The sequence below is a fragment of the Vidua chalybeata genome, chromosome 19, assembly GCF_026979565.1.
Source record: "Vidua chalybeata isolate OUT-0048 chromosome 19, bVidCha1 merged haplotype, whole genome shotgun sequence".
Lineage (NCBI taxonomy): Eukaryota > Metazoa > Chordata > Aves > Passeriformes > Viduidae > Vidua > Vidua chalybeata.
In genome coordinates, this window is record NC_071548.1 from 4,280,544 (window position 1) to 4,339,718 (window position 59,175).

A 59,175-nucleotide genomic window follows, 5' to 3' on the forward strand; every position below is an offset into this window, starting at 1 on the left:
GCTAATGTGTTTGCCAGAGATTTGGATATTCCCCCAAGCACAATCCCTCCTGAACAGACAGTGCTACAGACAAGTTCTCCACAATCACCAGCGCAGATCCTGAAAAGCAAAGAAATCCGTATTTTTCTGCTTGTAGGAATTTTCTATCCCTTGTGGCTCTTGGTTTTGCAGTAATGTTACATGGAGGAGATCGAAGGAAAATGTTTCCTGCCTCCAGAATTTCCCTTTGGGACCCCTATTAACAAAAAAAGTCCTGTAGTTGTGAAACCTGTTGACTGGCTTTGCTGTGACATAAAACAGGTACCTTCAGTTCTCTGGGTATTCAGTAACAGTGTGAGTGTTTTGAGATTTGAGATACTGTCAGCAAAAGCTTTTTTTATATCTGAGATTCATTTTTTATGAGAGCTGTGCAAAAGCAGCCTATGCATAAGAAGCAATATGTCCATTGTCCCTTCAACTTTCATGGTTAATGTTTAACAACTTAGAAAGTTAAAATAGCCCTTTTCTGTAAAACTACATCCCTGGTAGTCGTGAACATTTCTCTGGCTGTGGTGTCCATCTTTGCAAATCTTTCCCTCTGCTGGTGGGGTGATATACTCTGGACTGCCAAAGATTGATTTTCATAACACAAACTCCTCTTTTCTGTGGTGGATTTGCACCAAGTCTTCCTTTGATTTGTTGGGTTGCCTCCCAGCCACAAAGTAAAATGGATCTGTATCTAGCCATCAGTATTTAGGGGGCAGGGATTGCTTCCAGATCAGAGCTGCAAGCAATTACTGCATGAAGAATATATGTTTATGGTTATATCTAAAACCTTGGGCAGGTGGTGGTCTGAAAGTTTTCTGGATTGTAACTATGGCAACTTCCAAAGTTCACATGCATTCCCAGTGACTCTTCTTCCAGGTTAGAGATAAAGAGTTTCCATTTTAGGGCAGACCAATGTCATTAAGAAAAATACAGGAAACTTCCATTGCTTGCAATAAAAATCTTTCCTTTCCCTGGTCTTTGTTAAATAAGCTTCTGGTGATAAACAGAAACAGTACAGAATGGATGCCTTGCCTGAGAAATTGGATCTGTGTGCAGTGTCTGGGAATGCTGGGAGACAGGGTGTGCACACTGTTGTAGGGAAATCCAGAGGGAAGACCAGCCCAGTCCTTCCACACTCCTTGGTGAGGCAGTGCCTGGCGAGCGCCTCTGCCACCTCACCATGCGCTGCTGCAGGATAAGGCTCCCGAAAATTGCCAAAGCCCTGATTTGCCTCATTGTTGTAACACAGTTCTACCTCTTCATTGGCAATTCCAGCTCCTTGTTTGACTTGGCCAAGACAAAGATTTTCAGGTAAGGGACCTGTTCCTTTGTGGCATGCATTGTCTGGTGTGGGTGCTTGTGCTCACTTTCTCTCTCTATCTCTCTGTTTTTTTTACCCTGAAACTTGCACTTCTGATCTGAATTAGGTGACCAGTTTTCTTTAGCAGAGCATGGTGTTGGAAGATCCACAGTCAAAAACCTGCTTCTCTTAGTTCACTATTTTCCAGGGCTTCCTTTTGTAGCTGTCTAAAGCAGCTTTTGGTTCACTAATCCTCTGTGTTTTCATACTTTGTCACTACACAGTACTTGCATTTCCTGTTGGCTCCCAGAAGGACCTTAGTCAGCCCTAATCCAGACTGCATTGGTGGACAGTGAATTTGGTGGGACGGCTTTGAATTTATGGCAAGTTCAGCAGCTGATTCCTAACACAAAATATGCTGCACACTGGGACACCAGTGTCATGTAGACATGATATCTTGATATCTATTTTATATAAATGGTCAAGTAAATCCTACAGGAATGGGTGTGGAGGGAATTGCAATGAAATATCTCCAGCATCACTGGCAGGAGACATGGCATGAGCCCTTGCAGACACCTGAGCCTTTCCCAGTTCAGGTATGGCTCCTGGATGTGTTGGTGCTGTGTATAGGAAGCACCACTCCCCAGCCTCCCCACCACCCTCACCTGGTCCCAGCTCTCCCAGGAAGCTCATATGGCTTGCCTGGGTTGGGTTGGTTCTCAGCTGAATGTCTGGGCTGGTGCTATGGGGGCAGGCAGGAGGAGTGAGGCTGGGAACATCTGCAGCTCTTCTGGAGGTGACTTGAGTTCAGCTCAGTTCTAGCAGCTTGAGACCATGCTTTGAGGACAGCTGTCAATTTGGAGAGGTTGGAACCTGCACAAAGGAGGTGGGAGGGAAAGGAGAGAAGGAGGAGGTGTAGAGAAGTGGAGTTCTCCTTGATCCCAGAGCCCATCAGTGTCAGAGCTGGAAGAAGAAGTGGCTCTCTATATTTACCTGCTTGAAGCAATTTCCTTCTATTGTAGTTTCAGAGAATGGAAATGCCTGTATTTATACAATTTAAGTAAAATACAACAAGGTATGAGCTCTGTGTGGTTGTCTGTGTTGCAGTTCTATTTCTGTACCTTGTATGTCACGTAGAATACACAAAGCAGCATTTTCATGGCTTTATCCTCTATTTGTCCTTGGGCTTTGTAAAAGGGGAGGAAAATGACAGAAAATGTCATTGAGCTTTTGCAGTTGTTTGCCAGCTGGACTCTAGAGCCTGAAATTCACCGAGCTGCTTTGACAATTTGTCTGGATTTAAAATGTTGGTCAGGAGAGCAGGGTCCTGTGTAAGCACAAGTGCCTGGCCATGTGGGCCTGACTGCAGGGAGCAAGGTTTGGGATGTGAAGAGTCCGTAGTTTTACATTTTGGTCTCTGGCACAGCATTTGAAGTGTAACAGACTGAGGTGGAATCTGCCCTGCAAGACAGCACATAGGGAAAGCCTGGAGTGGGGGATGGTTTCTCATATTGAAACTCCTGTTTCATTTGTTCTCTGCACTTTATTTCAAAGTTTTAAACATCATCTTAAAAATACAACAGAAATTCACCAAGGGATTTAAGATCTGCCTGAGCTACCTTACCAAATTTCTCTTTATTTAGAGTGTCCATATAAAATCTTTCCTCTTATTGGGCAGTAAACAGTAAGTTTATACATGAAGCACTATGATAGAAAGCACATGCTGCACACTTGGTTGAAACTGGCTAATGATTATGAGAGAGGCAGAGCTGATAGGCCATTTGCTACAAGCTCTCTTTTTTAGCCTTGCAAAGGTTCATATATTTATCTGATATGAAACAATGTTTAAAAGCCTCCTTAGTTGATCATTTCCTGAACACTTTCAGAGTGGTATGACATCCATCAAATTTCAGCAGCAACTGAGCTGCTATCTGCAGCCTGTTATCTGCAGAAGTGCTCTTTGTCCCATTTATCACTTCGGAACCAATCCACAGCGTTCCGAAACAAGTGCGTCATGCACAGGCCAAACATGAGTGTGGGATCAGACTGCCACAGCCATGCTTTATCCTGAAAAGCTTTGCTGTACAGAAAAGCTCAGCTGCAGATATTTTTCACCTTCCTTTTTCCTGTTCTACCCTCCAGCCATGTGCAGAGAAGAGGGAACATTTAGGACAAAACTCCGCCACTTTTGCCTTGATTTTTTTCCTGGGTTTCAGCACAGTCTTTTGCAGGTGGCTCTTCTGCTGTTGGCAGATGTGTCCTCCTGTGATAACCTTGTATCTGCCTGTGCCTCTGAATCAGGCAACGGGGCAGCTGCAATATTAGAGGCAAGTGCTAAAAATGTAGAGATTTTGCATTTTAATAGCTTCACACACGGTGAAGGTGTCTTCCTTCACACACGGTGCCTGATGAGTGCTGTGTGATGCCCTTGCACTACCTGATCAAGGTGGAGAAGGAGAGAAAGAAGTGCCCTGTGGCCCCAAAAGCTCAAGAGGTGATGTAGGGTAAAGAAGTGAGTTTCACTTCTTCTTAGACTTCCCTTCCTGAATTCTGGAAGATCTTCATGCTCTGTTGCTGAAGCACAGGGCTCTGCTGGCAGAGGAGAGAGGCAGATGGCTGCCTCCATGGTGGGGGCCATGTCCTGAGCCCAGGATCTGCAAACCAACCCCGCAGTGCTCCAGGGACGTTGCCAGGGGGCCTGCCCAGTGCGTGGCAAAGCAGGGCTGTACTGGTTGGCTGATAGTGCCAGTGTAAATGTTTCATGTGCCAGGTGCTGAGGAGAGAATGTGTAACTCTGGGATTTGCCTAGTGGGGAGATAAGCAGTATTCAGGCTAGAATGGTGTAGGAAGTTGAATAATGTTTTGGCAAAGTTTAAAATGAAATTGCTTGAAAGCACAGAGAGATGCTCAGAGTCAAGAGCACTAGAAATGAGCTGAAGGGCGTTCAGTGTTAAGTGTGTGTGATGTATCTGCTTTTCCTTTGATTGCATTCAGGAAATTGAACATTTTCCAACATGCCCCAGAGACACAACAAGTGGACTCCCAAGAGCAACAGGGTTTAAACTATTCTGATAATGGGAAGTCCAGGAGCATTTCAAAGGTGACTTTGGGAGGACACATGACAAGACTCGATGATATGGTGGAGAAGACACCAAGATGGAATGGAAAGGAGGAGCAGAAGGAAACAATGAAACCAGTTTTGAGTGTTAAGAAAGCCAAGGAGAATATGGCTGTGAAACCACCACCCCAGTTGGAGGGAATTGAGAATACAGCAGTGAAAACAACGCCTATGGTGCAGGAAAACAAGGAGGAAACAACAGTGAGGCCAGCTCCATGGGTGGAAGAAGCCAAGGAAAAGACAACAGTGAAACCACTTCCCAGGGAGAAGGGAGGCAAGGACAAGGCAACAGTGAAACCATCCTCTGTGGTGAAGGAAGCACATGAGAACAACACATCCGAAGACAAAGCAAAACCCAGAGCACCTCCTGCATCAATGAAAACTGTAAGACCTGCTCCTCAGGCTGCTGCCGTGACACAGAAGAGGAAACTGAGCTCTGCTAACTTCACATCTGAGCCACAGTGGGATTTCGAGGACGAGTACCTGCTGGATAACTCATCCCCACCCTCGGTAGGTAGATGGTGCAGGTGGTCACCAAGAATGGTGCCTCCCCATTGACCTCCTTGTCTGCTGGCCCCTGGGCATGTGTGCCCTTTGCAGCTGGGGAGGATTTCAGAGCTGGTAGGTCACTCACTGTTGGGTGCAGATGCTGGTGGGACCCAGACAGGAAGACCTCTATATCCAACATCTGCATTCACATGAAGACTCAGTTTAATTAAATTTGAGCATCTCTTAATTACTGATGTCCAGGAACAGGGCCTTTAGGAAAGTAGTAAACTCCAGCAAAGTTCTCAGCAAGCAGCTGGGGCAGGTTGTGGTGTCTCATACTGTCTCTGTCCCCCGTCCTATGCTGGTAAGTCTTTGTAAAGCTTATCCAGAGCAGTTTTCCCTGGCACCTATGCTGGTAAGTCTTTGTAAAGCTTACCCAGAGCAGTTTTCCCTGGCACCCCTGTTTCTGGAAGGCTTGGAACTGGTGGGTCACCTTCTCACATGTTGTGTCTCACTCCCAAACCTGATCTGTAATTTTGCAGAGAGAGGGAGTCATTAGGAACACTCTCCCCTCCTTAATTTCCTACATGATCAGAGTTTTCCCTTGTTCCCCTGGTACCGATCCAGTCTAACTCTGAGGCACAAGAAGTACCAAGCCTTGGACAGTACCTGCTTGAGCAGGACGGGAATGTCCCTGTTTCTGGACATGAAATATGCTGTGAGTGAAATGATGCCACCATGAAACCCTTTGGCAATGTTGTCCTCAGTGTGCTCCTGTGGTGACAGGCAGAATGAGGGCTGTCTCCTCAGGCTGTGACAGGGCTGTCATCCTCATCCACTGCAGAGATCCCAACTCAGCCACGGAGCACTCAGCAAGGCTTTGGCAATGCAGGGGATTTGAGTTGGGCACGAGGGTCCATTTGATCTCTATTTTGTCTTTCAGTAGGTCTTTGAGGAAGGTGTCTAAGAAAGTATAGCCCAAATTGACTCAGCAGAAAATTCAGTGTAGTGGAGCTGTTTGCTTTCCATCTGCACACAAAGCCTCACTCTTGCCAGCTGCAGTGAGACCTCCCTTGTAGGATAAGCTGGCTTGGATTCCCTTCTCAGCTGCACATTTCACTGATTTATTTATGACATTGAACAAGTTGTTGCACATTTTTTCTTATCCTTAAAGGGAGTGGCAATGCTGATCTGATTTCATTTGTTCGTCAGTGTTTCCTCGGGTGGACTTTTAGGACCTTGTGAGGTGTGTTGCCAACAGGGACTGCTCATTATAGCATGTATATATTATTGCAGCATATTCCTAGTGCTTACAGCCTTATTTGATGCATTTAGGTTAGACCTATTACAAATGTTAATTTGCATCAGCTAATGAGGCCCAAAGCCAGTGGACCATTTAAGCATGACAGGCCTGTTGTTCTGAAGAGGAAAGTCTCAGAGATGGAGTCATCCTGGCTCCCTTGTGGGTGCCATTTCACCAGCTGGTTATGGATGTAGTGCTAAAATTGTGCTTCATGTTCCTGGTGATGGGGATCATGAGGGAAATGGTACCACTGGAGTTTCTGTGTGTCCCTTTGGTCCTGCCACAGACAGGCACACAAGCACTGGCACTCAGTCAGGTTTATCACCTCTGCTCATCAGTCATTACTGTTTCCTTTTTGTTTTTCAAGACCTGCTCTGAATCAGTGAGGGCCAGGGCTGCCAAGTCTGACTGGCTGCGGGATCTTTTCCTGCCCAACATCACACTCTTCATAGACAAGAGATACTTCAATGACAGTGAATGGAACCGCCTGGAGCATTTTAGACCCCCCTATGGCTTCATGGACCTGAATTATTCATGTGAGTCCCTCAGGGCTTGTCAGGATGGGACTTTCAGCCTCTTAACAGGAACCTTATGCTGAGTAGCTGGAGGTTTGCAGCATCTCCCCATCAAAGGCATCAGTCTAGGAGGATCTCATGATGGAAACTCTGGTGGTTTCACTGTGTCCATCCCAAAGGCTCTTGACAACTCACCACTGTGTTTGCTTCACAGTGGTAAAGGAGGTCATATCCCTGCTGCCCCCAAAGCCACACCAGCAGCTGCTCCTGGCCAGCCATGACAGCAGCGTGCCCACATGCATCAGCTGTGCTGTTGTGGGGAATGGAGGAATACTGAATAACTCTGGGATGGGCCAGGAGATTGACTCCCATGACTATGTCTTCAGGTAAGGCTGCCTTCCTTCTCAGAAGATGCACAGCTGGCTTACTGTGGCTAGCCCCTGACTGTGGCTGGATCACTTCATCTCTTCTAGTATTCCACTCATTCCCAAGTGCCAAAATGATGGATGGCAGGAGATAAAAAGTCCAAAAATAATTGGAAAGTTACTAAATATCCAGTGCCTGTGGTCACAAATGAGCCATAGAGAGCCATCCCCACAGCAGGGGCTCTCCTGCAGATCAGGGTGCCAATCAGAATGGGCCTAGTCTACCCTTCCTCCAGGCTAACACTGTCTTTTCCTATTAGAAATGTGCATGGGAGGGGTTTCAGTGGTCACCTAACTCTGCTCCTCTGTTTGATTTCCTTTGCCAGGGTGAGTGGGGCTGTTATCAAGGGTTATGAAAAAGATGTGGGAACAAAAACCTCCTTTTATGGATTCACAGCCTACTCCCTGGTTTCCTCTCTTCAGATCTTGGGACACAGAGGATTCAGCAACATCCCATGGGATGAAGTGAGTGAGGTCCCTGCTGCGTGCATGCACAGCTTTAACAGGATGCTGTTTGTCTGTGTGCTTCAGTTCTGCTCTTGCCACGAGGAGCAAAGGGGCTGAGGGGCTTTAGCATTACCCTCAGTGAGGGAACCTGCACTGCCTTGGCTCATTGTGAGCGTTTGCAGTGGCAAGCTGTGTCAATCCCACCCCAGCCTTGTGTCACTGTTCAGTCAGGAATGGGAGTGAAGGCAACACTCTAACTCTATTCAGCGGGCTAATTCAGGTTTATTAGAAACCCATTCCTTTTTATACACCATTCTGATACAGGTGGACTTGATTGGCCACTTAATTAACACCCCATCACACCATTGGCTAATTAAGAAGACACCCTTTCGTAAACATCTTATGAGAAAACAACTGTTCAAACAGCTGCAAGATTGTTTTAGTTTTAGTTCATTCTCTCACCCTTCTCAAAACTCCCCAGAACAATTCCTGGGAAAGTTTATTTGGCTTTCTCTCTCTCTGACCAGACTGTCACATCCACAGCCTTGTGGCAGGTAGGAGGAGCTGCACATCAGATTTTATCTCCATTCTGCTGCTGTGGGCTGATTGAGAGCTGCAGACTGAAGATGTGTGTCCAAGAAACTCAGTGAGCCAAGATGTCTACTTGCATTTTTTTCAAAGTGCTGTTCACTAATGCTCCCTTGTTTTCTTAGCACATCAGATACATTCACTTCCTGGAGGGAGCAAGAGACTATGAGTGGCTGAAGGCTCTTCTGTTCAACAAGAACATCAGGAAAGGGTTCTTGAACCTCGGCAGGTAAAACAAACCATAGCCCCCTCTACCCCTCCAGTGACAAGCTCTCTGTTGTGTTCTTCTCCTCTCCCAGTGCTCAGCCCTATGGAGGACCAGGCCAGGGTAAAGCCTCCCTCCCCTGGCAGACTTGCAGGCAGAAATCTCTCATTTCCTCCACAGCTCTGAGCACTGCTCTAGTCCATACACCTCCTTCGCAGAGGTAGCTGAATTCAGTGGTGTGTGGCCAGAGCTTAGAGAAAGCTTTGTGGCTTTTGGGGATGAACACATGCTGCTGGCTGGTCTGGTGTGCCCTGCTCATGGATGAAGGCCTGGTTTCACTAATTTTTGCCTATACAAACACATGCTTTTGATATTCCTGTCTCCTTTTGTTCCCTCTGAGGCGAATAATTTGATTCAGCCTTTTTAAGGTCAATTAGAATTTTATTAATTACAGCAAGCAGTAGCAAGCAAAACAGCGCTGGGTGGGTAGGGGTCTCCAAACTGCCCCTCCTGCAGTGTCCCACACTGCAGTGCCCCACACCCCACTCCCTTATTCAGTTTCTTTTTATAGTTTCTTGGAGGTTCCTTCATTCGCGTCTCTTGCCATAGCAGTGGGTGTAGCTTGAGCATCCCTCTGCATCGTGTCTGCGTTGTGTCGAGGCAGGTGATCGTTGGTTTCACAATCGGTTCCGGACAGTGATGGGCGTACCCGGAGCACTCCTACCCCGTCCACTCCGGTGGCCGCCGCCCGGTGGTCGCTGATTTCACAATCAGCTCCAGCCATCCCCCAATATCCTTAGCCTGTGTCTGCAAAAGAAGCTAAGAAAAGCTCCCTATATGATGATTAATCATACTTGCGGTCTTGCGCCTTGCAATATGCCTATAGCCTTGCGGTTTGTGGCAGTTGCTTCCTGCTTCCCAACTTCACAGATGCTTCCCCTATCTCTTAACAAGCAAGCTGGTCCCTTATACTTTAATTTTATATTTCCCCCTTTAATATTCTAATTCTTTTGATGAACAAACAAGTTACCACAGTTTATCACACCTCTCCTCCCTGATCTCTTCCTCTGCAATGCACACAGGTTATGGAGGCTTTGTCATAATGTGGGAAATGTTACAGAATATCTTCACAGTGTTTCTGGTTCTTCTCTTACCATCAAGTGCATCAGGGTTGATCCTTTCCAGCTGTGATGAGGTGTAGGAACATGTCTTGAGTCTCCCCATTCCTGTCCTTAGGCAGAAGCCACGGCAGAAATTTGATAAAGATTTCACAATGGACAAATACCTGGTGGTTCACCCTGATTTCCTCAGATACATGAAAAACAGGTAAGCTGCGGGTTGTGTGCTCTAACAGGCTTGTTTTTCCTGGCCAGCACCATCTCTCTCTGTCTCTGGCCTCTCCTCCCAGCTCCCTCCCCTATAACCACAGTTCAGCCACACCAGCAGCATGAGCTCAGCTGAAACACTCTGGTGCTGCAGTGGGATGCTAGTGGTGGGTACACATCCAGAACCTGTGAGCTGGAGAAGCAACAGCCATCAGACAGTTTGGTTTTCTGCATCCGAAAGAGACCCAGGGCCAATTGCAACTTTAGGTGTAGGAAGAATTTTGCTGAAGTGCCAGAACAGTTGATCTCTAGTTCAGGACCAGCCTTTCATGTTCCCCGTTGCTTGGCACCTTGGAGGAAGGCTCTGTAACAGACCTTCTCTCCAGAGATTCCTTCTAGACTCAGGAGGTTGGTTGTGCCCTCAAGCACGACGGGCTCTTCTTCAGCATCTCCTTTGCCTGGCCTGGCTGCTGCTCTTCTGTGCCTCTCCAACCCTTTCCACAAGCCTGCTGGTCACCATGAGATCTGCCCATCAAGGGCCACACATGACCAAGAGATGGAGGAGCAGGAGCTCCTGTAGTGCCCTGCTTTGGCTGCCTTTACCCTTCAGTCTCCTTGAGAGCTGCTGCCTTCCCTGGAGCCAGATGGCCAGCACTCCCTGCCCGCTCTGCCATCCCCCCTCTGACTTGGGGCCTTTCCAAGGCCAAGAGGACTCCATGCTATTTTTTCCCAGTGTTTACTCCTACTTTCCTACCAACTCCTGGCATAACACAGTGCAGCTCCTGGCAGGTTTTGTGACACTCCTCTGCACCTTCCCTATGTCTCATTTCACTCCTAGATGTGGATGGGGAGCAGGATATACCGGGGGGCCTCAAAGCCACCTCTGCACTGCAGAGCAAAGGGCAGATTTAAGAGTAGTGGGCTTTAACCTACAAGATCCTTTAATCCATCCCCTCTTTACCCCCACTACCACTTCCACAAAGCTGGGGCAGAGCTGGGCTTAGGTTGCAGTGCAGGTGGTAGAAAGTCTGGGCACACTCGTGGCTTCTCTGAAATGCCTCATATGGCCCCAAGCTGCTGCAAGGAGGGAAGATGCTACATGAGCCACAGGGGAACAAGGTGTGCCCTGCTTGACACATCACAGCCAGCAACTCCTCAGTGCCTTCCTCTCTCCTGCTGCAGGTTTTTAAAGTCTAAACATTTGGAAAAGCACTACTGGAGGCTGTACAGACCCACAACAGGGGCCTTCATGCTGCTGACTGCCCTCCATCTCTGTGACCAGGTAAGGGTACAGTGATTCTTGCACACAGAACTGTCTGGAACTGGGAGCAGGGGACAGAGGAGAGCAGGGGTGGTTGCTGTCTGCCTCGAGAGTATATGGGCTCATGTCAGCTGTGGAGGAGCAGACTGAAGATGAGAAACAGCCCCAAAATAGCTCTCGTAGAGGTGGTGAAGGCTGCTGTGACCTAGAGCACATGATCTCCCAGGGAGGCAGTGAGGGGACAGCAGGATCTCTGGAGCCAGTGCTCACAGTCTTGTCCTTTTGGACCCCCACAAAGGGTCACCAGAGAAGCCCCAGCTGGCACCTCTGTCCTGTGCTCACTCCCTGTTTGGGAGCTGTGTCCTGTATTTCACCTGGTAGCCCTGCCCAGTGAGCCCTGCATCTTTCCCAGGTCAGTGCCTATGGCTACATCACAGAGGGGCATGAGAAGTACTCCGATCACTACTATGACAAGGTCTGGAAAAAGCTGATTTTTTACATTAACCATGACTTCAACCTGGAGAAGCAGGTGTGGAAAAGGCTTCATGATGAGAATATCATGAAACTTTACCTGAGAACCTGACTGCAGCAAGGGCCATTGCCTGGGAAATCTCAACAACACCTCCCTGGGAACAGAAGAGGAACACCAGAGCCAAGGTTAGCTCTGGACTGCCAGGCACATTTCATCCCCACAAGGACATTTCCTTCCTTCAGCACCTCTGTTATTTCACAACACTCCAACAAATGTGTGAATGCTGCAGACCCAAAGACCAACAAGCAAATGCAGCCTGCCAACAAATCCCATCTGGCTGTGCTGCAGGACTCTTGGTGGTTGTTGTAGGCATGGGTATTAAGAGAGCAGATCCAGGATGGATATGGTCCTTTGTGTAATTCAGGTTTTCTCTCTTTGCAAGGAGATGCTGCTCAGGCTGGGGTCACTTCTCTTCTGGGTGGATCCTCTCCATTAGCAATGCCCATTTTGGAACTGGGTATTGTCTAAACAAACTCCCTGAGGAGCTGGAATGGATGGAGGTGGAAACACAGATTCTGTTTCAGGTTGACTTAATTTCTTGGAGGAAGGGTGGGGGGTGCTGCACTGGGATGGACTGGACACATCCAGTGACTAATTTGAGAGAGAATGAGTTTCACTTCTGCTACCCAGTGTGACCTTGCTATGACACTTCTAGAGGAGCACTGCCATCAACTCAAGGGCAGGCAGCTGCTCTCCATGGTGTGGCAGGCCTTCTGTACCTGGTGCTCCTTGCCCCAGGGCTTCCCTGGCTGACAAAATGTGAAATTTTGTGGCATGGACCTGATGTGCCAAGTCCTTGTGTAGCTGGACTTCATCATGCCTGGCTCCCAGCTGTGCCCAGGACGCTGTGTTCCACCTCTTGGGAGGAGAGGTGGAAGCTCTCCAAAGTCCAGGGATAGATGCAGCAGATGGCAAAGCCAGGAAAGTACAGGACTGAGGGATAATGAGATTACCTCCACCTGGAGAAGCTCTGCAACTTGTGTGGACATCCCTGAGCATCCCCCACCTGTTCACCTTGCAGGACAGGGATCAGCACCAGCCAAACACCTCCCTGAGGAAGTGAGTGAACACCTGGCAAGTTTGCCCTTGTCCCAGCAACTTCTCTCCAAGTGTATCAGATATTCAAGAAAAATGCATGAAGGGCTGGATGTTTCCCCCGTGACACTGTGCGGGCAAAAAGCCACCTCCAGTGTCCCAGCAGGTCCAGAGCATGTCCCTGGGGTTAACCAGCTGCACACTCACTGGACCTGCTTTGGTTGTGAGAGTTTTTCCATTTCTGCAGCATTTTTGTTGGGGGCAGCAGTGTCTCCAGGGTCTTTCTGGGCTCCAAGGAAGGCATTTCAGCCGGGATTGTCAGCAGGGTTTGTCAGGCTTGATTTCCTTTTTCCCTTTTTCCTTGTGCTGCAGAGAGGCCAGGCAGTTTCTCATGTCTCACTGAGCTTGTTTGTGAAGGACAACCGCCCACATTGAGAATCTAAATGCAGAATTCAGCTTCTCTGAGAGGGTGTAGCCTGTGCCTGGCTGCTCTGCCCATACGAGCCTGCGGTGTCTGTGGGAGAAGGGAGGTGTCCGAAATGCACGGTGCCTCTGTTGGGAATGATGCAGCCCTGTGGGAATGCCAGGCTCAGAGGGAGCCACGGGCTTTGGAGCAGACCAGAAATCCTTCCTGAGCAGCAAATAGGGAAGCCTGAGTGAGGCTGGTCACCATCCAGAGCTGCCTGAGGAGAAACTCCTGGACCCAGGAGCTCTGGACCTGCTGGATGCCTCAGCCGCTCCTGGTGGCTGTGCACTCTGTCCCCAGGTAGCCCTGGTGGTGTCCCCTGTCCCCAGGCCCTGCAGGCTCTCCTGATGGGCTGTGGGTGGGCAATGAGGCAGTTTTGTTCCTTGCCTGTCCCTCAGGCCATACCACATTGCTGTGGGTTGCTTAGTGACCGGCTCCACCGGGTATTCTTCCTGCCTGAATAGGGCTTTTCTCTTCCCGAGAAGTTGGAAGAAGTTTCTCTTAGACCTTTCCCTTCCCCCTCCTCCTCTTTTGTTCCTCTGTCCTTTGGGAAGCAGGAAGGGGCTGAGTCAAGGATTCCCCAGTGGGTGAGGGGGCTTTGGGATGGGCTGGCAGCCCCCAGCCCACGCTTTTCCCTAGTGTCGAGACTTCCCAGAGGCAAGGGAAGGAAACTTCCCAGGAGGCTTTCCCCAGATCCTGTTCCCTCCAGGCTTTTCTCTCAGCACAGCTGAGTTTGATGTTATCAGGGATAATTTTGGCTGGAGAAGGGCCTTTGCTGTGGCCTGAAGTTTCCCAGCAAGCTCAAAGCCACATCCTTCCTGATCCCAGGAAAGCAACTCTGACCTGATGGTCCCCCTCACCTCCTCACTTTGCTCCTGTCCCTCTGCACCAAGGCATCCCGTCCCACTGTGGGCTGGCTGAGGTGTGGCACACACTGGGACACATCCTCTGGGGCACAAATCCAGCTGTGCCTCACCAGAGCCATCTGATCTTGTGGCATCGGGTCCAGAGTGGCCACAGGAAGTTGAGCAGGGTTGGAGGTGGCATTTCCCAGCCAACTTCCAGCCTGGCACAAACAAATGGAACAAAGCCTGCAGAGAGCAGCTACAGCTGGAGCAGCCTTGGCAAGAGGCAGGATTCAGGACTGGGCAAGCAGCCAGCAGGGTGAGTGTCCCAGGGTGAAAGCAGCACTGCTGGGCTGTGCAGTGGCAGCCCCAGCCTGCTCAGTGCTGCTGGGCAGAGCCAGTGCCACCCCGAAATCCAGGTCTCCGTGGTTGGCACGACATCAAGATTGTCCCTGTGCCACCAGGTGGCAGCTCCTGTTCAGGGATCTGTCTTTGTGCCGGGTCTGGCACATCCAGATGTGCCACCGTGTCCCGGTGCCGGGCACAGCCCTGCAGCTCCCTGCCATTTACTGCCCGGGGGCTCCCTGGGGTGCGAGGGGACACACGGAGCAGAGGTTTGGTACCTTGCAGTCACAGGGTGTGTGCAAAGGTGTGGCCTCTGCTCCTGCAGCATGGCACGGAGCTGAAGGCAGCACGAGCAGAGGGGCTGATGGTGGGATCAGGTCTGACATCCTGAGGGATGCTCAGATACAGCAACTCCTTCTCCTGCACGGACACAATGCCCAGTGCCAGCGACCAGTGGATTCCCCACTGCCAGCCAGGAGCTCTGGGGGCTGCAGGGTTTAAACAGAGACATTTGATTTGGGGGATAAATAAACCATGTGCCTCAGCATGTCCAGAAGTTGCTGTTTTGTCAGCCCTGCTTTTTTCAAAAGCTCTTGGTGACTACCATTAACTGTTAATTACAGCTGTGCCAGACTCCTCCCGAGGTTCCTCAAGAGTTAACAGCCTTTAAATATTCTCCACCAGATTGTAGAAACCAAAACCACTTGTCACCCAGTTGTTCTCCTGGTGTCACCTTCCTGGCAGAGCTTCAAATTTATTGCTTCATTTGCACCTCTTCCCTCTTTCAGTGTGACTGCTCACCTGTATAGCAGAAGCAGAGACCACCCTGTCCTGCTGTGTGTTCACAGCTCCTTGCCTGTGGATGAAGCAGGAGGAAGCAGACATGGACTTGCTGGGGGACAGGGATGCATTTTGGGGACAAGTGAGTGGTGCAGAGCCCATCTCGTCCCTGCTCCTGGTCAGTGCAGCCCTGCTCTCTGGATCCTCTCTGGGTTTGGCCTTAGCAGAAGCAGGGACAAGGTGGGCTCTGCACCATGTCCTGGGGTTTGAGGTACCTTCTAAAGGGGGCAGCCAGTGCCAAACCCAGCTGGGTGCTGGAGGGAGCCACTGTGTGTGCCACACACGGCTCCAAGGCAGCCTCGTGCCATGGTGGCACATCCATGTTGTCACTCCTGTCTCTTTCCTTCTCAGGCAGGGAACAGAGGCACAGAGCAGCCAGAGCTGGGTAACAGCACCCAGCTTCCCAGCATGGAGTTGCTCCCTTTGGATGTGCTACTCTCGAGCTTCTGTGGCTGATGTGATGCTATGGGAGAGCTGTGTGCCTGCTCGAGTTCAGCACAAAAAGCTCTGTGCTGGGGACTTAGCAGGTGCTGTTAATGTTCCTCAGTTGCTAAGAGGTTTGGGGCAGGCCCTGGGGGCAGAGGGTGGGAAGTTTTCCCTCCTCTCTCCTCTGTGTGGACCTTCTCCCTTTCTTGAGGATGTGGTAGCAGGTAAATCCAGTTGGACCAGAAAAACTATTGATAATAGGGGAGGGAGAACAAGATAAAGGAGCAGCCCATGTCTTTGTTGTGCAAAAAGCACCAGCTGACCTGCCAGGAGCCCTCACCTCCAGGTGCTGGAGCAGGGCCCTGCAGGTAAACAGCTCCAGGGGGTGCAGCAGGGCTCCTCTGCCAGGCTGAGCAACAGGACCTTGGGTGCTGCAGGGCTTTCCCAGCTTGGCCTGGCCAGCCCCTGGGGTGGTAAATTCTGGAAAGACACTTTCTGAGTCCTGGGGACATCCCAAGGCTCCCTCCATCCCTCCCATGGCAGCCATGCAGTGTCAGATGGGACCACACATGTGGGTGGACAAGGGGCTGGGTCGCCCACCCACACTCAAACATGGTGTCCCCTCTCCCCAGCTTTGGGGACAGAGCCTGGCCTGGCCCCAGGGACATGTGGCTTTTAGCAGACCCCAGGGACTGGCTGCTCTGCTAAAAGCAGAGCAGGATCAGGCAACATCTGCTTTGCTTTGTCCAGAGATGACATTTTGATCCAAGGTATCTTGGAAGAAGGGGGAAGGCAGTGGTTTGCATCATCACCCTAATTTCTCAGAGGTGTTTCCCAGCTCTGCACCCCTCCAAGGCATAGCTCAGATCCTCCCAGGTTGCCTCATGCCAGTGGAGAGGAGATGGCCTTTGAACTGTGTGTTTGGCTTATCTGGGCCCTGGTCAGCGGTCCAGGGCTGACCAAGGGCTCTGCCATGCACAGGCACCTGAGATAAGAGCCGGGCTGGGCCAGCAGGGCCAAGGGGAGCAAGCCAACATGAGCCAGCCGAAGCCACATCCTGCCACTGCTCGTGAGGTCCCAACCTGCCACCTCAGCCTATGGCTTACCCCAGGAACCTTCCTGCTTTGGGCAAGAGCAGGAGGGGACTCTAGGGTGCCACATCCTGCCACACTGGCACAAAGATCCCGGAGTCACAGAATCCCTTTGGTTGGAAAAGGCCTCTGACATCATTGATTCCAACCTTTGACTGAACACCCCCTTGTCAACTAGACCATGGCACTGAGTGCCACATCCAGCCTTTCCTTAAACACCTTCAGGGACAGTGATTCCACTGCCTCCCTGGGCAGCCCATTCCAATGCCTGACAACCCTTTCTGAGAAGAAATTCCTCCTAATGTCCAACCTAGACCTCCCCTGGCACAGGACTATGTCCTCTCATCCTGTCACTGGTTGCCAGGGAGAAGAGACTGATCCCCAGCTGGCTACACCCTCCTGTCAGGGACTTGTAGAGAGTGATAAAGCCTCCTTTTCTCCAGGCTAAACAACTCCAGCTCCCTCAGCTTCTCCTCATTTGTGTTCCATACCCTTCACCAGCTTTGTTGCCCTTCTCTGAGCAGTTTTGCTGCACCCCCGGTCCCCTTTCCCCTCTGCAGCCTGGGGGTGTGGGCAGAAGGGCAGAGCACAGCCCTGAGCCTCTCTGGTCCTGCAGCCAGCGCCCTGCTGTCACCCCCATCTCCAGGCATCCTCCGCGTGGTCACTTCTCCTTTGGTTGTAGTAACACCTGCAAATCCACCACAAAGCCCAGCAGAGAGTGTCAGGGAGCACCCTCAGCGGGCGCCGTGCCTGACCCCGTTTGCCCCAGGCAGGGAGCCTGGCGAGGGGAGCTGTGGCCGAGCTGCTCCCGCTGCCCTCCCCGCCCCAGCAGGCAGGGGCCGTGCGTCAGCCTCCCGGGACATCTGCTGATGAATTTTTCATGCTGCCATGGCCGTGCCTCCGCAGGCAGCCATATGGCCCCGCGTTCTCGGGGGGTGACACAGCCACCCGCTCCGGCGGCCAGGCTCTGCTTTTCAGGGACCTGCTCTATGAGCAGGCTTTTGGCACTTTCTTAAATGCACCTCTGACCCGTGCTGAATGAATTTGGATGTATAAATCCTCCAGGAGATTTTTGGAGATCTCATTCTCCCACCTGCACGGTTCATCATAGCAAAGACCACGACATTTTCCTCCACCAACCTGTGGCTGGCAGCCAGCTGGTGCAAAATATGTTTATTCTCCTCTTGTGCTCTCTAGCCACGGGGAGGGACTGGGTTCGGTTTCCAAGAAGTAATCACTGGGATAAAAAGCCCAGGCTAAAAATGATACTTGCTGGTTTCCATTGTAATTTCTTTTATATTCTTTTTCTAATCTTTATTTGGCAACTACCATCATAAAAGGTTTTTCACACTTATTTAACTTCTAAATTAAGCACCACTTAATTTTGGGGCATAGTCCAAAATGCATTGTAGCACAAAACAAGTAGAGCAGATGAAGAACTGTGCATTTCATTTTCACCCCGCTGAAAATAAAACCAACAGTAGAAAACCATCTATCATGGAAACAGTGACATGTGAAGCAACCAGCTCCTCCAGCCCTTGAAGCTGCCACTCCACCAGCATTTGCATGATTGGGCCATAAATGTTTCCAAATGGCAAATTCCTGACTTTCCCTAGGTCACTTCCCCTGGACCATTGGTCATCCATCTGGAGCCAAGCCTTGCTATGTCCCTTGTGACTTACTCGAGCAGTTGGTAATAATTAGCTGTGGTTAACGAAGGGCCAGAGTCAAGAGCACGTGAGCCAAGGCACCAGATCGCAGGGAGCGCATCCAGCGGCTCAGAGCGAGCAAGGCAGACCCCGAGTCACACAGGGTGGGGACAGCTCCAGGCTGGGGGACCTCTGAGCAGGACCCCAAACTCAACCATGCTCTGCTGGCTCTGAGTTTTCCAGAAAAAGCCCTGAGGGCTGGGAGCAGCTTTTAGTGGTAGAGGCAAAAAGCATCAAATCCCTCCATCGATGCATCCCCATTTCTCTGAGCTGCCTTTTGCTACTGGGGTATGTGTGACCCCCTCTTCCTGCCTGTCCTTCCACAGCTTTAGCTCCAGCTGGGTTTTGAGCTTGATTTCATCCCTGTGTGTCCAAGTGGTCATGGTCTGTCCTGTCCTTCCAGCTGTTCTCTCCTTCCCTGAGACAACCCGTGCCCAGCCAACCTTCCTGCCACAGCTCACCTGCACAGCAGCAGGGAGAGCTCCCTGCAAGTTTGCTTTGAAACCAGCCTGGCCCCTATCCCTTTGTGGTGTCCCAGATCCAGTGTCCACTCTCCCAGGGGGACAAGGTCAGCAGTGACACCACTGCTAGCCTCAGGCACAGAGCTGTTCCCATGTTCACACCACAGCCTGGCCACTTTGTGGATCCCAACATGTTGCCATCCCCACACAGCCAAAATTCCCAGAGGACCAGGGCTGGCAATGGAGGGATGTGTAGTAATGGAAGCAAGTGGAGATTGAAGCAAACTCCTGTTAAAATGTGTTTTGCTTTTATCTTCCTTTGAACCTGTCTGGGCAGGCTGGAAAGGAAGTAGGGAGCGGTTGGATCTGAGGGGATAAAGGAGTGTTGGGGAAAATGTAGGCACAGTGGGAGTCAGGGGCAGGGATAAGGTATGGGCCCAGGTTTTGGGGCTGAATAATGAAAGAGGGTATTTGTGGGGGGCTGGAGGTGTGTGACAGCCTGGAACAACACATGAGTGCTCAGGGAGCCACAGGCAAAGGGTTTGGATGGAGCAGGGCTCACCAAGTGCTTCTCCTCGAGTCTGGTGACTTCCTAAAAATCCAACCCCCCAAAATCCCTACAGTTCAACTGAAAAGGCTTGTTTGCCTGCTGAGTCCCTTCCCCCACTGCAACAAACATCTTGGTATGCATATCCTTCAGTTCACAGGCTGGTTCTTTCAGAGTTGAGCTAAAATAACACCAAGATATTCTTTCAAAAAAGAAACTGGAGCACATCCTCTCCGAAAATACCAAAATAATTCATGCAAATTTCCCCCCAAACCCATTTCTCCTTTCCTCCAACCCAAACTCTTTGTCGAGCTTGCCACAAAGCCGCGAAAGGTTTTGTTTGCTGCAAATGCAGGTGATCCATTTAGGCAGAACGTGGCCGGGGACCCGGGGGCAGCACCCCAACCGTGTCCCCCCTCCTCTTTAGTGGCAGCATCCCATCAGTGTTCCCCATTTTCCCCGACATTTGCACCCTCCTGGCGGGTTCACCGGGTGGCTGTGACTGGGTGCTGCTGTCGGGCACCCCAAGGTCCCAACTTCAGAGCCCGCAGTTTCTGAGGAGCACAAAACAAGAATAATAAGAAGAATGTCCGCGGCAGGCGCCCGCGGACATGCTCGGGGGTGGCACCGTGGGGCCGCCGGGCGTCCGTGTGGGTGCAGCCCAAACACGCACGTGTTTGAGTCGGACCAGAAAGTTACGAAAAGGGGAACCCTGCTCATGAGCCGTGCGAGGGTGGCATGAAAAGGAGGTTAAAAAAAATAAATAAAAAGAAAATCTCAGTTCCCTTCTGGTCTGGGTAAATGTTTAATCGCCAGCTCGGAGAAAAAGCAGCTCAAAAGTGCTTTTTTTCTCAGCAAGTCTGAACCAGTCAGCCTGGTGCCTCCTCCCTCCGGCTTGCACCCTCCCTCCCACCGCTCCGGAGGAATATCCCAGCCTGCTCTAAAGTGCAGCTGGGCACCCGGGGCAGGACGGAGCCAGCCCACAGCCGTGTCCGCGCCCACCGGGCTGGGAGAGCAGGGGGGCCGGGAAGTTTGTGTGCCCGGGGCTGGCTGCTGGCTCCCGCTCGCCTGCACGGCTCCAGTGGCTGAATTGCCCAGGATGGGGTCCCCTCACTGGAAAAGGCTTTGCCTTCTGCTCCTGGCAGGTTTAACATCCTCCCTGCTCCTCTACAGTCACTACCACGCTACGGTGGAGGCGCCCACCAGCCAGAGGATCATAGCCAGGTGAGGGGGCCGGGGATGGGAGAGGGGTGGGAAGCAGGGATCTGTAAATCCCGTGCGCTGGGATGGGGAGGGGAAATCGGGGTGCCGGTGTGAGCTCCTTAGGGCTGGGGATCCCAGCTCTGCCCCCGGCCGGTTTGGAAAATAGGCTGGCAGCAGGCTCTACCTCCGCCCTGAGGAGTCCTGGGCACCGGCTCCTGCCCACGGCCACCAGCCGAGCCCAGCGCTGCCCAGAGCGGGACCCCAAGGCCATGGAGGGTCTCCAAGGGTCCCTGCGTTGGGTGGAACCCCTCCAAGGGTTCAGCGCATCGCAGTGCAAAGAAACCATTGCTGAGTGCAGGGACGGCTGAGGGTGGGGATCAAACCCGCTCCGGCTGCCCGCCAGAGCCGCCGCGTGTTCCCGCCGGGCTGGTGCGGGATCGGAGCCCGCTGATTGTCCTGGGGGAGGTTTGGCCCCCATGGAGCTGCACCCTTGCAGAGGCAGGGCACGGCTGCCCGGGTCTCAGATCCCCCGGACTGCTCACACCGCTCGCGAACTCAGGGCTGCAGCGTTTTCCGAACTCCAGCAATTTGCAACTCCCCCTTTGTCTGCCTTCCCTGCATCCTCCAAAGCTCCCGAAGCCCCTTCCTGAGCCTCCCCCGTGCCCAGCGGGAGGGGATGCTGGGGTGCCCCGGGGAGCCCCGCCGAGTGCGGATGAGCGGGCGGGGGAAGGATCCCGCACAGCGCTTGGACTGCGGGACCAGCTGCCCTGTCCCCTGCGAGCATCAGGTGCTGGGCCAGGAGGGCGCTGTGGGTGTCCCCCACCTCCTCCTGGGTGCTTTTGGGTGCCATCGGTGTGACAGAGACCAACTGGAACGGGGGATGCTGTGGGGACCGGAGCCGGTCCTGCACGAGGTGAGATTTGCAGCGGGATTTGCTGAGGATGCAGCCGGCTCAGCTGCCCTGGGCTTCAGACCTTCTCTCTTCCCCAGCTGGGAGCTCTCCTTGCCCGATCCCACCGTGCCAAAGGCAGAAGTCCCCTCTCCTGCCGGGCTGGTGGATCAGGAGTATCTGCAGGAGCTCGGGCTGGCTGTTGGCTCTTTCCACCCTCGCCGTGCCGGGTGTGCAGTGATGCCAGCGGCAGCATTACCAAGAACTGCTCGGGCCAGTCACAGCTGGGGTGTGAGCAGCTCGCCACAAACAGCTTGATGTCCCCGAAAGGGGAAACTGAGGCCCATGAGGGCAGCAGAACATGCCCATGGCCCATGCTGGAGCTGGGAATGGAAAGCAGCCGTGCCCTGACACAGGGTCTATGGCCCAGCGAGAGTAGGGTGTGGAGAAAACCCACGGGATGGAAGCAGGGAGCAGGCTCCCCCCACTACATGTCGGGCTAACCCTGCCTGGACCTGCTGCAGTTCCAGGTCACCTTCCTTGGAAAGCCAGCCCAGGCTCCAGCCCCTGACAGATGGGACCAAGGGTCAGCTTGTCCAGCCCCAGCGAGGGGCCCAGGGTGAGGTAACACAGGGCTGACCTGTGCTCCAAAGGCCTCCTGGACTCTCTGACCTGTGCTCCAAAGGCCTCCTGGACTCTCCTCTTGGCTTTAATTCAACCCCTAGAGCTAAACCCAAAGCAGAGTGCTGTCTGTTTGCTTCGATTCCCTGTCTTTACAAACATGGCACTGCATGAGTGCTGCTCATCCCAACAGAGCTATGTCCCTGCAGGAATTGGTGTTGCCCTGCCGGCTGAGTCCAGAGCTGCAACTGGGCTGGCCATTTCACAAGGCTGAGGTGCCATCGCAGAGCACTCCTTTCCTGCTCTGCCAGTGGGGACAGGAGGGTCAGAGTCCTCACCTGTGGGTGCAGGTGACTCGATTTCAGCAGGAGGTTTGTGTGAGCAGTGTCTCCATGCACATGTACAGGAGGATGAAGGGCATCAGGAGGAAGCTGATCTCTGATGGATAGTGGCTGCTGCCAGCACCAGGTCACCCCAGGACTTGATCCCCACAGAAATGCCACGTCCCCCTGCAGTTCCACACAAAGCTAGTGGCCCTAGGGAAGTGGTTAAATGCCTGTTCCCTGCAGAGATGGGATGGAGGGAGTGAAATCCCCTGGGGTTCAGCTGGGCACAGCCCTGTCCCACTCCCTGCCCATCTATCTCTCCCAAACCCCACTGGTGAGCTGCTGGCTGCACTCGTGGTTTTATTCTTAGGGCAGATGGGATGAGCACAGAGCTCTGCCTGGCCTCGCTGTGCCACTCTGCTCTACACCAGGGAAAGATGCTTCTGGAGCTCAGCCCTTCAGGGTGAGATAGAGCAAGAGCGGGTCCTTGTTGCTGTTTTGGCTCCCTCAAATGTTTCTGTGGGGCCCTGGGAGTATTTGCTGAAGATAAGGCTGGAGTGTGTGCTCACAACACTCACACACAGCGTTATCTTCCGGAAATGAGGGATGGCCTTGGACCAGAAACGTCATATTTGTGAATGTCACGATGGTGAGGGAGCGCGCCCAGGCTTGGCTGGCTTTGCTGCCACCGCCAGTGCCCGGGCAGCCACAGCCACTCCTTCCTGCAGCCCCATTGTGCATCTGTGGTCCTGGGCAGGATTGTCATCTTCTGAGTCAACCAAGCAGCACGAGGTGCTTCAACACATCCTGGCAGGTGACGTCAAAGCGCTTGGCTCCCCGTCACGCCACCGAGATGCTGTCTGGTGGGGGGCCAGCTGCCCCACGCCCTTCCCAGCAGGGTTTGGGCAGCAGCAATGCTGGAGAGCTGGCTCCAGCACCCACAGCTGGCAAGCAAGTGCAGGGAGGTGCTGGCATTGATTTATCAGCTTAGCACAAAGCCTGGAAGAAATGATGAGCAGGTGCCACCCACTGTGTCCGGCCATGGGTGGGGTTGGGGCCCAGCTCCCATGGAAGGTCAGCAGGAGCCAAGCTTCCAGGCTGCCTATGCCCACCTCCCTCCATCCTGGGCACAGCCAGGCTGAGCCCCCTGGGGCTCCCACAGATCCCTGGCAGCTCAGAAAGTAGTGCAGCCCCCTGCCACTGCCCCTGCCCAGGGCTCTGCCTTGTGCTGCAGGCACTGGGTGAGCCGGGGAAGGGAAAGGGAAGAAACAGGTGCGGGAGAGCTTGGAGAGCTGGGGAGGGACTGGGTGGGCAGAAATGTGCAGAGATGGGCTTGTGAACGTGGTGGGAAGGGCTGGAGAGGTGGTGGGGCTGGGAGAGGCTGCTTGGTTGCAGCTCAAGCCTGGAAATGGAGGGTGAGGGTAACAGCCTCGGGGTGTGGTGAGGGCTGCACCTCTGTGGCCAGAAAATGGGTGGGTGGCCAACCCAGTGGCTTTGCACGCAGAGACTTCAGTGCTTCACCAGAGCCAGCTCCACTGTTAGAGCTCAGCCTGCTGCACCCTCAGCATCCCCTGCCCAGTGCTGGCAATGCTGGGATGGTGCAAGGAAGGTGCTGGGAATAAAACCTCCTTGGCGCTGCCTTTCCATCCACACCTGGGGCGATGCTCCAGCCCCCAGTTCCAGACCCCAGGCAGGGTGGTGGGCTGTCCCCCCATGTCATGCCATGCCTCCAGAGTGGCACAGAGCAGGGTTTGGGTGGCAGATGGGTTTGGATGTGATCCTGGGCAGGGCTGTGGGTGCTGCTGGTGTTGGCAGGGGCTGTGGCAGGGACAGAAACCCAACGCCCGCTGTGCTCCTGTGCCAGGACACGTCGTGCCAGCAGGGCCAGGGGGGGTGAGGCTCCGCTCCCCACCTGCCTTTACCTGTCCCCAGGCTCCCAGGCAGAGATCCTGTAACAAGGAGCCCTTGTCTCCTCCACAATACCCCCCTTCTGGCAGCAGCACCTGCCGCCCGGGCTGGCGGCGGGGCCGGGGGCTCTGAAGGGCCTTTCTGTGTGGGGATGAATGGTTCCCCTGTTCCCCTCCGGTGGGCTCCCACCTCCTGCTTGCCTGCCCACCCCCAGCCCCAGTGCCCCCCCAGGGGCTGGGTCAGCTCAGCCTGGCCCCGTGGGGCTCAGGGCACCCCAAGTTGCTCAGGGTGGGCAGCCCCTGCTACTAATGAAGGATCAGGGCATGCCTCAGCCACCCCCATGGCAGAGGGTGTCCCATGCACCCCAAGAACCTCCAGACCCCAGTTGCTGAGTGCTTCTCCAGTAGAACAACTAAATGTGTCCTGCCAGCCTGTCCAGTTTATTCCAGCCCGGTCCTCTTTGGACTCAGGAGTGGTGGGATGGTGGGAAGACCCAGGGAGGTCTCAGCAGAATTCCCCCAAGGCTGCAGCCTGGGCTGGGTGTTGTTTTTGGTTTATGGGAGTCCTGGAGGTGGGACCCACCAGGAGATGGTGGCTGCACAAACTCTGTATTTTGTAAATCCTCGTCTCTCCACTTGCAGGTGGGCGTGGGTGGGCACAGGCAGCGGTGAAGAGATAAATGGAGGAGTCGTGGTGCTGTCCTGTAGCTCTCACAGGTGGGGGGATGTCAGGGTGCTCAGTGTCACCTCCTCAGCTGAACCCTCACTTGTCTTCTCCCAGCTTGCTGCAGCCAGGGCCACTGGTCCTGGCTCCCTCAGGGACACCGCATGGAGCCAGCAGCCGCAGGTGGGCTCTCGGAGGCAGCTGGGAGAGGTAAGGAGGGAAGATGTTCAGCCATCCTGGCAGGAACTGGGAGGCCTCTGCCCACTGTGGGCTTCCCCAGTTCCCAAGCAAGGGATTTTTAACTCTGCCATATGTTTCCCCCATCCCAGTGGGAATTCCTTCAAGCCCTCTGCCGAGCTGGAGGAGCCGGAGCCCAGCAGAAAGCAGGTAATCATTAGCACAGCACAGTAATGTCCATGGTGCCCCTCTGTGCTGGGTTTTGTTGGTTGAAGGGCTGTGTGGGGAGGCTGAGGAAGAGCAGCATCCTCTGGAAGGGGTTTACAGAGGAGCAACCTTGTCCATCCACACGAGTGATTCTCCCCAGGCCTCCGTGCTGCCATTCCCCTGTGTGGAGGCTGGAGCCAGCATCACCACCCCCATCCAACCCCGTGACTCCTGGGCCAGCAGTCCATGAAGACTTATGGGGATGGACCCAGGCCCTGAGGGGAGGCGTTACTGTTCTGTTCTCACAGAGCAGAGCCCTTTAACTGGTTGCCCACACCTGAAGGTGCTGAATCTTTCATGCCCTCGGGTGCCTCTGTAAGCCCTGGTTCTGCCAGCCCCACTGAGCTGGGTGCCAAAGACTGTTTTGCAGCACAAAACCCAGGCACGAGGCAATGCCCTGCCTGGGTGACCCAGCAGAGCATGTGATGGACAAGGAGCATTTCTGTCCCTGGGTTTGCTCTCACCTTGGTGCCTGCTGAGGGGTGGAGGTGTCACAGGGAAGGCAGACCCAGGCTGCAGACTGAGCAGGGATCCTCCTTCCTCCCTCCCAGCCCAGCCCCTGCCTCCACTCTGTAATGGCCCGAGCAAAGGCAGACCCCAAGTTTCGGGAGATCTTCCGCTTCAACACCCCCGTGCTGATGTGGGACCAGCACTTCACCCTGGAGACCTGGAACAGGTTGAAGACACGACATGTCCCCTATGGCTGGCAAGGCTTGTCCCTCGCAGGTACAGACCCAGCTGGGATGTGGGGCAGCTTGAGGGGACTGGGAGCCCAGAAGAAGGGACTGGAAATGTGGGACAGGCAAGGAGCCCTGCAGAGGAGCCAGAAACATTGACCTCTTCCCACCCCACCTCCCAGGGCACAGGGTGCGGCTCTTGCTGCATCTTGTGACATTTTCCCTGAATAAAAGCTCCAGTGTGTCCGTGATTATTGACTGGGGCTGGATGAGCTCGGACAACCAGCTCCATTGTTGTGCATGGAGATTGTTTCGCTTCCCACCCCAAACCCACTCTCTGTTTTCCCTGGCAGCTGCCAGCTTCAATCCCTGGGCTGGGAAGTGCTGGGAATGGTGAGCAGGAGAGAACCAGTGGCAGTTGCAGAGACATTGTCAGGAGGGGATGTGGCCAGCACGGGCAGCAGCATCTGCAGGGCTGGGGCTGGAGATATCTGGATGCATCCCTGTGCCTTGCACAGCCTTGGGCAGTCACTGTAGCAGGGTCAGGAGCGTGGGGAAATAAGAGGTACGAGGAGGTGACACCAAGCTGGGAGAGGGGGGCCTATCTGGTGCCCTCATATGCCACCTGCAGCCCTCTCTCCTGCACGCGGGTGGTGTGAGTTTTCTTGTGTGCTGCTCCTGGCTGTGCTGTGCCAGCTCTGTGCGTGCTGTTGCACGTGCTCACATGGGTTGGTACACACCTTCTCCCTGCTGACTGGTCACATCCTGCTCCATTCCAGTGGTGGGCAGCACCCTCCAGCTCCTCAACGCCTCGGCCAACCAGCACCTCTTCGACAGGGCTGCCTTCCCCGGGGGCTGTGTCCGCTGTGCCGTGGTGGGCAACGGTGGCATCCTCAACGGCTCGCGGCAGGGCAAGGCCATCGACAGCCACGACCTGGTCTTCAGGTGAGGGTGAATCCCAGGCAGGATGGACTCATGGGGCTGCTGGGAGATGCCAGCCCTGGACACGTGTCCTCTGCTTTTCCTGCAGGCTCAACGGTGCCGTGATCAAGGGCTTCGAGGAGGACGTCGGCACCAAGGTTTCCTTCTACGGCTTCACGGTGAACACCATGAAGAACTCCCTCATCTCCTACGAGGAGTATGGCTTCACCCAGATACCCCAGGGCAAGGTGAGACTTGAGGGCTTGTTGGGGACTTGAATCAAATTGTCCCTTCAGGCTGAGCTTGCTTCTGAGACCTTCTCCCCATCTCGGGAGCCCTCAGTCCTCGCCTGCAAGCGTAGGCCGTGTCCCTAAACCTCCCTCCAAGTGCCTTGTCTGTGTCCCTGCTGCAGGACCTGAAGTACATCTTCATCCCCTCGGATGTCCGTGACTACGTCATGCTGAAATCGGCCATCCAGGGCAGCCCAGTGCCCGAGGGCTCGGACAAGGGGGACAAGTGAGTAGCTCCCCAAGATCCTCCCAGCACCCCAATGATGCAGGCATGACTCGCCTGTCCTCACCCTACATCTGTCCCTCCTGGGATATAACCCCAGGGAGTTCCAGGACTCCCATGACAAAGTTCTGCCCTTCTCCTTACCTTGCTACAGCCCACAGAAGTATTTTGGACTGGAGACATCTGCAGAGAAGTTCAAGCTGCTGCATCCTGATTTCTTGCAGTACCTGACAGCAAGGTGAGGGTGATGAGCACTGTGGCTGCTGTCTGTCTCTGCTCCGGGCTGGGCTCAGACCACCTCCCTCCCCTCTCTGCTCGTTCCAGTACAGACCAGTAGCTGCCCAGCATCAAAGAGCAGTCCCAGTCTCCCCCAGACACTGGAACCAGCCCTGCCCTGCTGTTTGCACACAAGACAGAGGCATCTCTCCCCTGTCATTCCTGTTCACTGCAGCACAGCTCACATCCCCTCCTATGTCTCCCTGTGCTCACCTTGCTCCCATTCCCCAAAACAAATTACATTTTGTCCCAGTCTAACAGGAGCAAAGGTAGGTCCCAACGGGATGGTCTTTTCCTGCCTTTCATGAAAGCAGGTGCCCAGGCTGGGGTGGCTCCAAACAGCAGAGAGGTGCCTTTTACCTCTGAGCAAATGAGAACAGCCATCAGAGAACCCACCTGAGCCCTGTGTTTCACTCAGTGCTCCTGCCTTACTGAGCACTGGTGTCACTGGAGAGGCCTGGGTGGGTGTGGGTCTGGGGGCTGCAGGGCTGTGCCAACCCACAGCCAGCGTGTCCCGTCAGGTTCCTGCGGTCCGAGCTCCTCAACACCCAGTACGGCTCCCTGTACATGCCCAGCACCGGAGCCCTCATGCTCCTCACCGCGCTCCACACCTGCGACCAGGTAAGGGGCCACAGGGCCACTGTTCCCCTGGGGAGAAGGGAATCCCCCCCTTTGGCTGCTGTGGGGTTCTAGTGTATCCTGGTGGCTGTCCTACATGCCCCCTGTCCCTGAAGGGAGTCCACCCGAGTCCACCGAGTCCTGATGGACCACCCGAGTGAAGCCTGTCCTCTGTCTGCCCCACCTCCTTCCCCACAGGTCAGTGCCTACGGGTTCATCACGGCCAACTACGAGCAGTTCTCAGACCACTACTACGAGGTGGAGAAGAAACCTCTGGTGTTTTATGCCAACCACGACATGATGCTGGAGGCAGCGCTGTGGAGGAGCCTGCACCGCGCAGGGATCATCACCCTCTACCAGCGCTGAGGCCAGGAGGCTGCCCACAGGGGCAAGTCCAAGGACTCTTGTGGCTCTTCTCCTTTCTCCTGAGGGTCACCTTCTCCCTCCTGAGGGCTCTTCCCAGCTGGCCAGCCAGCCCACGGAGCAGGCTTGCTGCACCACAGCCAGCAGTGATGTGAGGATAACGGGGAAGCTGAAGCTGGTGGAGGAATGCTGCTTTCCTCAGGGATCAGCGTGATTGAACGTGGCCTTTGGGGCAGCCAGAAGCAGCACAGCACATGGCTGTGCCCTGCCAGCCCCATGGATGTGGCTTTGGGGCAGCAGTGGAGAACAGGAGGGGCAGGGTGATGCTGGAAGAGGATGCTGGAAAATGTCCTTCACCTTAAATGCTCATCACCATGGTGGGACCACAGCAGGCAGGATAAATCCTTGCACTGGAGCTCAGGTGACAAGAGGTGACATGTCTGGAGAACACTTCTCTCCAGAAAGACAGCAGAAAGTCACAGCTCCAGCCAGCTGTGTGTAGATGTGATCCATTCCAGAAGGATCTGTTTGCCTCCCTGGTCAGTGGCACAGACAGAAGGACAGACACAGTGGGCCCTGTCACTGTCCCCTTCTTGAGGTCTGCTGTTTTCTGGCAAGTAAGGGGCTCAAAAGCCATCAGCTACAAGGAGGGTCAAGGCAGCTCAGCCAGGACTCCAGGAACATGTCCAGGCTCTGAGCAGCCCAGAGGTGACACTGGCCTCAGCCATGTGTGTGTGGCACTGGCTTTGTCAGCCTTTTCTTGCACAGGGACTCTGTGGTGCTCTGAGAGGCAGCCCCACACCAGGTGGGTCAAAGTGATGGTCACTCTTTTAATTTCCTTCCCTAAACCCCAAGGGAGGGGAGGATCCTGAACCTTTCAGATGTCCCTCATACACCAGCACTGCTCAGGGAGACCCACCAGGAGAGGCTTCTGCAGCTGGTGGGGGCTGGAGACAGAGCAGTGTAATCCAAGACACTTTCCCACTTTGTCTAATTACATAAATGTTAAATGATTGTTTTCTTTAACATGTTTCTGTTGTTTTGATGAACTGGCTGGGGTGAGACTCCCCCCTTTACCTCCTACAGCAGAGAAGCAGTATCAGGGAGTAGAGATTTGAACTGGGGAACAGCTCCAGAGGCAGATAGGGATGGAAACCAGTTTAAATTATGGAGACTGAAGACTTAGCTCTGAGCACAGCCCTTTTCCACTTGGAATGCTATTTACTGTACGAGGTTGGTGTACAGAGATGGCAAAAGATACCCTGGCCCTGAGCCAGGGAACCTCCAAACCCCCTGAAGCTCTCAGCAGGCTGCTTCCAGCTGGTTCACAGAGGCAGGTTAGGCTCCAAGCCTGTTCCAGATGTAATCTCTAGCTTGGGGCCCATCTTGTGTTCCCACGTCTCAAGTTAACCTTTGTTCCCATCAGAGCCACCTTACACTGGTACCACAGCAGCCTGTCAGGCCTGTTTTGTGTTCCCAAACACTCAGCAAAACCTTTCCTGACACGAATGAGCCTAATCCTCACATCTCCTGGCCAAGACACTCTGAAACCTCCTCAAACCAGCTGTGGCCAAGCCTCAGGTGACATCAGCAGCACCATGACACTCAGGCAAGATGATCACGATGGTGGTGTCACAGTGCTGCAATCCTGCCTGGAATAATCCAGTTCACAGGCGTATCAGGAACTAAACATTGGGAACCACAACGTGCACCTTGCTTTCCCCTCTTAAAAAGGGACATTCCCAGCCAAGGGTGGAGCCTGGAGCTGGAGTTAACTCCATTTTAAGGACTTATTCATGGCTGTACTCCCAAGCACACCACAAGAACCATTTGGCACCAGACCTTAGCCATAAGTTAGTTCTGTCATACTGTTCCCATGAATTACTTCTGGGACAGAATCTGCAGACACTGAAGTCTTTGTGTTATCAGGTTTGCTATGAAGGGCAAGCTCACAACTGCCATTTCAGGAAGGGTTTTAATCCAAAATCCTTCATACCTGCACAAAACCATTCCTGTCCAAGAAGAATCAGAATCATTACAGTTAGGAAACACCTTTAAGAGCATGGACTCCAGCCTTTACAGAAATAACCAAATAAAACCCAACTTTGACTCATAAGATTTTCCACAACTTATTTTATTCTGGAACAGAAGAAAGCAGGGAAGCACTTTTTCCACCAGCCAACTGTAGATTAGGTCCTGGTGACAAAAAAAAAAAAACAACAGTATCAGAGCAGCTGAAAAGTTCCTGATTTGCACTATTTAACCTGGAGTACAGGTCTCAGGAGACAAAACCTTGCTCCCACCCAGGCCAATGGCACTAGTACCCAAATCCTTTTTGGTTTTAGTGGTCCCTTACCCATGGTGTGGCTGCAGCAAGCACTGAGCAGTGAGGAGCCTGTGGCTACACACAGGTGGCCATTTCACATGACATATCAGCAGTCATTTGTGACATCCCGTCCAGAACAATCTTCCTTCTAGATCTGTGAGAAACCACAAACCAAGGCTGTAACTGTTTTCCAAAAAAGTCCATTCTGAAACAATTCCTGCCCTTCTGATCTCAAAGCACTGAATAGCTCTTTTCCCATTTATCATCAGGCTGCCTCTCCACTTTCTTTTCCCTGTTATACCTTGGAAGCCAAAAGCTCCAGGTGCTTGTCGCAGTGCCTGATCCTGCCTGGGAGACAGCTGTGCTGTCAGAGCACCCAAGGTGCCTGATTTGTGTGCCATTCCGTCCCCTTTCACAATCCTGAGGACACTCCCTGTCACCAGCTCTGCCAGCCTGTCAGAAGCTGTTACTGACCTTCTGCAAACAAAACGAAATTCTGCTCAATAAAGCATAAAATCATTTAGCAGAAGGCAGCTGTCAGCTGCCCAAGACAAAGTGCTGTTCCAGCCTGTGTGTTCAGTGACTGTACATCAAGGAAGAGAAAAAATGCATTTCTTATCTGCCCTTCAACCTGTCACTGTTTGCACAAGGAACTTGAAAGCTCTTTGCAGCTCTAAACTGTGCTATGACAACAGCAGCTCTGCAGCTGTGTCTGCACCTGGCTGCTGTCACACAGCACAGGGTGGCAGGACAGGGGACAGATTCTGTCATGCTGGTGCCACTCACACCTGTGGAGTGAGGGGCAGGGGATCCACTAAGGGAAGTACCTGAGCCTCAGTGGACATTTTCCTCCTCAAGCTGAGTGTCAGACAGGGATAACAGCACATCACAGGCTCAGTGTCTGTCCCACCCCTCATGTTCCCCAGAACCACACACAGTACAGATACAAAGCTGCTCTCCCTGGGATTTTTCCTGGTAAACCTTCAGAAATTAGGCTCACCAGGTGACTCAATGTGCCCACAGGCCTGGCATGTAATTAATGAATTAAAAACAAACAACACACAATACTGAAGAATTCAATTCTCTTACCAGCCTGAAGCCAAACATAGCAGCTGCCCTCTGGCCAAAGCTGTCTTTGGGCAACAGCAGCCCCAGGATTCTGCAGGGCCATTTCCTCCTAAGTACAAAGTTACAATGAACACTGTTAGCAAAAGTACTTTAAGTAAAGTTGGTCATCTTTTCCTCACCCCACCTGAAAAAAACCCCAGCACTGGATCACAGAGCAAGAATTAGACAGAAATTCTCCATTTGAAGATAGGCAACTTTTGTCTCTTAGCAGAGCAGAAACCTGTCCCTCAAGACACAGAGGAGCATGTTTGCCAGGGGGCTGTCTCATTCACAGACAAGAAACTTTGAGAAGTGGATGCTATTTAAATCCTTGCTTAGGGAAAAACCCCACCAGCTCTGAGACATCGGTGGTTTGGACCCTTTTAAGCTGTTCCAACCTGACATTCTTCTCATCTTCCAGAAACCTCCCAGCCCAACTCGCTCCCTGCACATCCATCCATGGTATAATTTGTCTATGGGTTTATCTTAAGAAATGCATTTATCAGACCTGGGACAGCCACATCCCCTCAAGTGAAAGATTCCTCAGGGCGTGTCCTCCACAGGATGACCCTTTGGGGCAGGTGAGCTGCACCTCCCCAGCCCCAGCAACCTGATGCAAGTTTGAAACTGTCCCAGAGCACCTCCAGGCAGGCAAACAGAGCAATTATTCTGTCACTAGGTCTATTTCTGTGACAGACACAGTTATGAGATGAGCTGTGTCAAGTGTCTCCATAATAGGCTGTCATCCAATCCCTCCTACCTCTAATCCTTCTACTCTGGCTCATCTCTGACCACGCTGACAAGCAGGTGCTCTGCTGGGCACCAACACCAGTAAAATTCCCATTCAATCCGTGCTGCTTTTCAGCTTGTGCTCCATGGCAGCAAAGGGCAGCGCACTGGGGTAGCAGCTGTGACAAAGCTACAGCCTTTATTGGCTTAATTACATTCATGAAGCCGTTTGGCTTTTATATCCCCTCCCAGGAGCCCCAGGAACGCAGGAGGGTATAATTTGAGACAGCAGAGCAAGTTTTTCTTCCATAACCCCTCAAGAGGAGGAAAAATCCTCAGACTATGCCAAGACAGATGCTGCTGTTTCTCACCATTGTGAAGGTGCACTGTGGGTAAATCAGCTCCCCAGCCAGGGGAGTGTTTTCACCCCTTCTTGACACGGTGTCATGCTCTGAAACCGAGAAAGGGGACAGAGTTAGTTCAGGTAATAAATCATTCCTTTACCTTTGTGTCTCTAACACTGAGCCTCAGAGTTCCGCTTCCACAGAGGAAAGATCAAATTCAGACAGGGATAACTTTTATCATCACTAGCTCAGCTTTCAGAACAGCTGAAGAGTAGAGGACCATCCCAAATCGCAAATCCGTTCTTGCCCTCGTGGCTGCCGCGCTCCTCACCAGGGTAGCCCTACGCCTGCGGGTACACGTGGCTCCCCGGCCCCACCGGTGCGCGGGGTCTCGGCCCGCTGACCGCCCGCCTCGGGGTGCTGGGAGACAGCCCCGCCAGCGCCGCCCCCGCTGCCCATAAAACGCTAAGCACGGCTCGGGCCAGCCCGCGGTTCCTGGCGCAGCCCCTCCCGGCAGGGCCGGAGCCCGCGGGACCCAGAGCCCCCGGCCTTGCTCTCTCCATCCACCATGGCGGGCGGGGCGGCCACTATCACGCCCCACCATGCAGCCCTCGAGCCCTCGCCGCAGCCCTGCGGACGGTCCCGGCAGCGCACGGGAGTTCCCCGCACACCGTCCGCCCGTCCCCGCGCCCCTCGAGGCCGCCGTGCCCGCGGATGGCGGCCGATGGCGGCCGGGCCCACTCACCACACGCAGCTCCGCCGCCATGCTCTTTCAGAAACAGCGGGGAGCGGGGCGGCCGCGGGGGCTCATGGGAACGGTAGTCCTGCTCCGTGAGGGCGCATGGGAACTGTAGTTCGGCCCCCGATGAGCGCGGGGGCTGACGGGAAGCGTAGTCCCGTCCCTCAGGAGTAAAGACCGCTCCTGCCTCCCTCATCCCACTCTTTAATGGTATTTGCTAATTATTTACTAATTCTTCATGTACCCTGTTCATTAGGGAAACACGTGTAATTGTTCTTAGTAGGCCGAATGCTTCAAAAGGCTGAACACGCATTATTAACTCATGGAGGAAGGGGCTAATTAGCTGGAAATCGGGGATTAGTCAAAGATTAGTTTGTAAATATATGTACCACACTTTGAATGTGTGATGCTTCCAGGATGTGCTGTGATTGTCCTTTGCTGTTAAAACCTGATGTGACATCCACAGGATCCTATTTAGCTTATATATGAAAATATAAATTAAATTATAACTTACATATGAAACCATGGAGGATTCTATTTAGCTTGTGTATGAAGTCAACAAAATGCAAACAGAAACAAGGAGAAGAAACATAAGAACTGCTGATGTCTACTTTCTTGCCCCGAAGGCTTATCCATCCTTGTGGTAAAGAGCTGGAGTGAATGGGAATGGAAGGCCAATAAACCAACCTGAAAGCAGCCAAGTCTGAGTACCAACGTCACCCCTGAAATGTCTGGGAAGCGCAGGATTCGTGGTCCCCTGGGGTGTTTGGATCAGAGGTGTGCTCATGGACAGTTGCCAAATCCCCACGTGGCCTTTGCTCTCCAGAACGGCCCGTGCTACTTCTTCAAGCTTCTTTCAAAAAGTCCACAGGCTGCAGGAGGCTTTAAAAACAAAAGTGCAAGAAAGCTGCAGAGAGATACAAGGGTGCTGTTGTAAATAAGCTGCTTCCAACACCAGCAGCTGGCTGTGGTGTTCCCCAGCCCTCTGTGCCCCCCTGGATGCAGAAACCCCAAATGCTGGGAAGAGCCGCCTGCAGAGAGTCCTGGGCTCTGCCATGAGGACACAAGAGTCTCCCTGGCCCACAGGAGCCTGTGGAAGGAGTGTTTGGCCTGGTAGGAGGGCAGATGATGGTAGAGAACAGCAGTAATTAACACAGCCTTCATTGAAGCAGCCTTTGCTCTGTGAAGATTTGGCTGGCGATCTGCCTGGATGCTTTCAGCTTCCTAAATAAGCAAATATAACCCATCTAAATCAACTAGAATTAGCCCTTCAAGGCCCCAAGGGAGACAAGTTTTAAAAAACAAAACAACTAAAATCCCCTTTAAGCAGAGGTCAGATCCCAGAAGGAGAAAAGATGTAACTTGGATGTGCTGAGGGATTTGCCACTATCTGGATTTTTGGGTGGAAGCCGCTCAGCCTACAGAGCCCGTGTGTGCCTATAAAAGGATAAGCTCTGCTAGGTAGCAAATAATGAATGGACTCAACAATTAAAACTCAAGAGAACAGCATGAGCTAAGTGTGCAGTAATAATTCATGTTTGCAGTGCACGGATAATGGTTCCAAGGATGTCTTGGAGTCAGAACAAAGACGCTGGGTGAAAAGGGAAAGCCATTGCCTCGCCCATGCCCATGCTTTCCTAATTCTTTGCAACTTTGCCTGTATGGGAATTAATTGAATTTTCTCAGCTCTTCCCTTTAGAGGGCGACCATGTCCCACAGATCTCCAGCATGGAACCTTCACTGGGAGCTGCAGGATAAGGCCGAGCATCCCCGAAGTCACCAGGATGTGGTGGCTTTTCTGAGGGTCTGTGAACCTTCCGAGATGTGAGGGAAGTTACAGCCTGGTCTGAGGCTTGTGTTTGAGCACACTCTCCTTCCTCGGGCAGCTGCAGTGCTGCTCCCAAGGGCAGTTTGGACATAATTTGGATAGATTTCCTGTGGCCAATCTCCATCAGTTATGGTATTTTCTTGCTCCAGTCTCTGAAAGGTTGAACAAGTTAGAAAAGCTATGAAAAGGGCACGTAGATCTTCTACACGTGAACTTTTGGGGGCTGCTGCAGAGGATTTGGAGGGGATTGCTTCCTCCCACAAATCATGAGAGATCAGTATCTGACAGAGGAGGGAAGGATGGAAAAACAAATGGAAATCAATGACAGAACCACTCCATCTTCGGCTGGGCTTTGATCCCATGCTCAGATTGAAGGACAAAGTCATCTCTCAGTTTTCCACCAATTTCTTCTCTTAGCTGCCTGTAAATCCCTCCAGGGAGAAACTCTCCATGCTTATTGACAGTAATTTAATTTCCTCCCGATTTCCCCTCTGCCTGCCCTGGTCCCACCCTGCAGACAGGGCTCCACAAAGCCTGGAGAAAAAAAAAACATCTGGGGGTTCAGAGACGCTTTGCTGTGGTTATCTTTGACATATGGCCAGGGGGAAGCAGTCAGGGTGTTTGAACCCATTAAAAGGCAGTTCCCCCCCTGGCAGACCCCAGCCCCCTGCCAGGCTTCAATGTACAGAGCACGAGGAGATGCTGAGGTGCAGGGATTGATGCTTGTTTCTGTCAGAAATGCTGGGTGCCCAACAAAAAACAGTCCCTTTGGGTGGAGATTGCTTGCTGGTATTTCAAGTGCCAGACTTCAGAGACAAAAGATCTGTACTATTAGAAAAAAAAAAAAAAAAAAAAAAAAAAGCCTGCCACAAGGTCCTAAATCCTGGTGTCAGTTGCTTCAAATCAGCCCCCTGAAATGGCAGAAAGGCTCTTTGGAGCTCAGCAGCAGACAAGCAATGTCTTCCCACACAGGACAAGGCACGCTGCAAACAAAACATCCTTCCCTGCTCCAGGCAGCAAAGCTCTTAAGCCTTCATTTAATATTAAATACACGTTTAAACCTAAGCCCATTTCTCAGCATGTCTCGTGTGCTTATGTAGAACTTCAGCAGGCTCAGGAATGCTCTGCTGTAACTGGAGGCCTGTGCACTGAATAACAAGAGCTTTATGCTTACAGAATATCTGTGCAAACAAGGGGTGGCTTCTCTGGCATGGATTCTGCAGGTTGAGAAAAGAAAATGTTCCCCTTTCTCCTCATGGTGCAGAAGGAATTGCAGCTCCGTTCACTCAGCTGTTCCTCCTGCTTCTTCCCCTGTTTCTCAACTGAGTTTTGAGCACAGTACAATAAAGCCAGTTTCAAGGTACTGTTTTTTGAGTGCAGCACAGAATGGATCTTGAGAAGATTGTGTCAGTGGGATGGAGACAAGCTGATCAACACTTTTGATCCTTCAGGTCTGTGTCCCAGCCAGGCAAAGTGACCATCTTGTCAGAGCCAGCCAGATTCTGTTCCCAGCTCCTTGGAGAAGCAACCAGAGCAGAGAACACACACAAAATGTTCCAATGGCAGTGCATGCACAGATAAATCCTGGGGCCAGACTGATGCATTTGTTGAACAGTAGCAGCAGGAATCCAGTTTCTTCATGGATGAGCATGTTTAATTGAAACAGACACCCTCTGAGCATACCTGGAGATAGAAGATGTGTACAGCTACACAAATGCTCCCAAAGCTAGCAGGAAAACTTTAACATTGTAAAGCTACTGAGACCAGGAGAGAGATTTCCTTTTAGGCCAAGTTAGATGAGCAAGGGAAGGAGAGTTGTCCTTGCTTTGGGCAAAGAGATGAATCCTCTCCCTATTTTCTGTGTCAGCCTGAGCAATTACAGCACGGTAAGCAGAAAGGGAGTGAGTTGGTATAAAAATACCCAGGCAATATGAATGGGAAACTTCTCAGGCCCTCTTTTATTGCAGTGTTTGTGTTTGCTTGGATTACCTTGGCCAACCAGCCATTGGTTTAGCCATCCCCATCTGCACTGTGCTGGGAGCAATATTTCATCTATCAGGCTCAGATACCAGAAATATGCTGGGCATGCATGGAGCAAACAAGCATTTTCTTGCAAGTAATTAGCATAAACTGCACTGAGGTCAAGCAGTTGTGTCAGAACATAATGCAAATCAACATTTCTTCCTGTGCAGATGGAAAAAGGAGAATTGCAAATGCCATATCTCCAGCTCACCTCTTGCTTCCCACCATTTATTCCAGAGGAAGGAGATAATTGTTTTGAGGTTCTTTTGAGAATAGCATCTCTGCTGCTTTCATTGCTTAATGGGAAAAAAAACGTGTTTAAATGATGAAAGGTCATATTATTTCAGGACCTTTTGGTTAATTTTTCTTGCCCTTGTGCAGGGAAAGCAGGCCAAATGCCTAATTTGACCAAGTCTGAAGGTAAGCTGAGGCTTTTCAAGATGACAGAGGGCAGCTGTTTAAAGGACAGTGGTTATTCTTCCTGCTGCCTGTAAAAAGATTTCTTGAGCAGTTTCCCAGTAACATCTGCTTGAAGGAGCCCTGCTGCAGGGCATCAGACCAAGGGCCACCCAGACTCATGTCATTTTTCCAAGAGATGTCCAAAATGAATACTTAGGGAATGCAGGAGCAGTGATTACTTACGATACATCTCCCAGCACCTTTCCAGCCACCAACCACTTGAGGGGTGCAGATTCTGAGAGCTAGAGGTCAGTTCACTGCCCCTGCTAATGACTCTTTCTCTTCTCTTTCTCTTCTCTTTCTCTTCTCTTTCTCTTCTCTTTCTCTTCTCTTTCTCTTCTCTTTCTCTTCTCTTCTCTTTCTCTTCTCTTCTCTTTCTCTTCTCTTTCTCTTCTCTTTCTCTTCTCTTTCTCTTCTCTTTCTCTTCTCTTTCTCTTCTCTTTCTCTTCTCTTCTCTTCTCTTCTCTTCTCTTCTCTTCTCTTCTCTTCTCTTCTCTTCTCTTCTCTTCTCTTCTCTTTTCTCTGGAACAGAGATTTCAGTAACTTTGTTTCCCACGAACTTGCTCAGTGAATCTGTAACAACCATTCCCTCCTGTGGGGAGGAGAGGACCAGCTTCCTTTTGTTTGCTCCATGTCTGGCTCCTGGTGGTTTTGTTTGGTGGCCCCAAGTTCCTGTACAGGAAGAGACCATAAATGGCCTTTGCTGTCAACCCTCACTGTAAGGGCAGAACTCATGGATCTGCTTATCCTAGCCTTGTCTTCAGGCTCACAAGTGTGATTTCTTCAGAGTAGATCAAAGAGAGTAGTGTTGTTTTAAACCATTGTTTTCCTCCAGAATGTGATCTATCCACTTGCAGATGGCTTTTATGGTCTCTAAAGCCTCCCATGGATTAGCCTGAGTCTGACTGTATAAACATTTTCTCTATCCCACATCCTGCTTCCACAGCATGTCTCATATTCACTTCTCTGTCCTTTCACTCAATCCAAACATCCTGCAGAAAGCCTCCAGCTCTCCTGGACAGCCTTCCTCGCTCCCTTTCCCCACAGGTTGCAAATAAAGCTCAGTTGGCCCAACACAACCCCCAGATTCCTGGAGGCCTGCCTACAAGAGAGAGGCTCACATGCCTTTCTTTCTGATCAAGCTACCAGCACACGGCTGCGGTGCTGTTGCTGCAAGGTCGGTCTGTCTTTAGCCGTCTCCCCCCTGCACTTCTCGAGTGCTCTCCTCTCTTTCCTCAGCTGTCACCTCCTCGCTGCTGAGGGAGGTGGGCGGGAGAACACGCTCCGCGGGAGACGGCTAATCTTCCGTAGCGCTTGTGCTCGGCTACGGGAGCGCTCAGCTGCTCCGGCATCCTCCTCCACCTCTCCTCCCAAGGTCAGCGGGAGAAAGCCCCGCCGTGGCTGCCTCGGAAGCGCTGCTGGGGGCTTGGGGTGTGTGTGGGGAGCTGGACATACGCCCCTTTATCCCACAAACCAGACGCTGCACCCAGCACACTGCAGAGGAGGGAACTGCTGCAGCAGGTCTCAGGGTAACCCCTTCTTCTAGGGGGCGTCAGGACTGAGGTTTAGGGGGGTCACGGGGGTCCCTTCTGCTGGAGTAGCTGTGGGGCAGGCAAGGTGAGGCAGGGGGAGTCAGGACAGCGTGGGTGGTACTGTCACAAACAGCAGCACCTGGTTTTCCAGAAGTTGCATGTGAAGTGCTGCTGACTTGGAGCAGCTGGCAAAAAAACTGGAAACAACCCCCTTCCACCCCAATCATTATTTAAACAGTATAAAGGTCTCTGTAAATGTTTAAAACAACGTGGTTGTGAGGGGAAGGAGGAAAGACAAACAAGTTTGCTGTTTCAGCTTTGCAAAAACAGATCTTAATTTTTGGCAGGGTTTTACTCATCCTGAAGATCCAGCTGCTAGGCCGCTTTGGGAGACTCCAAATTCATAATCACTTCTCAAACATCTTCTTTCAAGAGGCTGCAATTTGGCATGAGCCCCACCTTTGATGTCTGTGTTTGGTCAGGGCCTCATGCCATAGGATCCCAGTTCATGGCCAGGGCACCTCAGCCAGGAGTCCGTGGCTGTGAGTACTTGCTCCCAGTGATGTTTTCCTTCCCAGACCTAAGATTTGTGGTGGCCAAAGCTCAGCAGGAGCCAGGGAGCTCAAAGTAGTAAGGTGCTATGAGCTGGCTGACTGCTGGGGTACCTTTCCCACATGTGAGCAAGGCAGGAATCAGGAGCCCCCCTGTTCCCTGAGCACCTCTCCCAGGTCCAGCCCACTGCCCTTCCTTCCTCATCTGTCTTAGCAGCACTGCCAGCACCTGCTGCATTACCACAGCAGAAGCACTATGAAATTCCTGTTTAAATACACAGCTGGCACCATGACTTCAACTAATTCAGGTTTTTGCTGTTGAAGAGCTGGAGCTGCATCCTTGTTTGGCTCCAGGATGAGAAGGAGTTGATCTGAAGCACTGGGCATTGTGGGCTGCTGGAGATCCATGTCTGTTCTACAGCCTCCCTGCAGATCTGCTGTCCTGGGTCCCAGATCCCAAACCCTGGAGCATTGGTCCTGGAGCAGGACCATCATCTGTGTGGGCTCTCAGGGAAAAGGAGGGCATCCTGCTCAGCATGAGGGAGGCTTTGGACTGGGAAAAAGAGGAGTCATCCATGAGGAAGACATATGAGAAACAGGTCTCTGGGGAGCAGAGGAGGATTGTACTCCCCACAAACTTGCCTGAGGTCTCAGCTTGTCCCCAGCACCCAGTTAAGGCTTGCTTCTGCCCAGTCCTACCTGCTCTGCTCCTGTCCAGCCAGGGAAGGACTTTGTGCTCCTGGTCAGTGTTGTGTTGCCCTGGTGTCCTTCTGGCCCAATCCTGCTCAGCCCCATGCCCAGCTGTGGGGTATAATTACCCTCAGCACCCAGGGCTGGGTGGCTGCTCTCTGCTCTGAGTTGCTTTGTCCAGGGTGTGCAACCTGTAGTGCTACAGAAATGTGCTCTCCTGTATTTGCCCTACAGCCTCTAGAATGACATTCCTGCCTCAGCTGTTCAGTCTGACAATGCTGCTGGGCTGTGATCTGAAGATGCTGTTTCCAGAGAAGCTCAAGTACCTGTTGGGTGGCTAAAGAAGCCTTGCTACTGCTGAGGTGTGGGTGGCTGTTCCTCTGTAGATATGGGAGGAGGATGTAAATGATGGTTCCTCATACAGCCTGTCCCAGCCTGGCTCTTGCTGCTTCTGTTTCTGAAGTGACCTGATCCAAAACAAAAAGACTGAGCTCAGCTGCGCTGGCTTAGCTCTTGAGCAGGGCTGCTCCTGTTGCCTGGGACTTCATGTAGTTTGGGGGGAAAACTCTGATGCTATTTTTAACCAAAGCCTGAAGAGTGATGTGATGCACCAGCTGCTTGTGTGCTGTCCTGCCTCCCTGGAGTCCTCTTCTACTCAAATCAGTAACTGCCCACAGACAGCACCAGGAAAAGCTGTTGCTGGGGTCTCCTTTGCTTTTCTAACTTCAGCCAGCTCCTGTGCAGAGCCTACACTGAGATAAAAGAGACTGACACAGTGTGAAACCTTCCTCCTCTTCAGCAGATGGTGTTTGTGACAGTGGACTTTGCTTGTGTTGTTGTAGCAGAACGGCCTGGGCTAGCCAAGAAACAGAAGGAGAAGCTGCAGTCTAGGCTTGTTGGAACTGGCTGTGTAAACCTGGCCTGAAAGCCTGGTTCACAAAGGAATTCTTGATTTTTCAAGGATTGGGCTTCTCTGTCATCTCCAGCTTACAAGCTAAAGCACTGTCTTGACTTGCCTGCAATGAGCAGCTCCAGTCTCTCTGAAGCACTCCTGGAAATCTCCCAGGAACCTCAGTGAGCAGGGAGGTGATGCGTGTTGCAATGTGAACTTCATGTTACCTTCACAGGAAACCTTAATGCATCTCAAGTGGGGCTAACCTGGTGTTGCTGCCTTAGGCTTTAGCAGATCAGCGCTGTACCTGTCCTAGCTGTGAACCCTACATGCTCCATGCCTAAAAATCCTCATGGTCAGAGAAGCTGCCCTGATCTGAGTGAACTAGAGGTGCTGCTAACTGAGCCTGCTCCTGCATATTCTGCTAAAATGATCACTGAGAAGGTGAAGCTGAACCTCCATCAGACCCATTTCTGTCAGACTGAGACTGCTGAGCACTAACTGCAGTGGATGATTTCAAGATAAGCCTCAGTCTCAATCAGAGTGAACAAGAAAAACATATTGCCTTCATATTGTATGAAGGCTGCCTTCTGCACCATGACTGAGGGTGGAACTCTGTTATCAGCAAGGAGCAGGTGTCAGCTGGCATAAGCCCTCCAAGAAACTGACTTGCCAATATTTCTGTCCTTATTCCATCTATCACATTCAACATGTGAGCGAACACAGACCAAGTGCTGTTCCTTCAGCTGAAAGGGGCAAGAAGCCATGTGCTTTGAGGCTGCTTGTATGTCTCAGCAGGTTCCAGGCCTCCAGAGACACTTCTCAATTTTCTTCTAAAATTCTCTATCTCTGACTATCTCCCTGCTCCCAACCCTGCCAAACCACAGCAATCTGTGAAGAAATTGGTGAGCATGGCAGGGAGACTATTGCAGGCTCTATCCCACATCTGGTTAACACCTGGGAGAGATACTAACCTTCATGGGGAAAGGGTTGTGTTCATCTGGGAGCTCTGCTATTTGAGCACACAGAAATCCCATGGACACAAATACCTCCACATGCAATCCACACTCAGCCCATGCAACCCCTTGTGTGCTTCCCTCCTCGTCAGGCTGACTCTGATAGCACCAATTTCCTCACAGCACTTGGGGACAAACTTCTCTTAGCCCTGACAAGCCTCAAAAACTCTTTCACAGCAAGCCAAGTGTGAACTTAATGTGCTCCATATCAGCACCACCTACCTGCCTCTACCCTGCCCGGTTACAGTAGTGACAACAGACCTGGGCAGGTAGGAGGACATCGGACACGGCTGGACTTGAATGCTGGGGGGTTCAGCCAGAGTGCACTGCTCCCCACAGCACTGCTTTCAGCTAAAGAGCAGCTCTCTCTTCACCTCCTCTTTCACTCAAAGCTCTCAAAGTGGTGCTGTATGGATGTGATCACAATGTTCATTAGTCTCTGTCTGAGCCCCCTCATGCTGCAAAATCCCTGGAGGGGATGGGCTGGAGTGGGATGAAGTTTACTGTGGCTGAGATCTGGTGGTTTTTCCCCTGGGGTTTCAAGAAGTTTTGTTCCACCCATGAAAAGTGCCAGGCGTCAGAGGAAGATTTGTTTCTTGGCAGCTGTTCCCATTTTGCTCCAGAAAACCGATGCTGTGCTAGGAATGCACCGTGACTAAGATGCCTCTGGGCTGCTCAGGTCAAATAGCAGCAACAGGGGAAACGGGGGACAGGAGAGCAGTTCTGCTCAGCAGAGAGCAAACAGGAGGGCTGAGCCCTTTCATTCCTCTTTTATCCTTCTCTGAGCCAAATACCTCAGGAGCTGAGTAGCTTGAGGGAGAGGAAGAAGCTGGGGTTAGCAGGCTGCTTCCTCCCACCTCTGGCAGCCCTGGAGCACAGGCATGCACGCTTGGCTCTGCCTGTTGCTGCTCTGGGAAGCTTTGACACTGTCAGTCTCATTGCTTTTGAGGTGGTGTCTGATCCCTGTGGAGAACAGACCATGCTCTCTCCATTTGTTTTGCTGAGGGCTCAGGAAAGCTTTCAAGATCAGAGGTTTAAACAAGGGGTGTGACAAGCAGCGACAGTTTGGGAAAAACACAAGCAGCAAAAGGTTTTGGTACTGTCAGAGAACATGACAGGCAAGTTCACAGCCCCTGCAGGCCTTTGGCTTCCTGTTTTCTTTTGCCAAATGGAGAAAGCAATCCTGTGTGGTGACCTTGTGGCAGGCGGGGTAGAGCTGGAGATGCTGAGAGCAAAGCAACAAGACTCGGCAGGGACTGAGACGGGGAGATGTTCTGCAAGGGCTAGAGAGGATGCTGTGAGGCACCTGGAAACTCAGCTCCTCCAGCTGTGCTCAGCTCTGTCCTCTGCACTCTCGATGCTGAAATTGCTCTCAGGGCATCTCTTCCTGCTGCTCAGAGGCTGCCAGGGTTGATAGGAACCTCTGGGGCTGGAGAGTGGGGTGAGAGGAGCCCAAAACTTGTCTCCTTTCCCTCCAGCAGCTGAAGATGCCAGGACTGGTAATGGGTCCAGTGAGCCCTGGGTGGGTGCAGTTTGGGGACACAGCCCTGATACTCCAGCCCCTCAGCACCACTGCAAAATGGGTCATCCCATCAAAACACATATTGCCTTGTTCTCAGACTAAAAGAAGGGGTTTTGTGATAAAAAGCTGCAGCTGGTCTTTCTAATCTTCCACCAGCATCTGCATTAACTGTCAAGACAGTGATTTCCTTGATGCTGAGCAATTTTTTTCTGTGCACGCATCCAGCTAATCAATTAAGTTTCTCAGCAGCTTCCTCCAGCATTCAGGCTTGGAGGATGGAAGGAATTTGTTATTCTAGGCACTGTTGGAGAGGCATGAACTGTACTAAAAGCAAATTGGTTGCACTTTCCAAGCACTGACACTCTTCACTCACAGCTTGTCTTGCTGATCCTCCTCCCTCCTCCCTGCTCTCCTGAGCAGCTCTGGGTGCAGCCCTGGTCCCACCAGCTCACACAGGGCTGGCCTGAGGCACATCTACTCAGCACAAGCTGTGCCCAGCTGGGATGGAAATGGGTTTTTGAGACACTCAGCATCCCAGGCAGAGGCATGGGTATCTTCCTTGGGGCAGGGTCTTCCTACAGCAGGTCAGTTTGGCTGTCCCAGGGCTGAATAGTGGTGGTTTGTCTCTCACCTGCTTTTCCAGCTGCAGCTGGTACAAGGTGGCAAGGCTGGGTACCACACCACTGTCATGGGGACATGCCAGGATAGGTTGGTTTGTCCCTCAGCTAAAAAAATATTCTCTCTTAATGCTTTTATTCTTTTTCTCTTCTTGTTTTCCTCTTTCTTTTGCTGCTCCTTGCCCTGCCTAGGTGTGGTCCTCTGCATATGGGATGCAGATGCCATGGGATGTATTCACATCCTTCCCAGGAACCTTGGGCTTCACTGAGCTGAGCACGGGGCTGAGAAAGGGAAGTGCAAGGATCCAGCAGAGTGGGTGGAGGCACCAAGAAATATGGGGAATTTGGGGTGATCTTGGGAAGATTTATGGATGGTTGAGAAGAATCTCTTGCCAGATCAGATACACCCTGGCTCTCTTCTAATGGGAATGGGGATGTTTATTATGAGTGTTTAGCAATGCAATGGCTCAAACATGGGAGCGGCAGGGTTGCTGGGGTCAGGAGGGCTGCAGAGGTTTGTTAGGAGCACAGCCAGTCGTGTAAAACTCCTCACTCCCCACTCTCTGGCCTGTCAGGACATACGCACGCATCCTCCTGGGCCAAGGAAAACTTGGCCCCAGCAGAGCAGAGCCGGGTGGCTGGCGAGTAGGGGTGGCCACAGCCTGAGCCCAGCCTGGCCTGGAGATGAGCAATTTCCCATTAAGTGCAGCCTGGCAGCCTCAGGAATGCCTGCTCAAAGGCTTTTCTGTAGATTTGCTGCCCAACGTGTCATCCTGCTTGGAAATCTCAGCACAGAGGATAAGGAGGAACTGGCTGAAAAAAAATGAGCCATGCCATCAGAGGGTTAGCCTTAGCAGCAGGAGGATTTCAGCCACCTTCAGTTTTGCAGCTAATGATATTCCTTCTGTAGGTGAAATCCCATAGATGTCCTGCTTGGGAAGTGATTTGGTGAACAAGGAAAGAGAACTCAGGACCCCTGCTGCCAGTCTTCTTTCCAAGCTGTTACACAATACTATTCTGGGGTTAACAAACCAAAAACATCTGGGAATAATCAAAGCTATTTAGGCTCTGAGAAAGCATGGCTGGAGAAAGTTTGAAGGAAGCAACTTGAAAGCTCAGCACTGTTAAAAACAGTCTTGAAGCCCTGAAAATTAAAACTAGGGTAACATCTACAAAGAGTGAGGAAGTATCAAAAGAAGGATCTAATATCCTCTGAGGAGCAGAAAGGAGCCGGAATGAATTGTAATGCTTGAGCTTCTAAGCTACAGGGCATTGAAAAATTGCTTCAGAACAAACAGATCTGCCTTTTCTGTGGTTTCCACTGGCATGAGAGCAGAGGGAAAGACCAGGGGTCTGACTCAAAAGCAACTTGGGGATTGGAAGTGTGATTTAAAGACAGATAATTGCAATCTCCAAAAGCCTGGTAATGGTGGTGCAGATCCCACTGCGAGTAGTACTTGCCAGGGCTGGGTCAGGGGGGACTCAGGGCACACAGCAGAGATTTGGGGCCCAATGGCATCCCTGGCAGGGGGGCACCAGCCAGAGCACAGCTGGGAAAAAGGAGGAATGTAACCTGCAGGCTTTGCTTTGCAAGAGGCAGGATGTGTGCTTGGCTGACTGATGGCATCGCCACCATAGATTGTGGATCCTGGGGGATGCTCCTCATGGAGGGTGGCAGGGCTGTGCTTGCTGTCTCTCACTGCAGGGGACATGCTCAAGTCTCTTCTGGCGTGGGAGCTCAAACGATCCTGGGATCATCCTGGTGGATAACCCAGGGCTGGCAGCTGGAAACACTGTCTGTGGGGTGTCCAGCTCTGTGTGCTTGCTGAGCTACCTGCAGCACTGACCCTGCTCCTTCTGCAGGAGCCTGGAGGCTGCTTCCCTGGAGTGACTCAGGGAGACGCCCTCATTGATGGAAATCCCCTCTTTTAGCATCAGAGGAATCAGTCTGTCCCTGGAAAATCTCACTGCTGCTGATTTATAGAAGCTTTAATCTTGGAAGGCCTCTCTCAGTGCTTTCCATTCCCTCTCATATCACTTTACATCTCCTGCCCTTGTCTGGGTATGGGGTACAAGCCCCCAGTATCTCCAAGAGATGGAAAAGTAGCCTGGGTGTGGGGAGGGTGAACACACTGCAGGAAGGCCAGTGGCACAGCCAGCCACCACGGGAGCTGTGGAAATTGCTAAAGATTTGGGGAATCCAGATTTACTGCATCTTCTGTGGCAATCTGGCCTCCCCAGCATCCTTGTAAATGAGAAACCACATAAGCCTCACACTCTATTATTGCTTTAGAGCATTAGAATCCCTCATTTAGGATAAACATTCTCATCTCCAGCAGAGCATGAATAACATTAAATGAGATAGTTAAAATGTTTCAGGCCAATTATAGCCCTGGTGTAACTTCGGCAGAGTTACACCAGGGATTAATTTGATCCGGAGAGCTCTGCCTCCTGTTCCAAACTGGGATTCCAGCACGGGTAATTACATCCTGCCTCTCTGCACTTCCTCTGGAGTTTTAATTGGGAGTTGAATGGACTCAACTTCTGTTCTTTTCCTCAGAAAGCCATGAAATTTCCAAACTTCTACATGAACCGAGGGAGCTGTACTGCCTCAGTACCATGCAAGTGTGGGCTGGGTCTTCCTTGGGTGTGGGTGCACAGCAGCCTGCACCCCACTGTACCTTCTGCTGGTAATCCCACCACTCCAGTCTTGTGTTGGGGGTCCAGCCCACCCATCCCAGCCTGGATCCCAGAGCAGGACCCCTGTGCACTGAGACAGGCAGCTGGACTGTCTCCCCCTTCCACTTCCCAGCCCTCTTAGTAAATCAGCATTAATGAGGGACATTTGACCCTCTCTTTCCCTGAACAGCCTCATGAAGCATTTTTGTTCCATGAGATAGTTAAGAAACTTGAACCAATTTCCTCTACTTGCTTCTACTGTCATTTTTTGGTTGACTTTTTTTTTTTTTTTTTTTTTTTGTGAAAAGGATAAGTTATAGGCCACACACAGTCTTAGGATGCCTCAGGAGTGGGAGCAGAGGAGAGACAGAAGGGTCTGATGTGGAGGGGATGGAGCAGACAGGGCAGTTGAGATGAGATGACCCCAGTCCTGGTCTGCTTGGTTTGTCAGAGAGACCACGTATGCAACTGAGACAAGAAGGTCAGAGCTGGGAAAGTGCACATGCTGGCTGTGATTAGAAATTTAATTGGGAAGGAATTGAATTCTGAGGCATTATGTCACTGAGTTGGAGCAATACAGAGCCATACATCCTCCATAGCCAACTGTATACAGGGGCAACAGCAGAGGGAAGGGTGCTGGGAACAGCCTCTCTCACAGATTTCCAGACTTTCTGCTGCTGTGTGGTCCACTTCCCTTCTCAGAGAGAAATGATGAAAACAGACAGTCCGATAAACCCCGGGGAGCGGGGCCCAGCAAGGTCCCACAGCCTCACCACCTCCTCCAGACTGTGTGGGACTGCTGGTCCCACACCACCTCCACCCCCCAGCTGGAGTAGTCCACTCAACCTTTCATTTCCCCTTTTAGTTTTTCCCAAACTGTATTTTAGTGGGGACAGAGATGGAAAGAAGAAGAGCAGAGATGTCACAATCCTTCCTTCCTCCTCAAACAAACAGCTTCTCCTCAGTGGGGTCACAACAGTGGAACCACGATGCGGGGACCATGTCCATCAGCATCCCTTGGAAAAACACTGGTGACACCATTCCTGACCTGTGAGGGCTGCCACCACCCTTTCTGTGTTTCTCATGAAGTGGAGGGTGGTTTTGGCCAGCAGAGAGGACACAATGAAGGAATTAAGCAAATTCCCACTCCCACCCACCAAAGGCCTTGCGGGACCATCCCAAATCTCAGTGCAAACAGCAAACAGCTCGCCATGGCCAGCAAGCCTTGCGCAGTCGCTGGCTACAGGCACTCACCCGCTCTGAGCTCAGCTGCTGGCTGTGGCTGGCTGAGTAAATAAAGAACATTTCTCACGAAATCCACCCTCTCAGAGGTCCCCAGGAGGAGGGCTGGCCTTCCATGGCTCAGGAAACCTTTATCCCCCCAAATCTACAACACTGCCCTGCAGCTGATTTAGCAAGCGCTGTTTGCACACCCAGGGTTGCAGGGCAGTGACCCTGTCCCAGCAGCACTGTGACATTTGCAGGCACCATTTCCATCTGGGCCCATGTTGTGCTTTCTGGAGTTTTGAGTGCTAGTCCAGATGAGCTCAGAGTTATTGATGGAAAGGTTCAGACTGAAATCTGGATTTTCACTAAACCCAGAATGACTGTGCCTGGGCTGACCCTGCAGATCAGGGCTCCAGTGGGCTCCCCTCAGTGAGGCTGTGCTCCAGTCTTTGGGGGTCTCATAGCCCCAGCACGTACCCATCGTTCTTGGGGCTTCTCTCCATCCTGTTTCTGACCTTGCAGATCCTCCTTGTTGCTCATTTCTGCCCACCCAGACTGAACAGCATCTCTGCAGCTAAGCCCTTGACCTTTATTTTCCCTTAAATCAATACATAAAAGCCATTCTACAGCAATACCAGCATGTCAGGGGAATCCAGGTGATTCATATCACCAGAAGAGCTGATTCTGCTTTTGAGGTTCAATCCTGGTAAGCTTTTGTCTTTTCAGATTCCAATCTTTTCTGTGCTGCCTTCAGCACAGCATTGTATTCATCCCCTGACCCCCCTTCCTGGCATTATTGACTCTGTATCTTGCCTTTAATCTGCTGTAAAATGAAGGTAGCTCCAGGTAAAACCATTTTTATCCCTCCTGATCATAATACTTCTTTTGCCAAAAAGAAGAAAGAAAAATGTTTAACAGGAGTTGAGGTTGAAGAAGCTTAATTTATAATCTTACCGGGGAAAAACTCTATTAGGAAGACGCTATAGACATTTGTGAAATTCTCAGTATGGAGAACCAAGCTGCTGGGAGCTCTTGTCCGTGTGTCTGGCCTTACCCCTGAGGCAGGGAGGGGACCCTACAGCTGCAGGATGGGGAGAGGGTGCTGACATCAACCAGAACATCCTGGGCAGGAGATACATCCCAGGTTTCTTCCCCACCATCAGCCTCTCTCCTTCCCCCATTGCTGTGGCTGTCAGAGGTGGTTGGCTCTCAGAAGGAGCAACCAGCCTGGTTTGGGTACACACTGGGTGTATTTGGCACTGAAAATTCATGCCAGCCATGGCGAGGCCAGCACAGCTGTGCCCATGATTCAGCTCTGACTACTTCACTCACCAAAAAACCAAAGACCTGTCTCCTTCTGTCTAATACCTATTTGCAAAAGCTTTGGGAGCTGCTTTTCCAGCTAGGTTGAAGCTGATGTTTGCGAGCCCACTGCTCCCAATGACTGATCAGCACACCCTGATAGACTTTTCCCATCAGAGCATTTATTTTTACAGCAGGACACCAAGTCCTCAAACGAAGGCTTGCACAAGAAATTGTCTGCCTCAGTTTGGCAGCAAACAGGAATATTTCTCTTTATTCTAAACCCAAATTCTTGTGGCTAAATAGAACCAAAAATATAACTCACCCTGCTACTTCTCCCAGACACAAGTCATCTCTGAATGCCGAAAGCAACTCTTCCCCTGCCACAAACGGAGCAAGTAAACCCAGCACGAGACTGGTGCTTAGGAGAAGCCAATGTGCCTCTAATGCTGTCATCTACAGTGAGCTGTGTGCACACTGATCTTTTATTAATGGATTTATATCCATGGGAAAGCTGCAGAGCACGTGAGAACCCCATGGCTGGGAGCAGGATCCCCGATCACTCTGTGCCCGCAGCTGGGGCTGCTGGCCACGACCCAGAGCTCAGCCTCAGACAGGCAAATTTCCTTCCTGGCCCAGCATTTAGCCCAGAGCCTGGCCCTTCCTGAGCTGCGGGAGGACAGCTGGGTGATGTGGGTTTGTTGCTGTCACGGGTTGTTTTCTGAGGGCTTCAGCAGGTGCCGAGGCTGGGATGTGCTCGATGCTGGCTGCAGAGCGCAGGGGAGCTGCAGGACGAGAAGGAGTCATGGTTAATTGGTGAATTGTGGTTAATTGTTTGTTGAGAGTTCAGGTTAGAAGCCTTGGGGGAGCTGCCTGCAGGGCATAGTGAGTCCCTGAGCTGCCCTGGGCATTCAGCAGTGCCCAGGGGGGGATTAAGAAAGACAGCTCTGGCCCCAGTTTCTCCCCATAGCCCAATCCAGTGTCCCCTCACCCTTGATGCAAAGATTCCTTCCCACAGCCAAGACAGTGGTGTGTGAGTGACCCAGCCTTTGCTGGGAGCTGCACATGGACACCCCAGAGCCAGCCCTTGAGCCCTGGGGTCACTGAGCAGGACACAAAGACACATCAGTCCCAAATCCCACATAGAATCACAGTGTGGCTGAGGTTGGAAGGGACCTTAAAGACCATCTTGTTCCAACCCTCTTCTACTAGACCAGATTCCTCAAAGCCCCATCCAACCCATCCATCAACACCTGCAGGGCTGTGGCATCCACATCCTCTCTGGGCAACCTGCACCCACCCCTTGCACCCCATCCCAGCTGGATCACCCTGGTTCTCCTGCTTTTTCTGTCCCTATGAGATACTCCTGGCATCCAGGCAGCCAGAGAGAAATGTCTGTGTGTGCCCTCACCTGGGAACTGAAATGCTATTGAAAGTAATGGGAAAATGGGGTTTTCCCTTCCAATCCAGCCATTCCAGGTTTTTTCTTTCTCCAGACCAAGACACTTTTCTTGAGACTTCACAGCCTCACCAATAGGCAGGAAAACCAATAAATCCTGGTCAAACATTAAAAAAAAAAAAATCACCATTAAAATACTTGAAGGTGAAAAGCAGGCTTTTTGCATGTCCTTCCCCCAGTTTCCTCGGAGCTGCATCATCCCAGATAACTGCTTCATCCCACCTGGCCTTTGCTCCAAAGCGCTGTTACGAGCCATGAGGGTCAGAGCCAGCCTCTCTCCTGATCTCCTCCTCTCCCTCGGAGTGCCTGGGGACAGAGAGATGGGGTGAGCTGTGGGCAGTGGTGCTGATTGAAGCCCCTGTCTAAAGGGAAGTGATAACTTGCTCCAGAAAAGGGCATTTTTGCACTGAAGAGCAGAGCCCTGAGTAACATCAAACCCTCCTTTTCCCCACGTCCCCCTGGCTCTGCAGAGCATCGTGCAGCAGCAGGGATGAATCTCCCTTACAGGGGACCAAGCAGCTCAGCTCCAGTCCCACATGGAATTGCTGCAGCACGGTTTAGCCTGGAATATGCTGATTTTATCCAGCAATTCTTTTCTTGTTCCTTTTTATTTCCCAGGAAATAAATAAATCATGCAAGTCTTCCATCACCCACTCTCCACACAGCTGTCCCCGTATCACGGCCCATGCTTCCCCTGGGCTTTGGAACTGGGTCAGTGAGCAACATCTAGCACTGGTTCTTCCCACTGAAATTCATAGAAAGCAGATATGGCCCCTGGCTGCTTTGGAGCAACTTTGCCTTTTTAGCACAAATCTCATCCAGCCTGGGGTGGGCTGGAGGAGCAGGCCATGCCCAAGCACAACCCTCAGAGGGACCAGGAATCTGCCAGCAGCATTTCCCTGCATCCTTCTGCCACATTGGTGCTCATGGCTTTGCATGTTTGCTACCTGGTGGGGAATTGATGTTTTTGAACTTCCATCCCCTGCCAAACTTGGCTGAAATAAGCCTGCAGGCTTGAAAGCAATCAGGGGCAGCAGGCATGGTCACACATACACACAGAGCACACAGCACTTATTGCTGGGGAATCCAGGCAAAAGAGGGAGCAGCTTCATCCTGTGATTGTGCCCCTGCTCTTCTGACAGTTTATTCTCTGCCCTGCTATACCCCGCGGTAAAAGGGAATTTGTTCTCAATGGGTTGGGGACCAGATCTTGGGACAGACCTTGTCTCATCATAGGGAACGTGGCTGAAACAAGTTCAAGGACCTCCCTAAGCTCCCAAAGCAACCCTGCAGAGACCAGAAAGGTGGGTAAAATCTATCCCTGCCTCCAGATACTGTTGACTTTTCCACTTGTGCTCCTTTGCAGTGCTAGAATTTGGGGTCACTTTCAGTAACTCGCTCCAAAATCAGAAGGAAAAGCCAGAGACGCTCTCTGAGTCACTGGCATGTTGTTACCAAGGACACTAAGGTTCCTGATTCTGAAGAAGAGATTAATTACATTCTACAAATAGACATTTTATCTGCACTGAAGAGCAGCAAGAGCAAGTTCTTTTAGCGTGGCTCATTATGTATCAGCAGGTAGTATTGTGACAGATGTAGGAATGCAGTCGTATTGTCACTGGGGTTTAATCATCAGAGAGCTGTCTTACCCAGGTCAGCTCCCTGTGAGGATTTGTAATATTTACATAGCACTTGGGGCTGGCTTCTTTATTGCAGGAGTCTGTATTCACTCGTCAGTCTTTCATTATGCATGTGCCAGTATTAATTGCATTTAGAAATGAGATTCTAAAGCAGAAGTGAGAGCTATTTAGACCTCCATTCAGCTTGAAAGACAGCAGCCTTCTGTGTGACAGCTCTCGAGATGTTCTTGTGCTCAGCTCTCTCCCCAGCTGAAAAGCAGGTGTTGGAGAGAGTTGGTGTCAGAGCCACTGTATCAGCACTGCCTTTTGTGCATGCCCAGACATTTATATAACCGACAGGATAATGACTCCGCAGAAGTGGCACAGAATTGACCCTTCTGGTACTGGATTGAAAACAGCCAGGGAGAGAGTGGATCTGCTCAGCTGCTGTGCAGATCTGGAGGAAAGCAATGCTGAGCCCTATCTCCTGTGGAAAGAAGAGGGGTGTTCCCTTGCTGGTGGGTTTGGGAGTTATTTATTGGCTTGCCTGTGCCTGCAGCACTTTGGGGCTGTGTTTGTGGCCTTGCTAATGTATTTAAAGTGTACAGAAATTTGGCTGACACTTGTCTGTGCCTGCCTGCTGCGCTCTGATTGCTCCAGCCTGGAGAAGCAGAGCCGTGTGCCACCACTGCCGGCTGCCAGCCGTGCCTGGCGGGTGGAAATGAGGAGGTCATGTCCTGCTTCCCAGAGGGAAATAAGCTGGAAGGTTAATCTAGATGATGCCAGGCTACCGGCTCTGCTTTCCCCAGCCTGAAGCACACACTGCTCTTGTCTTGCACAACAGTTTGTGGGATACGATGAGGGTGTTCTGGGGGCAGATCAGCACAGGGGCTAATCACTCCCTCTCTCCATGGCCCTGGCTCCCAGTCCCAGGAAAACAACCCCTCTGTGGCCCAAGTGATTCATGTCCAGCCTTTTGGGAGGAGTCTCAAAAAACAGCAGTAAGGCAAACCCATGTTTCACTTCCCAAAGCACCTCCTTTGCTTTGCCATAGTCCAGCACTGCCCCACCAAGCCTGAGACCTCTCCAAGAGCTCTCCATGGAGGATATGTCACAGACCTGTCTCTTTCCAGCTGGCTCCTTTGTGTGGCCTGTGCCCCTTTGGGTGCTCCTGTACTCCCTTGGGTGCTCAGTCCCCTGCATTGCCCCACACTGCACTGGCACCAAGACCAAACCCCGTGTTCCACACCAGCAGCATCTCTATCTCCCCAAACCCAGGGGCAGGCGGTGAGCAGCTCCTGCCAGCAAGAGACTGGAGGGGAAGAACATGAGAAAGGCAAACAGAGCAGACATCCATAGCCAGCCCTGGCCCCCAGCCAGGATCTTCTCCTTAAAAATCACACAAAACAAAGAATAAATCACTGCTTGTGAGGAAATCCAAGCACAAGGAGTCCCTCTTGACCTTCCTGTCTCTTGACAGCAGGTTAGTCCAGGACAGTGTTCCAGTTTGCTTTTCAACTCCAGCAAAGGGTGGGGACAGCAGACCCCAGAGCTGGGATGCTGGGAGGAATCCCTTCAAACCTCTCCATTTCAGATGGTGGCAGCCAGCTCCAGTGGCCAACACTAATCCCATGGCTGAGCCCCCCAGCTCTGTGAGGGTGGGCCAAGGACAACCTGTGCCATTCCTGGCAGCCCCTAAGTACATAAATAGAAGACAGGGACGTGAAGGAGGTCAAGTGAGCAGGGGATTTCACATAATCTGATCTTGCCTGTGCTGTTCATTTGTGTCCTATGCTCAGGGTGCACGCCCTGCTTCGCACACGGGGACGTCAGAGGCAGAGGGTTGATCCTTCACCAAGCAGGTTTATCCCATGGAGCATGTGGGCTCCTGACTTCTTCTTCACATGTGCAGTTTGTCAGAGATGTCTTTAATGCAGCAGTCATCCAGAGCAGTGCACATATGGAAAATCCTGGTCTTTGTTGCTGTATGGAGTCCTGGTGCCTGTGCAGCCTAAGCCCGGTCATCTAGCTGGCCAAAATCCAGTTGGATCAACACAGTACTGGGGCTCTGGTGCCTCAGGTCTGCTCCTGGTCTTGGGGATGCTGCCTGCCCTTCATGAGGTCCACTGTGCCTTGGTCTCCTGCACCACTTCTCCCCAGGCCCTGCCCAGCAGCACATTTTTCTCTTGTTTCTGCTGCTTTTCTTTTCCAGGACATGAAAGTCTGGAAACAGAATCTCTCTTGGTGTAAAGCTGTCAGTGGAACAGCTCTGATTTATGCCAACACCAAGCAAAGCAAGTAGATGAATGTCCAAAATAGATCAAGTAGAAAAGCTGTTAATAGCCACTGGTCTTTAGTGGTGAGAGCAATTAATCACCAAAGAACTAATCTAGGAGGCTACGGCTGTTCTATGGGCTGCATCCAGACCAGGTGCCTGTCTGAAGACTGCAGCAGGGCTTGGAGGAAGTTTTTCCTGGCCATCCAGCTCTGAGTCTCCCTCATGCTCCCAGGTCCAGCCGTGATGGGAGCCCTTGTGCTCATCCCAGCTTTTTGCTGCTGGTGCTGGCACCAGGCACGTTCTCTCCCTGTGCTGCTGCTGCTGCTGCTGCTGATGGCAGTGGTGGTGATGAAGCCAGTTGGGTGAAAGAATTGACCAGGCTACAGGCCCACAGTTTAAATGTGGTGGAAGGAGTGCTGATCCTGCCTTGAGTGGAAGTAGCCAGGGCAGGACCATGCCTGTCCCAGCCCCAGCTTTTTCAGCTTCAGGCTCCTTTCTATCTCCTCATGCACAGATCTGTGCTTTATTCACTGCTTGCTCCTAAGAAGCTGACCCTGCACACTGATCCCCAGGGCAGGGCTTGTGCTGCAGCTGGATCTGCCTGTCCAGGGCTGGGGCACAGGGCTGTCTGCACACTGCCAGCTCTGGTGCCATCATTCCAGGTGACTTGTCCCCCAGCCATGTACTTGCCCATTCCTTCTGCAGCTTCCCAAGGGATGGACCTGCAACCTGCCAGCCTTGACAGTCATCCCTGTACCCTCTGCCCAGCGACAGCCCCCACCTCTGCAGCTCATTTGCTCAGATACTTAAATGAGTGTTTCATTCAGCCAGTGCTGCAGGTAGCACAGGGAAACCCAGGGGTACAGAAGCCAGGAGATGCCTTCCCTGCTTTGAGGCTTGTTTCTCTCTCCCCTGACTTAATCGGCTCACTAAGTGCCAATTTGACCTCCCCTCTTTCAGATGTCTCCTGTCTCCACTGGTAAATAGATTTGTGTGTCTCCAGCAGAAACCTCCCGATCTGAGCCTGGCTTTGGATCAGGCACAGGGAGTGAGGGCAATGCTCGGGCTCGCCGTGAGCACGGCCCTGCTGCCACCGAGCTGAAGCCAAGCAAGTGCTGAACAGGAACAAGACGCCCTCCCAAAAGACACGGGGAGCTGCAGGTAGTGGAAGCCGCAGCCGCCGGCACCGTGCCCGTGGCGCAGCGGGGATGCACCGAGCAGGAGGTGACCCTGCCCTCCTGTCGCAGCTTTGTCATTGCCTTGGTGTGGGACTGCAGCAAGTCCCTTCCCATCTGCTCCCTGCCTTCGCCTTGGAGCCAGGATGAGTGTGAGCGTGTGTGAACACGGAGCACAGCGCAACAGGGTGCGGGGTGGTGGCTGCTGGCTTTCCTCAGAGCCGACATTTAGCTGGTGCTCTCAAGCATTCCACACAGACAGATACTCATCCAACCTCCCAGACCCACAAGGATGGAGTGGGACCTCCCCAGGGCTGTTTAACACCTGTTGAGTGTCAATGTCAGCCTGGTGATGTCCCCACAGCTGAAGTCGCTGCTCAATCTCCTTCCAAGCCGAGGCATCCAGGCTGCAGGACTGCTCCATTTGGGAAACACCTTGATCAGTGCATGTAAAAGCATCCCAGTGATTTATCCATGGCCCTTTGCACCAGACAAAAGGGAGGACCAGTCCTGCATTTCCTCCTTACTGGCACTGGTGCACTGGAGAGGAGGTGACAGCACATCACAGAAGGCTCCTCTCTACCCAGCTTAAGCAAATGTCTCCTGGTGTCATCCAGAGAACCAAAACTAGAAGGAACCCAAATATCTCCATGAATCTCCATAGGTTGAGGAGTGAGATCCTCCACCCCAGGCCACCCCCCCCCCTTCTATCCCCAGCCCCAGAGCCCTGAGAGGACAGGAGGGGGACAGGAGAGGACGTACGGTTCGACTTTGTTGCAGAAGCGGCGCCGCAGCAGGAGGACCAGTGGACCCAGGATCAGGATGGTGGTGCACATGGCGCTTCCTCCATCACCACCAACACCCACAGCCCTTCACATCCCTCTGGAGGCACTGCTCAGCCCAGGGCTGTCACCCGTGCCTGGCTGGCCTGCCACCCCAGCTCATGGGCACCTCTCCCCAGCAGCTACCTGAAAGCTCTCAGGGAAGGTTTTAGGAGGAATTAAGGCAGGATCAGATGTATTTAAGAGGCAGCAAATAAGGACACGCTCCTCTGACCTCTGGATGGGAGAGAGCCCCGGAGCTGGTCTGTGACCCCTTGAGCATTTAATTGGTTTTGGTGTGTGGCGCTCCTGTCCTGGTTGGTCCCAGCCCTGCACCTTGGCCAGGTGGGTGCTGAGGGTGACGTGTCATGGACCAGACCAGTTCCCCCTCATCCACCCCATGGCACCCCCAGTCTGTCTTCCTGCCCCCACCAGCCCCACACCACCAGGACTGGGTACTCCCCTCTTCTCCCTGCTTTCCCATGTGCCTCTCTCCCCTCAGTGCCCACCTTGCCCTGCTCCTCTCTTTCCCTCCAGCTCCTCCATCCCTCCTCCTGCCAGACCTGCCTCAACCCGCTCCCCCCCTTCCTGGCTCCAGTAATCTGACAGGCTCAGACCTGCCTGTAATTCCCTGTGGACTCGTCTCAGCCAGCTGATCCCAAGACCTTGTCTGCATCCTTCCCTCACCCGGGCTGGGTTTGCCTCCTCCTCCCCGCTCTCCCATGGCTCAGCAGCACACACACCTTTCTTCACAGAGCTGCTCTGGCCCTGTGCTCTCCTCCCGATCTCCTTGCCCATCCCATTCTCCTGCCAGGGAAGCCTTTCCCTCCACCAAAGCTCCATGGGTAGTGAATCACCTTCTCATATCCTGTCCCAGCACAGCCCTTTGCAAAGCAGAACAGGTTCTGGAGTGATTTTGTGGGTTTAGGTTAAAGAGAACAACAGGTAGGCACCTCTGCAGGAAGGGCAGGGGGAAGACAGCTGTGTGTGCCATGCAGATCTGTGGACACTCATATGGAGCTTGATGGTGGTGGTGGTGCTGACCTGGAGAAGAGCCCCGGAGCAGGTAGGGAGCTGCAGACACTGGCTGTGGGGTTTTGCCCCCAGGTGGGTTTTGCTATGAGGGTCCTGCAGTGAATGCTCTCTGTCCCCACCCCCAGCACTACCTGTCCACATGGACACCGTGGCATGGGCTCTGATCCATGGAGTCTAACACTGGTGCTCACCAAAGCTGGGATGTTTCTCCCTTTGGAGTTCTGCACACAACCCTGAGGGCTCTCCCCATGTCCAGTTCCATTTTGGCCCCAGGGCATGAGACAGGGGCTGACATGGGATGGACATTGGCCTCAGCAGGGCAGCTGAGAAAAGCCCCAGTCTGGGCATTCCCATAACTCAGACAGAAAACAGCTTCCTCCTGCAAAAGGGTTTTGCAACCAGAACCAGATCCAAGCAATCTAGGTGGGTTCATTGCATGCTTGAGTCTGAAAGAAAGCAAAACTGAGCTTTCCAGGAAGCCTGG

The 59,175-nt window shown here is 52.3% G+C and overlaps 2 protein-coding genes, 1 long non-coding RNA gene and 1 other non-coding gene across 5 annotated transcripts; 2 read left to right on the top strand and 2 right to left on the bottom strand.

The window, feature by feature from the left end:
* The first annotated feature begins 1,207 nt into the window (after positions 1–1,207).
* On the top strand, positions 1,208–14,795 carry ST6GALNAC1 (ST6 N-acetylgalactosaminide alpha-2,6-sialyltransferase 1). The gene is made up of 9 exons (XM_053960028.1): positions 1,208–1,338; positions 4,322–4,955; positions 6,605–6,773; positions 6,967–7,138; positions 7,504–7,642; positions 8,338–8,441; positions 9,654–9,743; positions 10,925–11,024; positions 11,416–14,795. Exons 1-9 carry the CDS (start codon positions 1,208–1,210, stop codon positions 11,584–11,586), a joined length of 1,710 nt encoding a protein of 569 aa, XP_053816003.1. The 3' UTR covers positions 11,587–14,795.
* A 5,446-nt stretch (positions 14,796–20,241) lies between these two features.
* Positions 20,242–29,748, top strand: ST6GALNAC2 (ST6 N-acetylgalactosaminide alpha-2,6-sialyltransferase 2). The gene is made up of 10 exons (XM_053960498.1): positions 20,242–20,524; positions 25,028–25,120; positions 25,240–25,297; positions 25,906–26,080; positions 26,811–26,976; positions 27,062–27,200; positions 27,365–27,468; positions 27,620–27,703; positions 28,263–28,362; positions 28,558–29,748. The coding sequence occupies exons 1-10, from the start codon at positions 20,400–20,402 to the stop codon at positions 28,723–28,725; spliced, it is 1,212 nt and encodes a 403-aa protein (XP_053816473.1). The 5' UTR covers positions 20,242–20,399; the 3' UTR covers positions 28,726–29,748.
* A 1,092-nt stretch (positions 29,749–30,840) lies between these two features.
* Positions 30,841–50,719, bottom strand: LOC128797707 (uncharacterized). 2 transcript variants are annotated; one of them, XR_008434216.1, is made up of 6 exons: positions 50,630–50,719; positions 34,655–34,849; positions 33,256–33,335; positions 32,138–32,225; positions 31,079–31,202; positions 30,841–30,918 (listed from the first exon to the last, which is right to left on the bottom strand). It is a non-coding gene; the product is annotated as an uncharacterized LOC128797707 (long non-coding RNA). The 2 variants fall into 2 exon arrangements; XR_008434215.1 differs by lacking the exons at positions 34,655–34,849; positions 50,630–50,719 and adding an exon at positions 33,974–34,030.
* Positions 33,405–33,480, bottom strand: LOC128797884 (small nucleolar RNA R38). The gene has a single exon (XR_008434270.1). It is a non-coding gene; the product is annotated as a small nucleolar RNA R38 (small nucleolar RNA).
* Positions 50,720–59,175: the final 8,456 nt, after the last annotated feature.

Excerpts from the sequence above, each read along its gene's own strand:
- ST6GALNAC1 (XM_053960028.1), top strand. The coding sequence starts at position 1,208 with ATGCGCTGCTGCAGGATAAGGCTCCCGAAAATTGCCAAAGCCCTGATT. Across the intron at positions 6,774-6,966 it reads CATGGACCTGAATTATTCAT|TGGTAAAGGAGGTCATATCC; the intron begins GTGAGTCCCTCA and ends TTTGCTTCACAG. Across the intron at positions 8,442-9,653 it reads GGGTTCTTGAACCTCGGCAG|GCAGAAGCCACGGCAGAAAT; the intron begins GTAAAACAAACC and ends TCCTGTCCTTAG.
- ST6GALNAC2 (XM_053960498.1), top strand. The coding sequence starts at position 20,400 with ATGGGGTCCCCTCACTGGAAAAGGCTTTGCCTTCTGCTCCTGGCAGGT. Across the intron at positions 26,977-27,061 it reads AGCCACGACCTGGTCTTCAG|GCTCAACGGTGCCGTGATCA; the intron begins GTGAGGGTGAAT and ends CTTTTCCTGCAG. Across the intron at positions 28,363-28,557 it reads CGCTCCACACCTGCGACCAG|GTCAGTGCCTACGGGTTCAT; the intron begins GTAAGGGGCCAC and ends CCTTCCCCACAG.